This window comes from Gossypium arboreum, chromosome 8, assembly GCF_025698485.1.
Source record: "Gossypium arboreum isolate Shixiya-1 chromosome 8, ASM2569848v2, whole genome shotgun sequence".
NCBI lineage: Eukaryota > Viridiplantae > Streptophyta > Magnoliopsida > Malvales > Malvaceae > Gossypium > Gossypium arboreum.
In genome coordinates, this window is record NC_069077.1 from 16,206,856 (window position 1) to 16,267,803 (window position 60,948).

The 60,948-nt window shown below is 34.3% G+C and overlaps 1 long non-coding RNA gene and 1 other non-coding gene across 5 annotated transcripts; both read left to right on the forward strand.

Annotated features, from left to right (window-relative positions):
• The first annotated feature begins 27,446 nt into the window (after window positions 1-27,446).
• Window positions 27,447-27,553, forward strand: LOC128279817 (small nucleolar RNA R71). The gene has a single exon (XR_008270012.1). It is a non-coding gene; the product is annotated as a small nucleolar RNA R71 (small nucleolar RNA).
• Window positions 27,554-31,946: 4,393 nt separating this feature from the next.
• Window positions 31,947-49,857, forward strand: LOC108469979 (uncharacterized). 4 transcript variants are annotated; one of them, XR_008286979.1, is made up of 5 exons: window positions 31,947-32,383; window positions 32,482-32,592; window positions 32,967-33,371; window positions 33,483-33,600; window positions 49,647-49,857. It is a non-coding gene; the product is annotated as an uncharacterized LOC108469979 (long non-coding RNA). The 4 variants fall into 4 exon arrangements; XR_008286980.1 differs by lacking the exon at window positions 49,647-49,857 and adding an exon at window positions 43,706-43,837; XR_008286982.1 differs by lacking the exon at window positions 49,647-49,857 and adding an exon at window positions 43,706-43,806 and having other exon boundaries at window positions 33,483-33,589.
• Window positions 49,858-60,948: the final 11,091 nt, after the last annotated feature.

The window sequence follows — 60,948 nt, forward strand, 5'->3', positions numbered from 1 at the left end:
GAAAAGATGAAGAATGAGAGAGCGGGAAGGGGAAAAAGAAAGAAAAAAAGAGAAGCAGAATAGAGAAAGGGAAGGAGAAAGAGAAGGAAAAAAAATAAATAGAAAAGGAAAGGAGAGATTGTTGTTTAAGGAAGATTTGGTGTTTAAAAAAATCATAAAAGGTAATTTTTTTATTTAGTATTTTTTTGTTATAAATAAATGTAAATTTGTTTTTGTTGTTATTGTTGTTTTAATTGGATTTAATTTTTAATTTTATTTTTGTAAGGTATTATTTGGTTAAAATAGCTATTAAGGTATGCTTGTATTTATTTTATATTTTCATTCATTCATAAGTTATTTTAATATTTATTAAAGTAAAAATCCTATTTATGTTATGTATAAAGAATGTTTTATTTTTTTATGTAATTTATTTGTTATGTGTGTTTTAGGTTGATTAGATTTATTTTTATGTAATTTATTTTGCATGTTATTTTGATTATTTTAATATAATTTTTATTTTTATGTAGGTAAAAGATAAGACCATTGATATGGAATTTGTGAATGGGACAGTTGAGTTGGAATTTATAAGATAAATTAGGAATAATAGTTTACATGTTCTAATTTTTAAGATTTTATAATTGAGAATAAGAGTTTATGTTTTAAATTTTATTTTATGTTTTTAAAATATTATAATTTCTTTTGAATCCTTCTATGCAAAAAAATATATATATATATATTTTCGACAATAATTAAGTTGGCATGTTATTATATATATTATATTTTAAACCAATATATTTTACTTATTATCATTTTAAAATAATAATAAAAATATTCATATTTATTATGTTGAGATAGTTTATGTTATGTTTTTGTTATATTTTTTATTGGCATGTTATTTTTATTATTTTAATATAATTATTTTTTTTATGTAGGTAAAAGATTAAACCATTGAGATGAAATTTGTGAATGAGACTATTGAGTTGGAGTTTGAGTTGGAATTTATAAGATATATTTATTTTGTTAATGTAGTATAGAAAAATATGATGTGGACAAAATTGTTTGGTGTTTTTTGCAATTAAAAGCAACATATAAAATTTCAATATTTTGATAAATATTTAAAATACATCAAACTTAGAAATTAATTACGGAAATTTGTTTTGAAATTACAGTATCGCAATGGGTTCATTGGTTAAGAACGATGATCACATATCAAACACAATTAATAATATGGTAATATATTGTTATTTGTTAATTACGGGTTCCCTTAAAAAAGTTCTACGTCATCTACAGAAATAAATTATGTTATAATAACAATTTTCTATAATTTAATAGTGCCATGGCCCCTACTGCGCATTAAGGGGTCAAGTGAATGGTTTAGGATATCCCCCAAATAAACGAATGATGCCATACTTGAAGTTAGCCAGATTCGAGTCAGAAGCATTGATCTGAACGTTTGATTTGCGATACAATTTAATATCTGCATTGGTCGAAAGTTGGCGCCCGAAGACCCACACTTTTCATTTGCCGTGTGGGGAGTGCACTGTTACTCTGGAGGATGTTGCATTGCAACTTAGGCTTCCAATCGACGAGAGTGCCATAACGGGTGTAAGTACGATAACTGAGCCGGCTGCCCTTTGTTATAGCCTACTAGGAGTCTTGCCCAACGATGCTAAGTCTAAATTTAAGGATTCGAAATTTTCACGGATGAAAGTCAATCTTGAACATTTATCAATTAATGCCACTGAGCAGGAGGTGATGTGCACAGCTCAAACGTACATTATGCATATTATAGGGGGTGTACTGATGCCGGATGCGAACAACAACAAGGTTCATTTGATGTATTTACCCCTATTAACTGATTTGCAGAATTTTCGCTCATATAGTTGGGGTTCCGCAGTTCTGGCTATGTTGTATCGTGAGCTTTGGCGAATGAAAAAGCCTGATGCCTTAGACATAGGCATATGCCTCATATTGCTGCAGTCATGGCTCTTTATCGGATGTCATTCTTAGCATCGGTTAGGCACCAAGCATACGTATTTCCACTAGTGAATAGGTGATAAAAATTTAACTTGTTATAGCAATTAATTGACATTTTATTCTAATGATACTATTCTAACGATACTACTCTAACATGTAATTTATTTTCGTAGATGGAGTACCAATCTAGGTATCGGGACGTCATACATTGTCCCGATATATCATTTGATGATTGAACAACATGCCGGGGAAGGGGTAAGCTATTCCAATTGTAACACCCCGTACCCGAGACCGTTGCCGGAGTCGAACACGAGGTGTTAACGGACTTAATTCATTAATTAAACAGCTCATACAATTCATTTTAAAATTTCCAGACAAGCTGGCTAACTGCATCACAGTCGCTTTAAAAATCATATCTCGAGTTACAAAACTCGAAATCCAATTCCGTAAATTTTTCCTGAAACTAGGCTCATATATATATCTACTAATTTTTTTCTAGAATTTTTGGTTGGGCCAATTAGTACAGTTTATTAGTTAAAGTCTCCCCTGTTTCAGGGTTCAACTACTCTGACCTCAGTGTATTACAAATCAGATATCTCCCTGTACAGAGCTTCAATGACTATGCCGTTTATCTCTAATAAAACTAGACTCAATAAGGAATCTGTACATATAAATCATGACTTCTAATTATCTTTGTAAAATTTATGGTGAATTTCCAAAGTCAGAACAGGGGATCCAGAAATCGCTCTGGCCCTGTTTCACAAAAATTTAAACATCTCATAAAATATAGCTCATATACCTGTTTCGCTTATTCCATATGAAAATAGACTCATCAAGCTTCGATTCCATAACTTATTCATTATTTAATTCCATTTCTACTATTTTAGTGATTTTTCAAACTCACGTCACTGCTGCTATCTGAATCTATTTTATGGTAAATTTTACCTATTTCATGGTTTCCATGGATTAGCTAGCAATTTGACATACATAATACCAAATATGATCATGATTAGCCATTCCAATGGCTAATCATTACCAAGCATTTCTATCTCCATACCACTCAATAACCATATCATAAGACCATATATACAAAATGATTATAATGCTATACATGCCATACTCAAAATATACAAGCCATTATGTCAAGATGGTATACGGATAGTGTGGCGTGCCTCCGACCGCTTCCGATTTCCGAGCTGGCTTGTCAACACTACAAGGAATGAAAAGGAGGAGTAAGCATAAATGCTTAGTAAGCTCACATGCAAATAGCAAGTAACATAACCATATAAGCAAACATAAAACATCATTTGCATAATCATCACCAAGACATTCATATCACCTTTTCATTTATCATCTTACCATATTGTTGTTATATCGAGTTTTCAACCCGAGGGTTAAGTACATACCTGTTCAAATTATCCATTTCACAACACTTACCAATACGTCCCTTTCATCTTGAGTATTCCTCCATTTTGAGTAGAACTTTACCCGTTGAACACATCGGAATATAATTCGGATACATGGAAAGTTTGCACATAAGTGCCACATATGTAGCCAAGCTACCATGTAACCCGCCCATAAGTGAACTCGAACTCAACTCAACGAGCTCGGGCGTTCGCATCCATAAGTGAACTCGGACTCAACTCAACGAGTTCGGATGCCTAGTTACATCTCACGAACTCGGACTCAACTCAACGAGTTCGGACGCTCGCATCCATAAGTGAACTCGGACTCAACTCAACGAGTTCGGATGCCCAAATATCCCAGTGACATGTCACTTGTATCCTAATCCATTCCTAAGGTTCAACGGACCTTTTTCCCAATCATGTGTCTCAACCATCTTCTACGGAATGCCGATACGATACTCGGTAGTATTTCATATTTTCCAAGTATATCACATAATTTGACATATTATCAAACAATTATCACAAGTATAATATTTCATAATAATTATCATATCATTTAAAAAACATTAAAACATTTAAAATAATAACTATGTTACCAACATTTACATATGAACTTACCTCGTATGCTAAAATGGCTATTTTACCATTTCGTCCACAACTTGGTATTTTCCCCATTTTAGCCCGAATTTCAGTTTTCCTTGCTCTATCATTTAAAATATAGTCTAATTAGGACTCACATTATTCAAATTGACCCAAAATCATATTTTTGAAAAATTACAATTTTGCCCCTAAACTTTGCATATTTACACTTTTGCCCCAAAGCTCGTAAATTAAAATTCAGCCTATTTTCTTATGTTTTATGACATGCTGATCATTTTTCCCTTCTATGGCAACATCAAATTCTCACTCTAACATGTACTTATGACTATTAGGTATTTTTACCGATTAAGCCCTTTTGCTCGTTTTCACTTAAAACCGAGTAGCAAAGTTGTCTAACATAATTTAAAACCTCATATTCTATCATAAAACACCAAAATACACAAATTTCGCCTATGGTTATTTTTCCAAATATAAACCCTAGGTTAAATTATTGCTAGCATAAGCTAAATCGAGCTACCGGACTCCAAAACGTAAAAATCATTAAAACGAGGCTAGAACGAACTTACAATCGAGCTTGGAAGCTTGAAAACCCTAGCCATGGTTTCTCCTTGCTATATTCGGCCATGGGGTTGAAGATGAGCAAAATTGGCTTTTAATTTTGTATTTTAATTCATTTTACCCTAAATGACCAAAATGCCCTTACTACTAAACTTTCCAAAATTCCATCCATGTCCAATTTTGTCCATAGACTTAGAAATTGGTAAAATTACTCTTTAAGGACCTCTAATTAATAATCTAATTCAATTTTATGCAAAATACTTCTAGAACACAAGTTTTGCAATTTATTCAATTTAGTCCCAAATTTCAAATTAAGCACTTTATGCATAAAATTTCTTCACGAAATTTTCACACAATCATGCAATCATATCATAGACCTTAAAATAATCATAAAATAATTATTTATATCTCGGATTTTGTGGTCACGAAACCACTATTCCGGCTAGGCCCAAAATCAGAATATTACACCAATATTCATGACATGGAATTATTTTGTATATCTTACTCGAACCGTGTTAAATTTTAACCATGTTATTAGTCGTGCAGTTTATCTGGATACCGTATCGGAGATTAGAAATTGCAGCTGTTATACCCTCATCTGCCAACATTAATTCTCACCTATGGTGCATTAACGCACCAATTATCAATTTCCAGACAGTCGAGTGGTATAACGGGGATTGAGTTCTCCAGCAGTTTGGTTGCATCTAGTATATCCTGGCTCTGATAATGCAGTTGGAGAATATTCACGGGATTAACAAGAGAGGAAAACATGGAAATAATTGGGGGGGTTGTGCACCAAAAATATATTATAGTGTGGGATAATCAGATGGCGCAGAGACCTCAGATGGATATTTCTTTCGATTTGCAACCATCGTTAGAGTATATACAATGGTACTCTAGTACGAGAAATTCATATTTACTTGGTGAGCAGTTGACTGTAGTCCCCCCGCACATGCATCGACTTGGGGCATACGAGCCAGTGCCTGAGATAGAGGCCGAGCCAGAGCCAGAGCTCGAGCCTGAGCCCGAGCCCGAGCCTGAGCCCGAGCGGTCGCATACACATTCTGGTGATAGTTCTTATCATCTGGAGTTGCGGGTCAATGACTATTTCCTAGGCTCATCAGGACACAGATATCATTTCGGGTTTGATATCTTTAGTCCAGTACCAACGCAATACAGTACTCCTCTTATCCACCGCATTACTCCACTCCTCCTGCGTCGTATCTACCGCAGTACAACACTCCTCCCGGCTTAAGTTCATCGATGGCGTTGGGGACATGATTTTTCTTCCGTGATTTACACACCCCCACCTGCGACTGAAGAGGATGTTAATTGTCACGATCACCCACAACGTGAACGTTGACTCCCGCAGAAATATACCTCTAGGACTACACCATCAAACCATCAATTTTAGGGGTTTCTTGCAACTTAAGTATTACAAAGTTTATACTTTTTTATTACAAAAAAATATAAATCAAGAAAACGATAATCTTTATATTTATTTAATTAGATTAATTGCAACATTAAAACTTGGAACAAACTTTGTGGTCATAAATTAGATTAATTGCAACATTACAACATTACAACATTAAAACTTGGAACATACTTTGTAATATAAATTTTGTTATATAAATTAAATATATTACAACATTAAAACTTGGAACAAACTTTGTAATATAAATTAGTAACATTGGATTACATAAGCTCAATTCTTACTCAATCGTGAAGATTGTCCAATATGGTAGTTTTGCTACGGGCATTTACTCTGGTTATGACTAGCTAATTTGCATAATCCACAATGCTTATTGTTGGATTTCTCCATAACGTCCATTTCATGTGGTCTGGAATATTACGGATGACCTTTTGGATTCCTACACAACCCTTTGTCTGGGACAAGCTCGAAAGTCGTCGGAGGCGCCTCCCACGTGGACAAGTCAGGCAGAACAGGGAACTCATACTCTCAGACAAGCAATGTTCGCTCGAGGGTGTACTCATCATTGAAAAATTATTCAACATTGAGTGAGACTTTAGCACACGCTACCATGACATGCGCACATGGATAATGAAGTGTTTGGAACTTCTTGCAATTGCACCGTCTGTTTTGGAGTTCAACTTCATAGGACCTAGGTGGTATACCAGGTCGTCGACCGATGGTCTCCGTAACTCGAACCATTTCAAGATGTCATGAATATACTTCTACATTCATCAACCTCACCATCTGACGGTTTGCAACCATTACATCCCTGACATCTTTGACAAAAACGTGTCTCGCCTCTATCTGGTTGACTTGTTGCTGACCCATTCTTGGCACCAAAGTAGCCAACCTGTAGAATATAACTAAGAAGACAAATAAAATTGGAAGATGTCGTGTTTTCAATGATAAAGAGTTGATCCTCTCCACCAAGTTTGTACTCATATGACCATAGTGAAAGCCCTCGTCAAAACTTTGAGCCTATTGTCATGGCTCCATGGTACCCAACCACTGCTAAAAAGATGTATTCGTTTGACCCTCCATGTCACTCTTAAGTCAATTCATTCTTTGGTGGAAAATGTGTGGCTCTAGCTCGTGCATTGTATATGTATTAAGAAAAGATAAGTTACAGTATTACCCTAAAACATTAAAACTTATATTGAAAAGATAAGGTTATTATTTACTCATTCTCACAACTTGTCTCCGCCAGTCTGCATTCTTATAATCTCAATGGAAGTTAGCTGCGATGTGTCGGATGCAGTAAATAGATCTCCATGGCACACCGAAACACCTAATGGTGACAATTAATCATTTCCCTCTATTAGAGATAATTCAAATATTATCGTTGCTAATAACATACCTCTACGATTTTATGTTCTCCTTATCTACGATGGCAAATACTATCGGGAGCACATTCTTGTTCCCATCTTGAGCAACCGCAAGAAGTAGGTTTTCTGTATATTTTTCATATAGTCAGGTCCCATCTACTTGCACAAATAACTTGAGGTGGGGAAATGCGTGCACACATGGATCAAATATCTAGAATATCCGATGGAAAATTCTTTTTCGTCGTTGTAGTTGGTCATTTGGGTCGTAATAAGGTCATGTTTGTAACTTAATGATAGTCTCCGGTATGTACTCCCGCATAGTGGCTATCCATCACTGTAGCTCATTGTACGACGCATCAAAATCCTCATACAATTGTTTCATTGTCATTTGTTTAGCTATCCACGCCTTTCGATATGATACTCGATACTGGAATCGTGCCTGCATTTCGGCAATCAGTACCAAAACTTTAATGGTCGGCATGTCTTTCACCATTGGCATGATACGTGTACAGATAGTTTTGAAATCAAGTTTTCTTTGATCTTCTATCATACGTGTTGATGTGCATGTGTGAGGTTCAAAAAATTTCCGTATCTCCCACATCTGCAACTTTTGAATAAATGCAGCTCGTACTCGCCAATTACAACCTTCCGCCGACTTCCAACACTCTCCAATATAAAATGTCAGTTTAGACACTGTGACTTTCTAGCCCACCGATATATTCATGATATACGGCTTAATAGTAAATATGCAATCTTCCTTACTTTCGAATCTCTGGCCTATGAGCACCTCTTCAAGATCAAAATCTAAGGCCAGCCGGTGAGCAGGTAGTATTTCAAGGTACTCTGAGAACTCGGCTACGTGCGCCGCGTCGGGGTCTATGAGCGATATGTGTTGCCAGGATTATTATGTATCACATGATACGTTGAATTTGGTTCCCAGCTGAAGACATATTAATGTTGTCATCGTCATTCACGTCTTCTTCGTTAATATCATCACGGACCTCGTCCGCATCGGGATCACTATCACTATCGACCTCGTGATCACAAGGATCACTACTATCGTATCCATCATCACCAACCACATCAATATTGGTTGCAACATTTCGATTGATATCGATCCCACGTATAGTCGATCCACTATCAACGTACAATATTGGAGCCACCTTACACGGTTCTTGAGCTCCATGTTCTTTACCCAATGCAGTGAGATCTTTAGTTGGCTCCACACCAGCTAACTCAGTAAATAATTGAATCGATGTATTTTGGTTACTCCAATTCCTACAATAAATAGCAATCATTGTCTCAACATCTTCATCATTTACAAGTTCCATTTCGGTGAATTTGATGGGATCTATTGAAACTGGAAACTTGTAGAAAAGTTTCGAGATCCTTCTCCTACAACGTCTAACAATTTTTACACTAATCCTTTCCTTCATATCATCGAACGAGATATTTCTATTAAATCTCATTGCTATTTGTTGGTGACATTCAAATATACATCCAACAGTTGTTGTCAAAATTATTCCATCAAAATAAACGCATACGAAAAACTGATTATCCATCTTTAATACTCAATCTGTTAAAAAATAAACAAAAATTCTCAAAAACAATTTCGAACAGCATAAAAATACTTACATAAAAAATTTAATGAATAAAAAGAGACCAAATTTATATCAATATGAAATTCCTCAGGATCTTCTTCCTCTTCAATCTTTATAATAGGTATTGAATTTAAGCATTCTCTTGGTAATTTCCTAACAACTAATTTATCTATCCATGGTATGTCAAACACATTTTGCTTCCCAGTCAACTTTCGTGAACCTACACTTTGTCTTGCTATTTTCCTTGCTCTACAAGAGATTATAAACTTCACGAAGAATATAACTAGACTCCAATAGGTTCGTGCTACCAATGTCTCCCAAAATTGGTCTAAAATGATTTGATGCTCCTGTTCTATTAATGTCCCTCTAAGGGTTAAGTATTGCACTGTATTATTTCTAATCAGTTCATGACCCTTAAATAACACTTTTTGCATCTTTTAATTTATGGTAATAAGGTGTTGAACGATGTCTTCTTCTAGTTTTATCCTGTAATCTTGCAATTCTCTCATCATCTTATCAACCTTCTCCCTTTGTGCTGAAATTATTATCTCATCAGGTAATATCAAATTTATTGTGATTTCTAACAATATCTATGACAAAAATATTTTCAGTATTTATTTATTTTTTCTGTTATTATCACTAACTAAAAATTACTTTTTAATAGTTACTAACATAAAAACTTTTAAATATATTAAAAAAATTTAAAACATAACTTTCATAACCTAACAAATCATAATAAACCTTAAACAAATAATTAATCTGATGCGTGATATTCGTAACAGGTTTTAAAGATTTATAAATGAAATGTTCTTGAGACTAACTTATTATCACGATTAAGGTAAGTGTACCTATCGAACAATAGTATAGTTCAGCAAGACCGGATTGTCGAACCCAAAGGAACTACGAGTACTAGTATTTACTTCCTTTTTATTATCTAGCCTAAAATTTAAGAGGTTTGATTGATTAAACTAATTACTAACTAAGAATGCACAGAAAGAAAAAAAACTTGGGAAAATACTTTTGGGAAAATTTGATTGATTGAAACAATAACTAAGGACAAATCCACCTAAACTTCACTTGTTATTTGACTCTGAATCAGACGATTTATTCATTTGACTTGATCCGTAAAAATCCCTAAGTTATACTATTATCTCTCTCGAGACTAATAACGTCTAACCCTAGGTTGAATAACTGAAATCTCTTTCTAATTAACACCCTAGAATTGTATTAACTCGATCTATGGATTCCCTTATTAGGTTTCACCCTAATCCAGAAAAATCTTGTTACCCTATCTCTAGGCGCGCAATCAACTCTGCTTAATTATGACAAATTTACTCTTAGACAGGGTCTATTCCTCCTCTGAATAAGAGCTTAACTTGAATCAATATCTTGGAATATCAAAAAAGGAATTAAGAACACATAATTAAGAATAAGTCAAATATTTATCATACAATTCAGATAATAATAACAAGATCTGTCTGAGGTTTGATTCCCCTTAGGTATTTAAGGGTTTAGTTCATACTTATGAAAGAAAACATCTCATAAGCATAAAGATAACAAAGCATAAGAAAACCCAAAACTCCTGAAGGGACTTGAAGGGAGATCTCCAGTCTTGATGATAAATCCGGCTCTTGAGATAGATCAATCAACTTTCCTTGAGTAATTCCTTGCTTCCTACTTTGCGTCCCCTTCGTAAGTGCCTCTTGAAGTGTTTAAATAGGCTTTGGAATGCCTAAGAGCCCTCAAAATTGGCCTTTTCTGAATTGGACTAAACTTGGTTCGGCAGGGACACGCCCGTGTGACACGCCCGTGTGCGATTACTGAAGGCTGTGGTCAAGGTTGTTAAATAGGCATGGGCGTGTGATACACCCATGTAAGTCGTGTTTCGATCCTGCCAAATTGACACGGCCGTGTGACACGCCCGTGTGAGGAAGTCCAGGCCGTGTTGTTTTCCCATGTGGGTCCATTTTCTCTGTTTTCGGCCCGTTTCTCACTCTTTTTACTCTCTTATGCTCTCCTAAGTATAAACCATGAAATTAAAGGATTAGGAGCATCGAATTCACCAAATCCAAGGAGAAACCATCCATAAATGCATTAGGCATGGGGCAAAAATATGTATAAATTACGGTTTATCAAATACCCCCATACTTAAGCATTTGCTTGTCCTCAAGCAAAACCCTCAACTTACAATCAAAATAAATTCTTCTTAACTTATAATTCCTATTAATAATATCTCAAAATAATCCATAAGTAATCATACATTGAGAATTTGACTGAAAGAACATCAAAGTTCCAAAACATTCTAAGTTGAGTATTTTATCATGAAAGCATAGGTGTCTCCCCTCATCTAAGTAATTACCTTCGACTCAAAATATCATATAGTTTCACATCCTCACTAAAGATTCACTCAAATCACTTGTTGTGTTTAAGGATAATACATGAAGCACTCAATAGTCAATAATGAAAAGTCATTACCATAGGCTTGCGTGAAAATCAAATCTCCACCACTATATATTAAAATCAACATCAATCAAAAGGTATTTAAAGGGTTGTAACATAGCTTTAGTTAGGTGGTGTGGTCACAAGCTAAAAGAAAAGGTTAGAATCGAGATTGAATTGAAAAATTGCCTAACTAGAAAAAGTAATTAAACATCAATTGAGTACAAGTGAGCTTCTTCTCAGAAGATGGAATTTAGATACTGCGGCTTAACACTACCGACTTACTACTAATATGTAAGTATAAATGTTTTTTTTTAAGAACAAGTCAAATGCATAGAAGAGCAAAACATAGCTAAGCAATTAGTTCAAATCAAATCTCGACAAAAATAGGGATCAAATTACGGGATTTCAACAATAATGGTTTATAGGTTAATATTGAGGGTAAATCAATTAATGGCTTGTTAGGCTCAAAGGGGTTTACTAAGGGTTAATTATGAAGGTAGGCTTTTGTGGAGTGAGTGGGTTAAACCTAAGTGCCTTTATCATTTTGACATATCAAATCAAATGGTGTGGTCTTGACATGCATAGTCAAGTAAGTTCTAGAATAACAATTCAATACTGATGCACTCAAAGCAACAATACAAGTAAGCATGAAAGAAATGATAGATGCTCTAAAGGCTCAAAATCTCACAAAAATTATGGCTTTTTGATGTTTAAACCTGTGAATTTCAACTCAAGATAATACCTAAACTTGGGAGAAACAACTTATAAAATTTTAAATTCAAAAGTTAACTTATCATGCTTGATTGTTTAATGTCTTAAAGTTTAAACAATCAATGCATGAATGCCTAGTTTTTAATTCAAGACATACCAATAAAAATCATAAATTAATCAAAATCCATTCTAATCATGGCATGAGAAGATCACATGAGAATAAGACAATATTTAAGGATTTCTAATAATGATATGAAAGACCCCCCACACTTAAGATGTACATTGCCCTCAATGTACAAAGATAGATATATTGAAAAAGATAGATTGATAATCATAAGATAGGGAGAGAAGTAAAACTTCCTGAATGATGAATGAACTCCTTGAATTGGGGTTATGGAGAATAATCGGCCAAAGCAATGATGAGGGTGAAGGAGGATACTTCGGTGGTGGTAGAGGTTGGGTTCCATAAATGCTGCGCCAAAGGAATATTATATCTCAAGTTGGCTATGGTCATGGTCGAGCAGGGCATGAAAGTCGTAGAGAACCTTTCCCAATGGAGTTTCAAGTTCCTAAGTAATAGTGAGCTTTGGAGCTCTTTTTAACTGTGATAGAATCAGGAACTCTTTTAGGAAATATATAAGGAAGAATAAGTACTCGTAATGAATTAGCCGAAATTAAAAATTGTAAAATAATAATTATAAAACCTAACAAAAATAAGGTAAAAGAAAAATAAAAAGTAGTCTTAAATGAAAATAAAAAGAACAACATAAAATAATAAATAAAAGTTTTTAAACATCTTCATCGCCAGATGGTTCGTGAGGTGGGGGTGGCGATGAGATGTGGAAGTGCTGACAAATCTACTGTAGAGTAGCATCAATGTTATCGAAGCGCTGAAAATACTGTTGCTCGAATCGAGTAAGGCACTTAGAGATGTTAGCGTATGAAGCCGCCGCATGAATTGGATGATGAGGAGGTAGTGGCTGAGACGATGGGTCCTCGTGATGTGGAGGGACATCATCAGTAATGTCCTCAGGGTCTTCCTCCTCAGTGGACTAGGCAAGGCAGTACTTAGGAGGGTGAGTTCCTCGGCGCTTCTCGATCATCCTCATATGTAACATGCTCGAGATGCCCTGTGGAGACATTTGGCTAATGAATGTGAGGGGGGATGATTGGGCCGCTGTGTTGAGGAGCCCGAAGTGTCGATCCAACCGAGTTACGTAGGGGCTAATAGAGATGACCCCCCTTCGATACCTCTCTGTCTCGTGGCGAATGGCAAAGGGTAATGAAGTAAGTGAGGTTGAAGATGTGCCCATTCGCCATACTCCATATAAAGTACGCATCGTGAGTGTTGACGACGCCGATGCTCTCTCACCGGCCTGTCAAAGTGTGTGCCAAGATAGCGTATAGGTACCTCAAGGAGGGAGAGAGAGCCGATCCCTTGGAGCGGCTGGGATCCTAGGAAGCCGAGCTGGGGACCAAAGCATCCCAACACTTCAAAGGGGAGTAGTGGATGTGGCGATGGAGGATGTTGAGCTCGTTATCTTCCATGAACTCATCCGTATAAAGGCCTAAAACGATACCGAACTTGGGCACACTTAACTAGCTGACTAAACTGCTGAGATGGGACTGGACCATTCTAAGGTCATCGAAGTTGGTCATGACATCTTGAACATGGAAGGTCGAGCAAAGTTCAAGTGTAAGCTCAAGGTACGTCGGCTCGATGATTGCAAAGAAGAGTTCTTATGGATCGGTTGTCAGGAGGGCTCAGACATCGTCAGCCAAATAAACTTGTTCAAGCACTGTCCAGTCAATGCAGCGGCCCGAAGTATCTGAAAAAGTTCCTCTTGATTTTCTGGTGGGAACTGGAGGAAGGGGTGTCTGTTTTTTGATATGGGACCCGAGGATGACGCTGCTCCTTTTCGCTTCTTCGAGGCGGGAACAACAGTCTTTTTACCACGTGATGATGATATTGTACTTGCGTTGAAAAATCGAAACTCAACCAATACGTCCCAAAAATAGCATAGAAGCACAAAACTAAATGTGAAGATTTCATGAGACTTACGTAGTGGATGAAGTAAACAAAACTACTAAATGTATCAAGTTATAGTATTATTGGAATAATGTAATAGGAATATGAATGAATGTATATGGGAAGTATAAATTTCATGAAACTAGGAAAAATGAAAAAGTAGAGCATAATGGAGTAACTAAAATGACAAAATTCTTATAAACAAGCAAAAGTATTCTATTGTTCTAACTATGAGAATTCATTTAAAATAGGAAAATAGAGCAGAGAAATCATGGAATAAACAAAATATTTGAAGGAGATAGAGAGAAAAGAGTAAAAAACGCAAAAGCAACGAGCTTGGGCATTAGAACCGGTGTTATAGGTGGCGCACGGGCGTGGGGGGTAGTGTGTGTAGAGTTGCAGCGGCTAGGGTTAGGGATTTTTGGGGAGGGAGATGATGAATAGTGAGGGGTTTTTATAGATTTTGGGGCACACGGTCGTGGAACACGCCCATGTGCCATAATTTTTTGCCCGTGTGTTTCGCGAATTTTGAATTTGGGCGCGTCTGACATTCGGGCCACGCCCGTGTTGCTTGGGCGTGTGAGTGCACACAGCTGTGTTGCACGACCGTGTCTTGCTTTATTCATTTCTCCCACGCCCGTGTACATAGGTCCACACCCGTGTTAATTTGACAGGTTCGCCCACAGTTTCTAGGCACGGGCGTGTTGAACGCCCGTGTTGTTTTGGCAGGTTCGCCCACGGCCATGTCGCATGACCGTGGCGACTTATCGCTTCCCGTGTTGGAAAAATTTTGCCCTATTTTCGAACGGCCTAAGGCACGCCCGTGTGCTTGGTCGTGTAGTATTTAAAGAGTCTGTGTACAATGATTCGATTAGTATGTTAAATGTTAATAACTCAAATTTAAAGAAATTAATACTGTTAGTGCTCGGGTTGCCTCCCGAGAAGCGTTTATTTATAGTCTAAGCTCGACTTACCTCTCTGGTGCGTGATTATGGTGAATCGAGGAGTTTACACTCCTCATCCCTGCTGTAACACCCTTTAACCCCAACCCGGCACTGAAATAGGGTTACGAGGTATTATCGGAATTAAACACTAATAACAAACAACACCGAGTCATAAATCTATATTTCAATTTAAAATATCTTAAATTCCATCTTTAAGAGCCTAATATGGACCTATGAGGCCCAAAACATACTTAGGAAGTGTTTTGGGATTAAACCGGGAACTTTGGAAATTTTTCCTTGAGAATAGGGGCACACGCCCGTATGGCTTGAGACATGCCCGTGTGGCCGGGAACATGCCCGTGTGTCCTGTTCGTGGACAGATCTGACTTACTTACACGGTCGTGGGACTAACCTGTGGGCAAGTCTGACTTTGCCACACGGCCTTGGCACACCTAAACACACCTAATTCATGCCCAAAACATGATTTTTCACCATTTTTAAGCTATTTTCACATACTAAACACACCTAATTCATGCCCAAAACATTTACTTATAAAGCTTGATCAAATAACATTTGTCAAACCTTTCAAACTTAGCAAATATTCATTCATTCATTTTATTACCTCTTAAGGATAATGCACTACATTTACAAGTGATAAACACCAAACCCAGTACATGCCACATTTCTAAAAGATAGATGCATCACCAAAATTGAGCTGAGGTCGGGATTGACTCGGATGTTTGACTGAACTTCAACTCTACTTAACCTGCGCACGGGAAACAACCGTACGCTGAGTATTGGAAATACTTAGTGGTATTATCACAATTCAAATTATAACAACAATAAAATATCATAACATACATAAATAATTAGCAAATCATTCATACAAATCATATATATAAATTCATACCAAACTATCATATAATTATTCAATTCACATTTCAAATATAAACCCTTCATGAACCTTTGGTTCATACCTTCAATCTCTTTACAAATTTCATCTCACATTCCATCTTACGATATCTCTTTCTCATTTCCTTCAATAGCTCAATCAATCAAATTCATTTGATTTTATTATTTCACTTATCTTCCCCTATTAACATGACTCGGACTTTGGCGGATACACGGATCCAACCAAACACACCAGAATGGTGACCAACTCCTCATCGGATAGTTTGAAGCAAATAAGTGACGACCAACGTCTCATCGGCTAAGTCGAAGCAAAGGCGACCAATGCCTCATCGAATCTATCTGAAGCAATAATGACACACCAAGTGTCTCATCGACTCGAGGTCAAAGTATCCCTGAACCTTTCCAATCCTATGGCATGCCGACTATATCCACTAAGCCCGACTAGTTAATAGGGTACCGGATTACTTCCTCTATTTCAGTCAATTCACATCAATTGCACTTTGATCAAATTTTCTCACATATTTCTCAATTCAATCACAATTCGTTTCGAATTCACATAATCACATATTTTCACTTCATTTCTACTTTCAATTTATCACAATCATTCAAATTTCATTCAATCATATTAATAGTTCAATCTTAATTTCAAATTCATATGCATACCAACATTACTCAATTCAATCATACAACTCAATTTCACATACATATATTTATTCATCAAATAAATCTAATTCACATCCAACTTAAATATCAATATTTACCTCACATTCAAAACTCAATACACATACATTAAAATTAAACATTTAATAAGAAATAACTTGAATTATGATAATACAAATCGATATTTTTCTCGAGCTATTCCTCGATCACTTTTTCCTTTCCCTTCGTATTCGACGTCTCGGTTTCCTTGTTTGCTACCAAAATTAGTATAAGTACAATTAATTAATAACACACATATTTTATATAAAATAATAACTTTTTATGCAACTTTTACCTAAATCCCAAATTTGTCCTAACCATTTTCATCTTCTTCCTTTTTACAATTCACATTATTTCCTTATTCAATTTCCATCAAAACTTCAATATAATCATCAAATTTTCACTATTTTTCCATAATTTCAAATTTCTTTCAATTTAATCCCTAAAATTCAAAACTTATAGGCTAGTTTACAAATTAGTCCTTTAATCAATTTTAATCAACAATTCTATCAATTTGATCCCTAATTTCATCATTTATTCAACATAAACCCTACTCAAAAGTCTATCAACTTTCAATATTTCCACACAAATTCAAGAGTACTTTACTCGAAGACTCCAAAAACATCAAAATCAAAAAGAAAGGGACTTAATTGACTTACCAATTTAACTTCCAAGCTTTCAAACCCTAATATCTCCTTTTTCTTTTCTTTTCTTCTTTCTTTCTTTCTATTTCGTTTGATTCTCTGTAACTATTTCTCTGTTTCTTTTGTTTCTTTATTTTATTTATTCTTTATTTCATTTTATTTACTTAATTAATATTTAATTATAAAATATCTATATAATAACAAAGAAAAATAATACATGTGTATTTATACACACATGTACACATGTGTTATTTATCACCATACAATAGTCACCATTTGTAAATAATAATAATAATAATAACAATAATAATAATAATAATAATAATAATAATAATAATAATAATAATAAGTAAATATCTTTTACTTAATTTATAAGTAAATATATATATAAGATACATTTGTGGTAATAATTTAAATACACATGTATTTATTCTCTATCTTACACGTGTCATTAATTTGGTTTAATTACTAATTTAGTCCCTTGTCATTTTTCTCGATTTTATAATTAATCTTTTACGCTCTATTCAATTTAGTCTGTTTTAATAATCACTTCTAATTAAAATAAATTCACCTAATCAAAATCTAATTCAACCCATATCTAACTTCGTAAATATTTTTAATAAATATTTACGAACTTGTTTTCCTAAGACGGAGGCCTTAAACTCACTTTTCCGGTGCCCGTGAAATATGGGTCGTTACATTTCTCTCCCCCTTAATAAATTTCGTCCTCGAAATTTACCTGAGAATAGATGGGGTATTGAGCTCTCATAGTTTCTTTTGGTTCCCAAGTCGCTTCTTCCACCTTATGACTTTTCCATAGCACTTTCACTAGAGGAACTCTTTTATTTCTTAATTCTTTTATCTCCCGTGCTAGAATCTCAACTGGTTCTTTTTCATAAGATAAATCCGGTTGAATTTCAATATCTTTAATAGGAATGACATGAGAAGGATCTGATCTATATTTACGTAGCATTGAAACATGGAAAACATTGTGTATCTTCTGTAATTCCAGAGGTAAAGCTAATCGATAAGCAACTGGTCCGATTCTCTCTACAATTTCATACGTCCAATGTAACGAGGGCTCAATTTACTTTTCTAACCAAATCTCAACACTTTCTTCCACGGAGAAACTTTAAGAATTACTTTATCCCCAACTGAATACTCAATATCCTGTCGTTTCAAATCAATGTAGGACTTTTTTCTATCAAATGCAGCTTTTAATCTTTCTTGTATTTTCTTGACTATCTCTTCTGTTTCTTGAATTAATTCCGGTCCAATCACTTTTCTTTCATTCAGTTCGGTCCAGCACAAAGGTAATCTACATTTCGTCCATACAATGCTTCATACGAAGCTATCTGAATACTTGATTGGAAACTATTATTACACACAAATCTTCTAATATTTGAATTACCCGTTCGGATTGTCCATCAGTCTGCAGATGAAATGCTGTGCTGAAATTAAGCTTTGTACCTAGTGACTCATGTAACTGTCTCCAAAATCTTGATGTAAATCGAGGATCTTGATTTGAGATTATAGATATTGGAATACCATGCAATCTAACAATTTCTCGAATATATACCTCAGCCAGTTTTTGAAGTGACCAATCAGTTCTCACTGCTATAAAATGAGCTGATTTTGTAAGCTGATCAACAATTACCCAAATAGCATTCTTTTTGCTCGCCGACAGTGGCAATCCCGTAACAAAATCCATTGTGATACGGTCCCATTTCCATTCAGGAATACTAATAGGCTAAAGCAATCCAGTAGGAACCTGATGTTCTGCTTTTACTCGCTGACATGTAAGACATTTACCAACATATTCAAGTATATCCCTTTTCATTCCGGGCCAACAATACAAATCTCGTAGATCACGATACATCTTTGTGCCTCCCGGGTGTAAAGCAAATGAACCCGTGTGCCTCTCAGAGTATTAACTCTTTCAATTCAGATTTAGTAGGAACACAAATTCTATCTCGGTACCTTAAACATCCATGTACATCAATGCTGAAATTTTCTACCATACTAGTTTGTATCATCTCTCTTTTCTTCAACAATTTATCATCTTTTAATTGAGCTGATTTGATCTGGTCGAACATCACTGGTTTAACTTTCAATTCAGCTATCAAACTTCCATCATCACAGATACTGAGCTGTGCAAACATTGCTCTTAAATCAATTGTGGCTTTTCTACTCAAAGCGTCAGCCACTACATTAGCTTTTCCTGGATGATAGTCTATGACACAATCATAATATTTTAAAAGCTCTATCCATCGTCTCTGTCGCAAATTCAATTCTTTTTGGGAGAGGAGATACTTCAAACTTTTATGATCCGTATAAATATAACATTTCTCACCGTATAAGTAGTGTCTCCAAATCTTTAAGGCAAAAATTACTACTGCTAGCTCCAAATCATGAGTTGGATAGTTACGCTCATGTGGTTTCAATTGATAAGATGCATAAGCTATTACTTTCCCCTCTTGCATTAGTACATAGCCCAAACCACTTAATGAAGCATCACTATATACAATAAAATCATTTCCCGATTCTAGTAACGTCAAAATTGGTGCCTTTGTTAACATTTGCTTCAACTTTTCAAAACTTTCTTGACACTGATTATCCCATACAAATGGTACATTCTTTTGTAGCAATTTGGTCATCGGCAGAGCTATCTTCGAAAATCCATTTACAAATCTTCTATAATACCCAGCTAAACCAAGAAAATTACGTACCTCTGATACGTTTCTTGGCGGTTTCCACTGTATAATCGCTTCAATCTTTTTTGGATCAACTCGGATTCCATCTGCAGATACTACATGACCCGGGAATACAACCTCTGACAACCAAAATTCACACTTGCTGAGCTTTCCATACAATTGTTTTTCCCGTAGTATCTGTAGTACAATCCTAAGATGCTAGTCATGCTCTGAATCTGACTTCGAATAAACTAGTATATCATCAATAAAAACTACTACAAACTAGTCAAAATATGGTTGAAAGATACGATTCATGAGATCCATAAAAGCTGTTGGATCATTTCTCAACCCGAATGGCATTACTAAAAACTCATGGTGACCATACCATGTATGAAAAGCTATCTTTGGAACGTCACTTCCTTTTACTTTCAACTGGTAGTAGCTTGACCTTAAGTCAATCTTCGAAAATACAGAAGCTCCTCTCAACTGATCAAACAAATCATCAATGCGAGGAAGTAGATATTTGTTCTTAATTGTCATCTTATTCAACTGTCTATAGTCAATGCAGAGTCACATCGAGTCATCTTTCTTCTTAACAAATAATACCGGAGCTCCCCACGGTGATATGCTTGGTCGAATAAAACCACGATCTAATAAGTCATGCAACTGTATCTTCAGCTCTTTTAACTCTGTAGGTGACATCTGATATGGAGGTATAGAGATTGGAGTTGTGCCCGGATAAACCTCAATAGAGAACTCGACCTCTCTATCTACCGTGTTAAACCCGATAATTCTTCAGGAAATACATCAGGAAACTCACAAACTGTCCGAATTTTACCGCACTGACTTCCAACTGAATCTGAATTAATAACATATGCCAAATATGCTGAACAACCCTGCTGAAGTAATTTACTAGCCTTTATTGCTGAAACAATTCGTGCTGGCCCACTAGTACGAATACCATTTACTTCAACCCGACCTTCACTCTCTATCTGAATGCTAAATCTCTTTTTATAGCAGTCCAAAATCACTTCATGTTCAGATAACCAGTCCACTCCCAATACTACATCAAAATCCCCAAATGGCATAATTAACAAGTCAATCAGAAAAGTTTTATTCTGTATAATCAACGAGCATCTTAGACAGACCTGGCTCACTAACACTGTTTGCCCCAACGGACTTGACACCTCAATAGACACTCTAGATATTTTGGATTTTAATTTTCCCGACTCAACTAGTTTTGAATTAATATAGGAATGCAAAGATCCAGGATCAATTAAAGCATGAATAGACTCATAATATAATAGAAATATACCTGTTACCACATCATAAGCATCACCTTCTTCGTGATTTCTGACCACATATGCTCTAGCCGGTACCCTAGCTTCAGACTGCTGGGTCACTATGTCATTCCCTCTTCTCGTACCTCCTCCTTTAGATACTAATCCACCTCTGCCCGATCCTCTGCCTCTAGCAGTAGAGACCGATCTCTGTGATGTCACAGGTGTAGCACTATCATTCTTCGGGTAATCTTTAATATAATGGTCTGTAGATCCACATTTAAAACACCCTCTGGTCAATCTCCAGCATTCACCTCTGTGCTTTTTCCCGTAATGTTCACAATCTGGAATATTAACATCTCGAGACGGACCTTTTACACTACCGATGGATATTGTAGTTTGTTTCCCCTGACTCTTTTCTCTTTTATCTGATCTAAAAATTGATCTCCATCCACTTCAGGAATCCCTGGATCTTTTAGGTAAAAGGTTCGAACTTGCAGTTCCCATATGTTTCCCAACCAATTTAGAAGTTTCAGAATTTTTGTCAAACCCTAAGACTTGCTCTACCATCTTGGCCCGCTCAATCAAATCAACAAATTCAGTGATAGGTTGAGATACCAACTGTAATTTGATCTCATCTTGCAGACCCCGTAAAAATCTCTTACAACTGTCAGTTTCAGTTGGAATAAACTTTGAGGCATATCTGCTGAGTATCAAGAATTCCCTCTCATAATCTATTACTGACATGTCACCCTGTTTCAACGTCAAAAACTCTTACTTCTTGTCTTCAATATACATTTCTCCGATATATTTCTTTTGAAACTCTTTCTGAAATAAATCCCAAGTTATCTGATTCTTGGGTAAATTTTGAACTACTGATTCTCGTAATACGTAAGCTTCCCTTTGCAGTAAAGATACAACACATAATAGACTTTCCTGAGGGGTGCATTCTAGTTGTTGCAATACTCTCTTAGTCGACTCCATCCAATTTTTAGCTATGGACGGACCAACTCTTTTCAGACCCGAGAATTCCGTGGCACCATATTTTCTTAGTTCCTTAATTGGGGCTCGTCTAGGAACAGATACAGTCGTAGTAGCAAGTATAGACTCCATTGCTCGTTGAAAAGCATCAACTAATATTTTTACTAATTCAAATTCATTTCTACCTTTTTCATCTCTTTCTATATTAGGGGGTTGATTTCTAACTGGATTTACACTGGGAGTAGCTGAATCTGTTTCGTCTAAATCATACGACTCTTCATCCCCAGTGAACATTTCTTCATTTATATCATCAAGGTGTTCATCAGACATCTTTAATTTATAAAACAAATACAATTAGATAGGTCAGCATCCAAAAATCCCGACTCAGTTTTAACTTGAATGTGGCATGTACTTCTAGACTCACTTATGAGCTCGATTTAGTTCGAGAATTGGCTAAACTTGATAGCTCTGATACCAATAAAATATAACAGCCCTTAGCCCCAACCCAGCACCGGAATAGGGCTACGAGGCATTACAAGAATTAAACACTAATAACGATCAACACTGAGTCATAAATCTATATTTCAATTTAAAATTTCTTAAATTCCATCTTTAAGACCCTAATATGGACCTACGAGGCCCAAAATATACTTAGGAAGTGTTTTGGGATTAAACCGAAAACTTTGGAAACTTTTCCTTGAGAATAGGGGCACACGCCCGCGTGGCCTGAGACATGCCCGTGTGGCCTGCCCGTAGGCAGATCAGACTTACTCACACGGCCGTAGGACTAACCTGTGGGCAAGTCTGATTTTGCCACACGGCCTGGGCACACGCCCATGTGACTTGGCCGTGTGAAAACATGATTTTTCACCATTTTTGAGCTATTTTTACATACTAAACACACCTAATTCATGCCCAAAACATTTACTTATAAATCTTGATCAAATAACATTCATCAAACCTTTCAAACTTAGCAAATATTCATTCATTCATTTCATTACATCTTAAAGATTATGCACTACATTTACAAGTGATAAACACCAAATCTAGTACATGCCACATTTTTAAAAGATAGATGCATCACCAAAATTGAGCTGAGGTCGGGATTGACTCGGATGCTTGACTAAACTTCAACTCTACTTAACCTGCGCACGGGAAACAACCGTACGCTGAGTATTGGAAATACTCGGTGGTATTATCACAATTCAAATTATAACAACAATAAAATATCATAACATACATAAATAATTAGCAAATCATACATACAAATCATATATATAAATTCATACCAAACTATCATATAATTATTCAATTCACATTTCAAATATAAACCCTTCATGAACCTTTGGATCATACCTTCAATCTCTTTACAAATTTCATCTCACATTCCATCTTACAATATCTTTTTCTCTTTTCCTTTAATAGCTCAATTAATCAAATTCATTTGATTTTATTATTTCACTTATTTTCCCCTATTAACATGACTCGGACTTTGGCGGATACACAGATCCAACTAAACACACCAGAATGGTGACCAACGCCTCATCGGATAGTTTGAAGCAAATAAGTGACGACCAATGTCTCATCGGCTAAGCCGAAGCAAAATGGCGACCAACGCCTTATCGAATCTATCCGAAGCAAAAATGACACACCAAGTGTCTCATCGACTCGAGGTCAAAGTATCCCTGAACCTTTCCAATCCTATGGCATGCCAACTATATCCACTAAGCCCGACTAGTTAATAGGGCACTGGATTACTTCCTCTATTTCTGTCAATTCACATCAATTGCACTTTGATCACATTTTCTCACATATTTCTCAATTCAATCACAATTTGTTTCAAATTCATATAATCACATATTTTCACTTCATTTCTACTTTCAATTGATCACAATCATTCAAATTTCATTCAATCATATTAATAGTTCAATTTTAATTTCAAATTCATATGCATATCAACATTACTCAATTCAATCATACAATTCAATTTCACATACATATATTTATTCATCAAATAAATCTAATTCACATCCAACTTAAATATCAATATTTACCTCACATTCAAATTCCATACACATACATTAAAATTAAACATTTAATAAAAAATAACTTGAATTATGATAATATACAAACCGATATTTTTCTCGAGCTATTCCTCGATCACTTTTTCCTTTCCCTTCGTATTCGACGTCTCAGTTTCCTTGTTTTCTATGAAAATTAGCATAAGTACAATTAATTAATAACACACATATTTTATATAAAATAATAACTTTTCATGCAACTTTTACCTAAATCCCAAATTTGTCCTAACCATTTTCATCTTCTTCCTTTTTACAATTCACATTATTTCCTTATTCAATTTCCATCAAAACTTCAATATAACCATCAAATTTTCACTATTTTTCCATAATTTCGAATTTCTTCCAATTTAATCCCTAAAATTCAAAACTTATAGGCTAGTTTACAAATTAGTCCTTTAATCAATTTTAATCAACAATTCTATCAATTTGATCCCTAATTTCATCATTTATTCAACATAAACCCTACTTAAAAGTCTATCAACTTTCAATATTTCTACACAAATTCAAGAGTACTTTACTTTAAGACTCCAAAAACATCTAAATCATAAAGAAAGGGACTTAATTGACTTACCAATTTAACTTCCAAGCTTTCAAACCCTAATTTCTCCTTTTTCTTTTCTTTTCTTCTTTCTTTCTTTCTATTTCGTTTGATTCTATGTAACTATTTCTCTTTTCTTTTGTTTCTTTATTTTATTTATCCTTTATTTCATTTTATTTACTTAATTAATATTTAATTATAAAATATCTATATAATAACAAATAAAAATAATATGTGTATTTATATACACATGTACACATGTGTTATTTATCACCGTACAATTGTCACCATTTGTAAATAATAATAATAATAATAATAATAAGTAAATATCTTTTACTTAATTTATAAGTAAATATTTATATAACATACATTTGTACTAATAATTTAAATACACATGTATTTGTTCTCTATCTTACACATGTCACTAATTTGGTTTAATTACTAATTTAGTCCCTTGTCATTTTTCTCTATTTTATAATTAATCTTTTACGCTCTATTCAATTTAGTCCTTTTTAATAATTACTTCTAATTAAACTAAATTCACCTAATCAAAATCTAATTCAACCCATAACTAACTTCGTAAATATTTTTAATAAATATTTACGGGCTCGTTTTCCTAAGAGGAGGCCCTAAATTCACTTTTTGGGTGCCCGTGAAATATGGGTCGTTACACCTGCTATCGATTTTATCAACATAAGGTTTAAGACGAGTACTATTTACCTTGAATGTGCCAAATTTAGAGTGACTTACCTCTACCGTACCGTATGGAAAATACTAATTACCGTAAGAGGGGTTTCTTCATTTGGTTTAGAAGTGGCGATTCGAGGATCTGCTGCATCTAGTAGTACTTTGTCTCCAACTTTAAGTTGATTTTTGGAGGAATTAAGCTTCTCATGGCGTAGTTTTGGTTTATCGTATTTTATCGGTTTATGTGTCTGCCATTCATCTAGCTCCTCGATTTGTAACCTTCGTTCTTCATGGATAGATTCTTTGTTGTTGATTGGCTCATGTATGTTCTTAAAACCTGTTTTCTGCAAGGAAGGTTGCACTATATGGTTAGTTTTAGCCAAATGATTTGTACAGTCACCTTCGATTGTTGATGTGTTATTTGAATTACGGGCTTGAAGGGTGATTGTTTCGTCTCCCGCACAAAGTGTGAGTTCACCTATGCCAACATCAATAATTGTTCTGGCGGTTGCTAAAAAGGGCCTTCCTAAAATTAAGGGGACGTTGCTATCCTCCTCTATGTCTAGAACAACGAAATGAACTGGGAATATAAATTTGTCGATTTTAACGAGTACATCTTCAATAATACCCCTAGGAAATCTGATAGTTTTATCTGCTAATTGAATGCTCATCCTAGTTTATTTGGGTTTCCCTAGACCTAGCTGCTTAAATAATTTGTAAGGCATAATATTGATACTAGCCCCTAAATCAGCCAACGCATTATTAACATCTAAACTACCAATTAAGCAAGGAATTGTAAAACTCCTTGGATTTTTTAGTTTGTTAGGCAGCTTATTCTGTAGAATGGCTGAGCAGACCGCGTTCAGCTCCACATGCGATGCTTCATCTAATTTCTATTTATTTGCTAAAAGCTCCTTTAAAAACTTGATTGTGTTTGACATCTGCGAAAGGGCTTCAATAAACGGTAAGTTAATATGTAGTTTCTTTAGAAGTTTAAGGAATTTACCAAATTGTTTATTTGAGCGGTCTTTCCTTGTCGCATTGGGGTATGGTACTCAAGGTTTATATTCTGTAATCACCGGCTTTGGCTCATTGTGGCCTACCTCCTTACCTATGCTTACCACTATTTCTGGCCTTGGTTCTGCAACTAGCCCCTCCTCATCTTGAATGGATCGCATTGAGTTGCTCCCTTAGGTTAGATTCAGTATTACTTGGTAGGCTACCTTGTGGTCATTAGGAAATCAACTTGACGAGCTGTCCAATCTGAGTTTCGAGCCCCTGGATTGATGCTTGTTGATTTTTTAGTTCTGTCTTTGTATTCTAAAAACAAGTTTCTGACACTGAGATGAATTTTGTTAGCATTTCCTCAAGGTTTGGCTTTTTCTCTTGTTGGTAGGGTGGTTGTTGGAAGCCTGGAGGTGGTGGTCTCTGATTCCCTTGGCCTCCCCATGAAAAATTAGGGTGGTTCCTCCAACCTGCATTGTAAGTATTGCTATAGGGATTGTTTTGAGATCGAGGATTGTTACCCATGTAATTTAACTGTTCGTTCTCCATGTTGTGGCCATAAGGTGGGTATTTCTGAACTGCTTGATCCGCCTCTATTTGCTTCGCATTGCATTACTGGGTGAACCTGTGAAGAACTAAGGAAACTATCAATTTTCTTATTCAAGAGTTCTACCTAATTAGAGAGCATGGTGACCGTATCGACGTTATAAACACCGGCTGTTTTCATTATCTTTGTCCTAATGACTTGCCACTGATAGTTATTCAGTGACATCTCCTCTATAAATTCATAGGCATCTTCAGGTGTCTTATTATTGATGGTTCCGCCAGCAGTTGTGTCAACCATTTGTCGAGTCGAAGGATTTAGACCATTAAGAAAGGTTTGAACCTGTGAGGGCATCTTCTCAAGAGGTTCTTGTATCTCTCCCATGCATCATAGAGTGTTTCTAAATCCATCTACATAAAGGAAGAGATATCATTATGTAATTTAGCAGTTTTAGCCGGTAAAAAATATTTTAATAAAAACTTTTCAGTCATCTGTTCCCAAGTAGTGATTGATCCCCGTGGCAACGAGTTCAACCACTGTTTAGCTTTGTTTCTCAATGAAAAAGGGAATAACTAAAGAAGAATGGCGTCATCAGAAACGCCATTAAATTTAAATGTATTACATAGTTCCAAAAAGTTTGCCAAGTGAGCATTGGGATCCTCGTCTGTAAACCATCAAACTGAACAAACTGTTGTATCATTTGAATTGTGTTAGGTTTCAGTTCAAAAGTATTTGCGACTACAGCTGGTCTAACTATACTCGATTTAGTTCCTGTTAAAGAAGGTTTAGCATAATCATATATAGTGCGCAGAGTAGGATTCTGATTAACAGCAATCGCAGGAGGTAGCGGATTTTCTTTGTTTTCAGCCATCTCCTCGGTTGTGGTTGAAGTATCGTCCCCTTGCTCGTCTTCTGTGTATTTTAGGCTTCACCTTATTTCTCTCCAGTTTCTGCGTACTATGTGGTCGATCTCACCGTCAAAATGTAGTGGTCCTGACGGGTTTCTTCTGGTCATAAACTAGAAAAACCTGTCAAAAGGAAATAAGAGAAAAATTAGAAAAAAAAATAAAAATTTAAATTGTAATAAAAGTAAAGTGGCTAAAGTAATAAAAATCGAGTGTCATAATATCTTAGTTCCCCGGCAACGGTGCCAAAAACTTGATGTGTGATATTCGTAGCAGGTTTTAAAGATTTATAAATGAAACGTTCTTGAGACTAACTTATTATCACGATTAAGGCAAGTGTACCTATCGAACAGTAGTATAGTTCAGCAAGGACCGGATTGTCAAACCCAAAGGAACTACAGTACTAGTATTTACTTTCTTTTTATTATCTAGCCTAAAATTTAAGAGGTTTGGTTGTCTAAACTAATTACTAACTAAGAATGCACAGAAAGAAAAAAACTTGGGAAAATACTTTTGGGAAAATTCGATTGATTGAAACAATAACTAAGGACAAATCCACCTAGACTTCACTTGTTATTTGACTTTTAATCAGACGATTTATTCATTTGACTTGATCCGTAGAAATCTTTAAGTTATATTATTATCTATCTCGAGACTAATAACGTCTAACCCTAGGTTGAATAACTGAAATCTCTTTCTCATTTGACTTGATCCGTAGAAATCTTTAAGTTATATTATTATCTATCTCGAGACTAATAACGTCTAACCCTAGGTTGAATAACTGAAATCTCTTTCTAATTAACACCCTAGAATTGCATTAACTCGATCTATGAATTTCCTTATTAGGTTTCACCCTAATTCGGCAAAATCTTGTCACCCTATCTCTAGGCGCACAATTAACTCCGCTTAATTATGACAAATTTACTCTTAGACAGGGTATATTCCTCCTCTGAATAAAAGCTTAACTTGAATCAATATCCTGGAATATCAAAACAAGAATTAAGAACACATAATTAAGAACAAGTCAAATATTTATCATACAATTCAGATAATAATAACAAGATCTGTCTTAGGTTTCATTCCCCTTAGGTATTTAGGGGTTTAGTTCATACTTATGAAAGAAAACATCTCAAAAGTATAAAGATAACAAAACATAAGAAAACCCAAAACTCCTGAAGGAACTTGAAGGGAGATCTCTAGTATTGATGATGAATCCGGCTCTTAAGATGGATTAATCAGATTTCCTTGAGTAATTTCTTGCTTCCTACTCTGTGTCCCCTTCCTAAGTGCCTCATGAAGTGTTTAAATAGGCTTTGGAATGCCCAAGAGCCCTCAAAATTGGCCTTTTCCAAATTGGACTAAACTTGGGTTCGGCAGGGACACGCCCGTGTGCGATTACTGAAGGCCGTGGTCAAGGCTGTTAAATGGGCATGGGCGTGTGATACACCCATGTAAGTCTTGCTTCGATTCTGCCAAATTGACACGACTGTGTGACATGCCCGTGTGAGGAAGTCCAGGCTGTGTTGTTTTCCCATGTGGGTCCATTTTCTCCGTTTTCGGCCAGTTTCTCGCTCTTTTTACTCTCCTATGTTCTCCTAAGTACTGAGGAGAAACAATCCATAAATGCGTTAGGCATGGGGTAAAAATATGTATAAATTACGGTTTATCATAATCTAAACACAAAACTTACTATCAAATCACAATAAACAAAATAACTTTAAAACAAATCATAAAAATAACATTAAACAAACTATATAATACTAACAAAATAATTTTTTTCTTATCATAATCTATTCTATTTGAAAATAACAATAAAAAAATAAAAATATCTTTTTTTTCTTTTCTTCTGCCTCTCTTCTCCCTTATGTTCTACTTTTTTTTTAACTGATACTAAAATTGAGTCGAATGGGGGAGGGGAAAATGATACTGGTGCCGCCTATCAGATAGGGGTCACCAGTGCTGCCTATTAGATAGGGGTCATTGGTGCCACCTATCAGATAGGCACCATACTCTTTCCGTATAAAATACCTTCTTTATACCATTTTGGAAAAAGTGGTGCTGCCTATAAATTAGGCACCACTATTAAAATATTATTTTTTTCAGTCAAATCTGTCAAAATTTTAAGGAGGTGCCGCCTATGCACCACCCACCACTTACTTGGATGTACCATTTTAATACATAATCTATTTGACATACCATTTCAGTAATTTTATTTTATTTTATAATATATAGGTAAAAAAACCCAACATTTCATTATTTATTTTCACAATTCACAATCTTGATTTATTTCAAGTATATCACCACTCTTATCTCAACAACATTCATACTCAAAATAAATAAATTTCATAAAAAACAACTTATTTCAACAATTCACTCATATTGTTGTATTTAAAAAGTCTTCTCATGCTTATCACAACCTCTTTTTCAATTTAATATGTTTTAATTTTATTTCATTTAACCACGACTCAACAGTTTTTAAACATTTAATAAAGACCTTTCTATTATTTCATTGGCTTAATGCTCACTTTGGACTTTTAACAATACATGTTTTTCCACTTTGGTAGTTAAATTATCATTTTATTGCTAAGTATAGTATAGTTTTTTTAATGGCGTTAAAAATCAGTTGACATGTGACACCAATTAGAATGTGTTATGTAGTATAGGTTTGTTAAATTTTAAAATTTAAATTCAAAGTTAGAAAAAAAATTAAAATATTAAATATTTTAAAAGGCTTAATTCACAATTTGGCCTCTAATCTATATTCATTTTTCATTTTGATACCTAAACTTTTTTGGTAGAATTTGATACCTAAAGTACCATTATATTATAGATATTGGTCCAATTTGTAACAGATGTTAAAAGACCGATGGCCAATCAAATAATGCCACTTGGCATTATTTTATAAAATGGTACGTTTTATTTTATCATATATATACAAATTTTAAAATTATAAAAAATCTAAAATCTAAAAATATATATTAAAAATTTAAAATTATAGAAATAGAAAAAATAAAAAATATAAAAGTCTGAAATATATATAATAATTAAATATATAGAAATTGAAAATATACAGTCTATAAAATATATAAACTCTATAAAATTATTAAAAATAGTATATAATCTCTCTAAATAATTAAGCCAATTTGATTGGCGAAATCACATAAAATTTTAACAATCTTTTCTGTGAGGAAACAATTTGGAAGGTTCCATTCCAAGAGTTGTTTTCAAAAATCATCATTCAAGTGATTGATGCATTGAATTTAGTTGGAGTTGTACTCAAAATTATTTCAGAAATATTAGAGAAGTTATAATAACCTATTTCCAAATCAGTTGCTAGAAAGTATCGGCCAATTGCTTGCTTTAACAGATTTTAAGGTTTTTCAGAACAAATTGATCGGAGTTGGAGCTTTATTAGAAGCTCAAAGAGTTCAGGGTGTCGGAAACAATTTTGATCCTGCTCAACAATTTGAATGACGAATTTAAAAATAAAGTAAAAGCTAATTGTAGTCATTAAAAGACATCATTAAATATAACTTAAACTACAAATTAGTATATATAATTTAAAAGCATTTAATAAAATTTATATACAAATTGTGTAGGTTACGATAGAAATTCAAATATATTAATTTTCATAGGCTGCCCTCACATTAGGAGTTATAGCTTTGCCAATCTCTAATCACCTAATCTATTTTTTCTTAATACACCATTCTAGCATGCCTTTTATTGGGTTTATTTACGTAGAATGTATATTAAAAAAACCTCTCCACTCTCTCCTAATTTTTTTTAAAGTAAAATCAGAATGCATTAAAAAGAGGATAGGTGGTACACTAATCAAAGTTCTGAAAGCACCAGCTGTTTAAACAACTGTCAATAGAGTATTGATAATCGAGGCGGTGCCTCGAGTTTGCCTAATAGTAAAGAAAAAAATAAAAGAAATTGAAACGCCTCTTTTAAGCCACTAATCAAAGCAAAAAACCTAAGAAAACTGAAAAAAATCCTAACTCCTATCGTCAATCAGAATCACATTTCCTCTTTTTTGCATCTATAGTAGTTGTGGTGGAGTGTACTAGTTGTGCCTTTTCATCACTGCAAAAGAGTCTCATTGAAGCGCTCTCTTAGATTTCTCCTTAATCTGAGTTCATCAGAAGGTGGCGAGAACAGACGCTTTTGTGTTGCATCCCCGGACTCAGACAAAAATGTCCTATTTCTACCGATTCTAGAGTCTTCTTTGGTCATTGGCGATAATGGGTTCAATCTTCGTCGGTACTTCTTCAATCCAATAGGGATGGGTTATCTAGGTTGTATCCTCGAGTTGCAAGGGCATGCGCTGCTTCATTTGTCTTTCGAAGGGTATACTCATAGGATAAGGTTACAAATCTGAGTCTTTTTCTTTGGATTTCACTAATGATGTTGCCAATCACCGATCTATCCACTGAAACTAACTTAAGCTTTTTAATGATTGTAAGGGTATCACCTTCGACAACCAGATCTTGAAAGCCCATTTCTTCCCTAAATATGACGGCCTGTAGACACACCTTCGCTTCAGCAGTGGTCGGATCCCCTGTTCTTCCTAATAGGTAAAAACATGCTCCCATAACAAATCCTTCATGATTTCTTATAATAACTCCCGCATTTACTATCATGTCTTGTCGTGAATATGTTGCGTCAAAGTTGGCTTTGACTTGATCTTCCTTGGGGGGTCTCCAAAATACCTCTCTTGGACTGAGTCTGGTTTCTGTTAAGGATTTAACTTGCTCTAACTCTCGTAAATAAGCTCATAATAAAACCGACAACCTCTTGTACCCTTTCCTTTTTTTCCTTCGTGGTAAATTCTATTTCTGTCCATATTGCCCAAATAGTAATTGCCATTGTAGTACATATTTTAATATTATTCATTTGGAAGAAAGAGGCTGACCATTGTATCCATGTATGACTTGCATTTATGTGCAAGGTGTCCAACCCAGCTTCCTGAAGGACCTGTTTTGTGAATTCTTAATCTCGAAAGAGGTGTTCTACTGTTTCTTCTTCAACTGAGAAGACTAAACATGCAGCATCGTTCTTGATTCTTCAAAGTCTAAAAGTACTGAGCGTCGGAAGAAAATTATTGGCAACTCTCCACAGATGTATTTTTATCTTACTTGGAATCGGGAGATTCCAAATCTTTGTAAAATATTATTTTTTGGTAATTTGGTCTGTAATATAATCCTGTAGGTGTAGAGTCTTAGTCATTAGCCGTTTAAATCCACCTTGAACTGTGTATTCGCCTGATTTGTCCCCTCACCATATTAGAATATCCGGCTGCATCCTGTTTACCAAAAAGGAATAGACAGAATTGCCTTCGCTTTCTCCCTTTCGAGTAAGTTCCATATTGCCTCATTGTTTCACGAAAAAGAGTCTTTACTGATTAGATCTGCTACTTTTGAATAGTTGATGTTTATGTATTGATTTCTTACTCTTCCATCATCAGGGATGGGTAGCCAAGCGTCATTCTAGATGTTTGTTGATTCACCATTCCTTATCCTCCAGCCTGTTCCTTCTTCAAGTAAACTTCGTGCGTTCCAAATGCTGCGCCAGGTAAAGGAGGGGTAAGCTCCTAACCTTGCATTTAAAAATTTATCACGCGGATAATATTTTAATTTCATAAAGCACACAAACAAACAGTCAAGCTAGATGATTAGTCTCTATCCCTATTTAGCTAACAGGGCCATATTAAACATTGTTAAATCCTTCAACCCCATACCACTGAACACTTTTGGACTCTACATCGCGGACCAACTACACCAGTGAATGCCTTTATTAGTTTTTAAATTGCGCAACCAAAATTTACTCATCAGATTTTCTAGTTCTTTGCAAAGTAAAACTGGTAACTTAAAACACTGCATGGCGTAAAATGGGAGGGCTTGTAAATTTGATTTAATGAAAACTTTTTTACCACCAAAGGACAAATTGTGGATACTCCAATAATTTAATTTTTGGATGAATCTTTCTTTTAGTTCAAGAAACGCTCATTTCTTTCTCCACCCTAGCATTGTTGGTAAACCGAGATATTTTTCTGGATTATTTGAAATCCGTACCCCCAAAACTCCCCTTATCTGCCCTTTAATGTCGTCTTGTACATTTTTGTTGAAGTAGATCAATGACTACTTAAAATTCACTAGTTGTTTGGAAATACTTTCGTATTCATTAACAACTGCCTTCATTGACCTTGCGCCTTCCATTGTTGCTTTCCCAAATAGGATACTGTCGTCAGGAAAGAAAAGATGAGTGATAGCTAGTTCTCCTCTTCCCACTTTAGCCCTTCAATTTGTCTTTCCCTTTTAGCCTTGTTTAAAAGCTTAGAAAAGCCTTCCGCACATATGATAAATAAGTATGGGCTCAGTGGATCTCATTGTCTGATTCTTCTTATTAGTTTAAATTCTGCCCCTTCAATCCCATTAATTATTACCGAGTGACACTGTTCGTACACACCTCATTATGAGCTCAATCCACCCATTGCAAAAGCCTAGCATTTTCATCATGCTTTCAAGGTAGTTCCATTCCACTCTGTCATAGGCTTTACTCATATCCAAATTTAAAGCAAAATACCCTGTGCCAGATCTTTTTTTTTTTTTGAAAGAGTACTAATTCATAAGCTATCATTATGTTGTCAGTTATTTATCTTCCTGGGACAAAATCACCTTATGTTTCTTCAATACATAAGTGTAGAACCCATCGAAATCAATTAACCACCATTTTTTAGATCAATTTGTATTTGACATTACAAAGACTTATGGGTCTGAATTGTCCCAAATTCGTGGGGGTTTATACCTTTGGGATAAGCAATAATTAATAACATCTTTTCCTATATTATGCCAGATTTTTTGGTAGAAAAACTCCAGGTATCCATCTTTTCATGATACTTTAAGAGGTACCATACTTTTTAAATCTTTCACTACCTCTTTTTCCTTAAATTTTATAATAAGTTCCTCATTTAGAGATTCTGAAATACACAGTTGGACTTCACTTCTGAGCCTTTCACAACTTTGTAGTGGATTGGAAGAAAATAGATGTCGAAAAAATTGGTTGCAAGTTTGTTAATGACATTGTCACCCTCCACCCATCCACCCCTTCCGTCCTCCTGGGTTTTTATTGTATTTCTCTTTATGCGTTGTGTTGCAAAATTTTGGAAAAAGGCAGTGTTTCGGTCCCTTATACGTAACCAATTAGCTCTTGCCCGTTGTTCCCAATATAATTCTTCCTTGTCAGCTTCCATGTTGAGTGCTAACCTAACTTCTGTTAACTCTGCCAAAATATCATTATCTGGATCTTCTCTATTTAAATGAATAAGCCACAATTCTAAATCCTCTCTGGCTTTCCATCTGGATCTGCTACTAGATTTATCCAGTTTTTTAATTTCAATATCAGATCTTCTAATTTCTCTGGAAGATCCTTATCTCCTAAATCCCATCCTTGATTGATTCCCTCTTTAGAATCATTTTCGAACGCCCAGTTAGCGATGAATCTAAATAGATTTTTACTATTCTCAAATCTCCCTCTTCCATGCGTCACTATGTTAATAAATATGGGACGATGGTCGGAAATACTATAACACTTATGTTGAACTGAGAAATTAGGGAACCTTTCCCACCATAGTGGATTGGCCACCCCCTATCAGTCTTTCACGAATGTTACTGCTTAGAAGTCTCCCTTGTTCTCATGTAAACCATTATCCTAAAAATCTTGAGTCATTCAATTCACAATCTTCCAATGCCTCCCTAAATGCCAACATTTGTCTTTCCTCCATTAACCTACCCCCTCATTTTTTAAACGAGAAAAGTATTTCATTAAAACCCCCCATAACAAGCCATGGCAACTGGTTGCTTCCTTCAGCTGTCTAAGGAGGTTCCATGAATCTTTCCTTTTCTGTTCAATTGGTGAGCCATAAAAACCAGTAAAACACCAATACTTTTCTCCACTATTTCCCATAACTTTTATATCAATATGAGATTTAGAATAACTTCTCAATTTAACAGATACTCCTTCCTTCCGACCAAGAGAAAGTCCCCTTTTGATCCTTCTGCACACACATCAAACCCGTTTGTATATCCACTTATTTTCCTTATTGCCTCCATTCTTCTTGAATTGACTTTTGTCTTAATTAGAAACAAAATTTGAGGCTGAAGTTGTCTCAAGCTATTTTTGATACGTTTTACTATTCGTGGCTGCCCCAGCCACAATCGTTCCAGCTTAAGATTTTCATTGTGATTGGTAGGCCTGCTTATTAGGGGCCGCCAATATATCATTATTGGTTAAAGGACTTGAGTTGGTAATTTGATGAACTCCTTTTATTTGTTGAATCGTCTGTCTTTTCTTTCCATCAACAGGACACCTCGAGAATCTCATTATCTTCAGTTATCATATTATACGTTGCTTCAATTTCACACCTTCAAATTGCAGTTTCATTAACCTTATTAATTTTTTAACATCTTCTACTTAATTCCCTTTCTTCGCCTTTTCCTCTCACAATGTTAAATTCCTCCTCTCTTTGAGATCTCATCTTTCTCCTTCTACGAATTTTGTCCAGGTCCAATTCGCTTTTGATCACCTCTTTTTGTTCCTCCTGGTACCATTCACTGACATTTAATGAATCCCTTCTTGGTGCCGCTCTCAAAGAGACATCCCAACCAAATTCAACTTCTTGAGATCTTAACAAAATTACGGATAGGACAAAAGCTTTCACCATGCCCTAGACGCTCACATAGGAAATAAATAAAGGAAAGTCTTTCATATTGAAAAGTAGCGTAAGTTGATTTATCTTTGCTATACACTATTCATTTCTTTCTTTTTAAGGGGCTTTGGACATCCAAACAAACTTTGACACGCATGATTTTATGTAAACCCTTTGTTAAAATCTTTGTATCATAATCCAAAAATTCTCCAATAAAATTGCCCAATTGTCTAGCCATGCTTTTCGACATTGAGCCCAACGATAGATCATGTACTTGCACCCAAAAGTTTGTGTGTTGGAGGGGAACAGTTAAAAGATCCTCCCCTCTCATTAACTTATGAAATATAATTAGATGCCGATTAAAAAAAAGGGAATTCCATCGATCAATCTTTTTAAATCAACTTCATTGTAGAATCTAAAAAGAATATGTTTTTCCTCAATCCCTATTATGGTAACCCTTTCAATAGGATGCCATAATTCAGAGAAAACATTCCTTAGGGAGGGGAAGTGGATTGAACTATCTGTTAACACTTTACCTACTAGGCAGAGCCTGAATTCGTTGTCTCATTCGTCGATATCCTCTTGTCCTACAACAGGGTCGTCTTTCAAGTCGTCTAAATTTAGATTTGCGAGATCTGATTCCATGTTTATAGTAGATGATTTTGTTTTATGATTTCTATTCTTGAATCGTAAACCCAAAAATTTGGGTACAAATTGGGTATATCCCAAACCTGCAAGTCAGCAGACGGAAACAAAGAAAACCTAATCGTAGGTGCTACCTATGTTGACTGATAGCACAAACTTTTCTACTCTCCTATTTTTAAAATTGAGTAAATTGATTCATTTTAAAAAAATTAGTGTGATTTAATTTCTATTAATTTCGAAAATGAGAAATTAAATGTCAATTAATCATGTTGTTAATGCATTTCGTCATTTGTACATAATTTTGATTAGTATGATAATAATTTTAGTCTTTGAGATTTACATATTTTGTTAATATGGTCTTTATTCTAAAAAAGTCAACAAATTTAGCCTCAATATTTTGCACATTTGCACAAATTTTGAGGGTTAAATTTGTTAAATTATGATCAATTTGATAAAATGTGTAAATTATGAGCCACAAAAACTAGGAAGGGTTCTAGTTTAGTCATAAAAGTTAATGGGAAAGGTTATATTTCAGCCTTGTGAAAAAGATAAGATCATAAAAGTTATACCTTCTCCTTGAAAAAGTATCAATTTTAGTAGTGAATTAGTGGTGGAAAGTTAAGGTAGTGGGGGTAAGCAATTGAGACTAAATTACTATAAATTGATTTGTCTAAGTTTTTCTTTCATTTCCTCTTGATATTTTAGCGTCTAACATACTTTGAAAATGTTTGATAAAAATTTCAATCATATTTTAACCAAATGATTTAGGACATATAATTCATTTAAAAATTGTCTTAAATATTGTTATATAAAAAGCTCGGAACATCAAAACTAACAGAATAGTTGTAAATATTTATTTGACTTTGTCTATTCAAATTTATATTTAATTTTAATATAATAATATTTTCTTATTTTTAAATAATATGCAATTTAAAATAATAAGATATTACTTATCATTAAATTAGATGGATTAAATTCAAGATACATATAAAGTGAAATTCAATATTCATGGAAAATTTTCTATTAAAACATTTTATTTAATTTTAATGTAATAATATGAAAGTGTATTCCAACATGATTCCGCGTTGTCAATTCAGAAGTTTAGTTTTGTTATAATAATAAAAATATTTGCTTTATGTTCATGTAAGGAATAATTCAAAATAATAAGATATTTTTTATTTCCAAAGATGAAGAGATTAAATTAGTGTAAATAAAGATGAATACACTACAAATAATTTGTAGTTTATTAACGTTTACTTTGATTGATGGTCCAATTCCGTATGTATAAGTAGATTTATACCAACGGATTACTTATTCGTTAGTGTATGATGACGCTATAATGACAGAGTAATTTATTCGGTGTAGATCTATACCAACACATTTTATTAGTGTCAGTATAGGAACAACTATAATGATAGAGTAATTTATTCGTCAATATAGGTATTATATATACCGACAATATTATTAATAATGTTCGTGTAGGATGTATTTAAAAAGGTTAAAATACATCATAGATCTCTATGCTTTTTATATATTTAAAATTAATCCTTTTACTTTTATAAATTTCAAGTCTTTTCATTAGTTAAATGCCTGCAAGTGAGTATTTTAATAAAAAAATTAGCAGTGTTAACAATTTGACTTAAAATTTGAAATATGAAAAGTAAAAGAATTAAATTTTAAATATGTAAAAGGAAAAGGTAGAAAATAGTTTACCCAAAAAGTTACAGGGATTGAAGAGAAAATTCCTCTTTTCCCTTTGCTCTTTTTCACATGAAGGTCACATATGGGTTTGGGCTCCTTTTTTATTTTTTATTTTTCACTCTTCTTCCTTCTCCATTTCCCTAGTCGCTTCCTTCACTCCACTATGTAGTCAGCCATTACTGACGTCCCATGGGGCCAACTAAGACCACTAAAGTGCAGCTCTTTTCCTCCTCAATCTATTTGTGAGTTTAGTTTGGATGAGAATCGGCCTGAAATCTTCAAAGCTATACTTGAAGATGAAATGCAAACCTCCTCTGATCTCTTACTCTATTCATCGGATGGCCTCTAATTTCTAATATATGCCTTTTCTCACCTTCAGCACACCTTCGACCGTTAGGATCAAAAAATAAAGAACCATAATAAATCAACAGGATTCTTGCCAGGCATCAACCACTGGTATTTAAAATTTTATTTATGTATCCTAATTCTATATACTTTATTCACATTCTTCATTAAAATAATAGTTAGTTGATTTTAGATCTGTAAAAATATCTTCAAATTTAAATATTTCTAATCATTTTCTATTTTTTCAAGCATTAACAAACTATATTTCACATAACTATCGTCGTTTGGAGTTCTGATGGTTGTCATTGTAGAATATTTACTCAGTTAATTTCGATGTGAGTTTCCGACTATAGTAGCTAGAATGACTTTAAAAAAGTTAGGAAAATATAATATTAGTATTTGAACTTGTCCATTTCTCCCAAATTGGTACCTATGGTTTTTTTTTGTCCCAAATTGGTACCCGAACTTTTTTTCTTTCCACTAGTTTGGTACTTGAGCCTAATGCCATTTAAATTTTGCTGATGTGGCAACCAGATTGTCCCAAGGATCTGAGGATGAAATTTGATTCGTAATTTATAAGTTGAAATTAAAATTTGAAAGATTGTTTGATTAAATTTTGAAAAAGGATAATAATTTAAAACTTAGATTTTAAAAACTTAAAAATTTGGAGAAACTTAAGAATTTGGAGAAACAAGTTTTGATTTCTGAAATGGGTGTCTCAAGTTGTGCCCCTCATTCTAAATCTGATAGCCTTTTATAAAGGGTTATTGTCTCTTTACATTATTTTGAACCGGGAAATTCAATCCCTTACATCATTACATAATTGAAACTTTTATTACATAATTGAAATTTTCAAAGAATATATTCTCTGATTACAAAAATACAAACTACATAGAATATTCACTATTCTTGCATCAAAGAATCTTACTGTTCTTGCCAGGGAATATTTACTATTTGCGTTAGAGAATATATCCTGTTCACTCGTATTTTCTTGCAAGGAATATTTACTGTTTGCGGCAGAGAATATTTCCTGTTCATCTTCATTGATTTCTTTCTTTTTGCATCATTTCTTCTTGGCCCTGGTAATGGTTTCTAAAGTGGTATCGTTTGCAAGATCCACTGTTTTGATTGACGACACTAAAGATTTCTCATCTTCAGATTCAGAATCCATTGAGCTGAGCATTTCAGCCATAAGTTTTTTGTATTCCTTCTTGGTCTTGGCTTGAGCTAACATTGTACTAGCTATCGACTTTGCTTGAAGAAATTTTGTTGTGGTTTGATCCGAGGCTGTGGACTTACATAATCTCAGATTCTTTTTGAAAAAATTATCCAAATATTTTGAATCATATTTTTCATCATTAAACTTGTCCCACCATTTAGTTCTGTAGTTGCGAACTAATAATGGAATTCCAGTACATTAATCTTTCTCATAGGAATAATTCTAAGAAACAATTCAAGAAATGCACAATTTTGAGAAAAAATGTATTGTTTTGAAAATGTGTTTTTGGTCTGGCTCAGGTTGAAATTTGTCAAAGAATTTGGGTCATAAATTTTGAATTTTTTCTGGTAGAACCTCGAAGGATGATGGTCTATACCAATTACCAATTCCACCATTCTTGGAACCAGTTTGGAAATTTGAATTGGGTACTGTATTTAAAATATATGAGCCAAGAATTTCTCATATGTTGGTTGTTCATTAAGAAGGTGTTGTACCACGCCATTTGGTAATCCTAATATGTGAAATATGGGTGGTGGTAAATTTTGGTGGTAAATTTGGCGTAAAATTTCTTTGGAGAATTTGGGTTTTCACTCCAATCTCTTAGTCGAAGAATTTTTAATATTTGGGCTATTGAATGGGTAATAAAATTTGGATATTTTGGATCTGTGTAGTGTTTGAATAGTATTGATCCAGTTTGAACTATTATGTTTTCATAATACTGCTAGGGTTTTTGAGAATCCAATGGCTTGAAATGTCATCCATTGAAAAGTTTTTTTGCAAGTATATGTGGGGTTTTTCTTAAAATTCTTCCTCCATAACAAGAATTTTTTCAAAATATTTGTTTGGAAAATATTGTGAGGATTTTTGTGTAACAGTTTGTGAAGACACTGCTATTTCTTTTGGAAAAACCTCTTGGAGAAATGCCTCTTTTAAAATATTTTTTAGAGATTTTGGTCTGTGTAAAACAATCTCTTTATTTTTTGAAATCTTTGATACTTCACTAGCAATTTGCTTGAAAGTAGTTTCCTCTTTCATTTGGGAAAAGGCCAATGCCACTTCTGGAGATTGAGAAAGGGATTCAATCCATTTTTTGATTTGAGAACCAATTTGTTTTGGATCTTGTGCATCTTGAATGATTGCATTTTTGGAGGATTTTGATGAGGATGATGATATCTCATTTTCTTCTTCATGGAAAATTTCCATGACTTAATTGGTTTTGAGGAAATTTGGGTTTTAGATGACTCTCCTATTTTTCCTTTCCCTTTATCTTGGAGTTTGGGTGGTATTTTTGAAGAAACTCTCTGGTGAGAAAATTAGGCAAAGAATTAGTTTCTCCTTTGATGTATTCAATATCAAAGTCAAATATGCTCAAAATTGTCTGCCATCTTGCAAAAATCTGTTTTGAGGCAATATTTTGAACATCCTTTTGTAAAACTTCTTTTGCTTATTTGCAATCAATTCGTAAAAGAAATTTTTGATTTAATAAATCACATTGGAATTTTGTAATGCATAAAACAATTGATAAAATTTCTTTTTTAATAGTACTATAATTTTGCTGAGTTGGATTCTAGTGTCTGGAAGTAAACTGGACTATTTGCTCTTTTCCCCCTTTAACTTGTTTTAGGATCCCACCATATCCTATTTCAAAAGCATCTGTTGCTACAATCTTAGGGGCATTTGGATCAGCTAAATATAAACAAGGAAGCTTAGTGATTTGTTTTTTTAATTTGGGTGATAATATTGGGGTGGTTATTTGTCCAAGGTTGTGGATTCTTTTTGAGCCTATCATATAATGGTTTACATAATTTGCTAAGACCTGGATAAAACTCTATGACATAATTGAGGTTTCCTAAGAATCTTTGTAATTGAACTTTATCAAGGATTTGGTCTGGGAATTTGTTAGCAAATTCTATAGACCTTTCTATTAAGGTAATGGTTCCTTGGGTAATGTAATGACCTAGAAACTTTACTTTGGTTTGGAACAAGTTTATCTTGGATTTAGAAACTACTAAACCATTATTTTTTATGAATTTTATAAAGATGGATAAATGTTTGAAGTGTTATTCTAAATTTTCTGAAAACACTAATACATCATCGATGTATTCAATTGTGAATTGAGAATATTGGTAAAAAAATCATTCATTATTCTTTGAAATTTTGATGGAGCATTTTTTAATCCAAAAAGCATTACATTCCATTCATATTGTCCAAATGGTACAGTAAATGTCGTTTTATATCTTTCTTCTTTTATTTGGATTTGCCAAAAAATCCAGATTTCATTTCAAATTTTGAGAATATATTTGCATTAAAAAGTTTCTGTAATAAGTCTTTCTTATTTGGTATTGGGTATCTAATCCATTTTAAGGCTTGATTGAGAGGTTTGTAATTAATTACTAATCTTGGCATTCCTCTTTCGAGTTCTGCATTTTTTATTACATAAAATGCTGAACAACTCCAATGAGAACTGTTTTTCCTAATTAAATTTTTATTAAGAAAATCTTGTATTTCTTTTTTACAAAATTCTTCCATTTCTTTGTTCATTTGTATTGGTCTTACTTTTGTGGGTATTTGTCTTTCATCAAAATTATTTTCATATGGTAATGTTACTTTGTGTTTTTTCCTATTCCAAAAAGCATTAGGAATGTCAGAACAAATTGTTGATTCTATTTCTTCTTTGATTTTATTTATCCTTTTTTGTACTTCTTTTTTTTCTAATTGTTCAGTCAATTTTTAAAACATATTTTTTCTTTTAGAAAAGAGATTTGTTTTTGTTTATGATTTATTAAATTATTGATTTGCCCATTATGGATGAATAATGATTTTAATAAGTTGAGATTTCTTATTTTTGGTTTTTCTACAAAAGGAAATTCTATTTTAGTGTTTAAAATTTTGGTGGAGATAGAATTATTTGTTACTTTATATGATTTGAGTAAGGATATTAATGGGGTTCCTAATATGACGTCTTGGTTAATATCTTTTACCACTAAAAAACATGTTTGATATTTTATACATTTGTTGCATATTTCTGCATTGTGAATTTTGTAAGTAATTTTTAGTTTTTTACCATTTGCAGCTTTAAGAGTGTAACACTCCTTACCCGTATCTGACATCGGGACAGGGTTCAAGGCGTTACCAGACTTAAACATTCACAAACATGCAAAATCGGGCCACAAAATTTTGTCCAAATTAAAACTTTTCAAACAAATGCATATCTTCCCTTATATAGGCCTTCGAGGCCTAAAACATACATCGGGGTGGTTCAGGACTAAACCGGGAACTTTCGATAAACTTTGGACAATTTAACAAATTTTCTTGCTTTGGAGAGTCACACGTCCGTGTGGGTTGGGCCGTGTGGTCACACACACCTGTGTGGCTTGGGACACGCTCGTGTCCTTAGCCCGTGTAACTCTCTGTTTGTGACGTCAGCAAATAATTTGAACCACACGGCCAGGCCACACGCCCGTGTGCTCGGTCGTGTCCTCCCCACGGCTGAGACACATGGCCGTGTCTTTGCCCGTATGGCCAATACTTAGGCTATTTTTCAAGCCTTCCGTTACCATTAATGCCTCACATACTTAAATACATTATAGACACATATATTGTAGCATCAAGTAGATAATTAAACATCCTCCATTAAGACTCAATTGTAATATTCATATGTCGTCATACATATGTTTTGCTTACTCATTTTATACCAAGTCTAAACATACCAATTTACAATCAAATGAACATTGCATTTTGATTATCACTTATACATTTATACCATGCTTGACATTATTTCACATTCACAAACGACATGCCTACCTAAGTCATTCCACACCAATTTTGTTTTCCATCATTATTGACTTATTTCCATATCACACTTTTATTCTCTGATTATGACCACTTCTTTTGGTCATAATACATTCATCAAGCATACATACCGTAACACTAACCATTCATAACAAAAAAATATAATCACATGACCATATCGCAAGGCATCAATATATAGCTTGGATAAATAGGCTTACAAGCCATCACCCATATAAGCCACGTCTCATGGCTAAACACAACGACTCAATTTAAGCCAACATATTGACCAAATCAAAAGAATACACATCATAATAACTAAGTCCCTATACATGTTACTCACTCAAATACACCTAAGTTTTATCAATACCTGATAAACCATAATATATACATATTTTTACCCCATGCTTGGCATATTTATGGATGATTTTTCCTTGGTTTCATTGAATTTGATGCTTCTAATCCTTTAATTTCATGGTTTATACTCAAGAAAGCTTAGGACAGCAAAAAAAGTGAGAAACGAGTCAAAAACAGACAAATTGGGCCTAAATTACTGTTTCATACGGCCTAGGCACTTCCACACGGGTGATCCACACACCCGTGTGTGACACACAGGTAGACCACACTCCCATGTGTCATGGCCGTGTTGACATTAATCCAAGTCAGAATTGTACACGGGCGTGGCACATGGCCGTATTCCTGTCGAGCCCAAGTCTAGTTCTACTCAGAAGAGGATAATTTTGGGCTATTTTGGGCATTCGAAAGTCTATATAAACACCCTAGAAGAGAATTAAAAGGGACACGCAAAGTGGAAGGCAGAAAATACTCAAGGACATCCATCAAAATCACCTCAGAGGCAGGATCTACATCAAGACTGAAGATTTTCATCCAATTCCCTAGAAGTTCTTTGGGTTTCTTTATGTTTTGTTGTTTTCCAAACTTTGAGATGTTTTTCATTATTATTATGAACTAAACTCCCTAAATACCTAAGGGAGATAAAACCTAAGATGGATCTAATTATTATTTGAATTATATGATAAATACTTGTTCTTATTCTTAATTGTGAATTTAACCCTTGCTTTAATATTCCAGAATATTAATTCAGGTTTTTGATGTGCTTATTCAGTAGAGCAAAAGTCCTTGTTTAAGAGTAGACCATTCATAATTAAGTGGAGTTGCATGCAATCCTAGAGATAGGACGACATAAATCTGCTAATTAGAGTCAAATCTAATACGGGAATCCATAGATTGAGTTAAGGCGACAATAGGGGTTTTACTTAGAAAGAGATTTCAATTAATCAACCTAGAGTCAGTTGTTTTTAGTCTCGAGAGAGATATTGAAATAAATCAGGGATTTCTATGGATTAAGTCAAGTGAATACATCGTCTAACTCAAAGGTAATAAATGAATTCTAGGTAGATTCTTCCTTGGGTATTGTCTTCTCCATCGGTTTTCCAGAAAGCATTTTTCAACTTTAATCTTTGTTGCAATCTTAGATAAAACATTCTCCTAAATTTTAGGCAAAATAATAAGAATATAGTAATTACTAGTACTTTTAGTCCTCGTGGATACAATATTTCCGGTCTCACCATAACTATACAACTGTTCCATAGGTGCGCTTGCCTTAAGTTGAATTTTGTTAGTTAGTTTTATGACCATCAATACCCCAACGGTAATAGCTTGATAATGTGATGATGCCTCCGACGATCTCCAACCCTGAACCGACCTAACAACACTAAAGAAATGAAAAGGAGAGAGTAACGCTTAGTAAGTCCATATGAAAATAATAAGCAATATGCCAACATGCTTCTCAAGGTAATACGACTATAATTACACTTTTACTTATTTTCTGGTCATGCTATTTTTCTCAAGTCATAGTTACTAATTTATTTATATCTGGAGCTACGTAAATCTAAATTAAGATCCTCTAATTTTCCTAAAACTAGACTCACATATCTTCTTATCATAAAATTTTCAGAATTTTTAGTGTAGCAAATAAGTACAGTTTATTCTTTAAAGTTACCTCTTTTTCACTGTCTGATAGTTCTGACCCCTCTTCACTAAAAATTAATTATCTTATAATACGAGACTCAGATGATGTTCCCATCTATTTCTTTTGAAAATAGACTCATTAAGGATTTTAATCATATAAATTATAACCCATAACTATTTTTTAAAAAAAATTTCAATGATTTTATCAAATCATAACAAGGGATTTCAAAATCATTCTGACTCTATCTCACAATAATTTAAATATCTCATAATCTGATATTCATTTTCTTACACCGTTTCTTCTATGTGAAACTAGACTCAATAAGATTTAATTTTCATATTTTATTCAACCTCAATTTCAATTTCCACAATTTTTGGTGAATTTTCAAATTTGGACATAGTTACTGTCTAAAACAGTTTTAGTACAAATATGATGATGAAGAAGTTCATCACACCTTCATTTCTTTTGAATTAGAAACTTATGCATTTATAAACATATATCTTAGTCCACCAAATTAACACAACATCATTTCATAATACTCGTAGACTTACCATTCGTGGATTTCATATTCAATTGAGTTTTTGTACATACATGTACTCATTCGTAACATAACTCAAGTTCGTTCTCACCAATGACATATCTCATTGGGACCATCATCAAATCCTTCCTTGAATTACCCGTTGAACACTAGGAACACTAATGGATACACGAAAACTTGCACGTAGTGCCATATACGCAGCTAGAACCAACTCATAACGTGTAACGTATGTAGCTAAAGCTAACACATATCATGTAATGCTCGCATTTGAGCTACTCATGGGTCTGTACACAAAGTCAGCACCTAGACCCCAAAGCATTAACATGATATGCTCGCTCAGCAAGTTACTCACGGGCCTGATCAAATAGTCAGCACCCGGACCCACATTACATATATCACTTATCTCATGAACTCAGACACAACTCATGAGTTTGGACCATATAATTTCTCATGACATATCCCGTGTATCCTATACTATTCCTAAGGTTCAAACGGGGCTCCTTGTCTAACTCAATGTCGTCGCACTTGCTCACAATGTCATTTATTCTTCCATCATACATTTCATACTTTCATGATAGTAATAAAACATTTAAGTGTACATATTATCAAAGCATTAAAATATGTTACAACATCACAGTATTTGCTTATGTACTTACTTGTCGAATCTTCATCAAGAATATCCATATAATCAATCATACAATTTATATAATAATAACAATAAATCATTTAATATTCAATTATAACATTTCATTATTATTATCACACGAACTTACCTCGAATGAAAATTTCAGCCAATTATTCCATTTTAGTCCATAACCTCGTGCTTTCCGATTTAAGCTCAAATCTCGATTTTCTTGATCTATAATGATAAAATCCACTATTTTAATCATCATATTAACCAATACATATCATAATTTATACTTTGGCAAAATGACTATTTTGCCCTTAGATTTTTATAAATTTACGATTTTACCCCTAGGCTCGTAAATCGATTTTTATCAAATTTCCTCACTACCCAAGCCTAGCCAAATTCTTTTAATACTAGGATCAGCCCACAATTCTCATTATTACTCATACTTATCACTTATTTTGCCGTCTTTACAAAATGGTCCATTTTAAGTGTTCATGAAAATTCTTTCACAAAAGTTGTTTATTACACAACCATGACTCATTTTCCTCCATAAAAATTCAGCAAACAACATAAATATTCACATGGAAAAACCCTAGACTTTCAACCATTTTGCAAAATAATCCCCCCATTAGCTAGCTCATGCTACAAGGGTCCCAAAAACACAAAAATAAACAAAAATGACCATCAAAATGTCTTACTAGTAAGGGTTGCAAGTGGCTGAAAATTTCAAGCTTCCATGGAGGTTTCTCCTTCAATATTTCGGCAGAGAAAGGAAATGGAGAAGAGAAATGACCACTTGTTTTATTTTGTTAGTATTTACTTTTGGCATCAAATACCAAACCATTACAAACTTTGACTATTTTGTAAATTCTTGTCCCCTATGGCCGGCCACGACTAATTTAAAGGCCTATTTGGATTTTAAAGATCCCTAATTATGGTTCTCTAGCTATTTAACACATTTGGCTAGCAAAATAAAACTTTTGACCCTTATGCGATTTAATCATTTTTCGTAATTAAGCTTACAATCGATAAAATTAATTAACCAAAATCTTCATGCACTTGTATAATCATGCTATGACACATAAAATAATATTAAAAATAATTTCTCCAGCCTCAAAATAGTGGCTCCGAAAGTACTATCCCGACTAGGCCCAAAATCAGGCTGTTACAAAGAGATTTTGATGTTTTGTCATAATATTTAGTTGAAATTATCCCTTCTCTAATACAGTTTTGGTCTGCTCTTGTATCAAAAAGGGCTATTGTTTCTGGTTGAAATTTATTATTTATGACAATATTTATTTTTATTAAATATCTTTGGATAGATACTTCAGTTAGAACCATCATATATTCCTGTGTATTTTCTTTAGGTTCGGGTTCAGTTTCTGACAAACTATTTTTTAGGGTTTCATGTTTTAAGGTTTGCATTTGTTTTTTCATTACTTGTTGTTCTATTTTAAGCTGTGAAAGTTCTAATTAATTTGTTTTATTTCTAATTGTAATTCAAAATTTGTAATTTGTTTGGGTTTTATTTTTCATATTTATTAAATATTATATCTTGTGTATTATACATTTGTGATTGACTAGAAATAATTTCTTTTTCTTTTTTTGGTTTATCTTTTAATGAGGGTTTTAATTTTAAAAGGTATTCTCTTTTAAGTTCTGGGTCTTGAATTTTATCAATAACTTCAATCATGAATTCTTGGTCTTTGATTAACATATTAATTGAAGGTTCATTTTCATCATCAGAAGATTGGGATGTTGTATGTAATTCGTCTATTTGTAATTCATCTGTTTCAGTAGATATATCATTTTCAGAAGAAGTTGTTTCTAAGAGAATCTCATTTAATTTTTCTTCTATTTCTTCATCTAGATTTAAATTGTTAATTTTCCTTTTAATTTTGCAATATTTTGAGATGTGTCTTGGTTTTCCACATCTATAACATTTTATTGTTTTATCTATTTTCTTTTCTGTTTTTTGTTGTTTCTTTCTTTTCTGTATTTTCTATATTTGGGTTTTTTATAATACTCTGAAATATTTTTTCTTCTATTTTTTGGTTTTACAGGGCAACATGTCTTTGAAGAAGAAGGTTCATTCCTAATATCAAATTGGTGGAAGAATGATCCTAATTCTTTTCTATATTGATATCTGTTTTTCTTAAGTTATTTTCCTACTTTTAAATCTTGACAAATTTTTAATCTTTCTTTTTGGGTGAAACTAATTAATTCACCATATGTAAGTTTTCATATATAAAATACCTCTGTAATTTTCTCTTATTTGATTTCTAACTTTTTCTCCTAGAAAGGTAGGAAATCCTACTAGAAACTTTTATTTCCAGAATGGTTGTTGGTTATCAGATCTTTGCATAACTCTAGTCATAAAGATATATTTGTACCATTTAAAATCGGTTATTTTTTTTGCATTTTAAATTTGATAATAATTCTGAATTTCTATCTTTAAGATGAGAAGGATCTCCTATAAAGTGCTTAGAGATTGAGAAAATTAAAGTTGCCACTGCATCTTGGATTTCTCTTCCTTGTTCATCCAAAATAATTCTTCTTTGATCATCTATTTTTAGTACTTTTAAGATTTCTTCTTGTTGGGTTTTAGTAAGTGCATGGTCCCGCCATTCTTTTAATTAACCAATAAATCCAGCAACTAAAAGATTGGCTATAGCATGATCACTGATTAATCCATTTTGGTTTTGGGTTTTATAAACATTTGAAACCATTTTCATTTGTTGTAATAAACTGAGAATATTGTATTCAGACATTCCATCTATATTCCATTCATAAATTGTATTGCCATTGTATTTATTCTGGAAAATAGGTTTTTCTTCTATATTAAGATCAGGTGTAGTGATTTTTGGATAATATAATCTTTTTGGTTCTTTCCAAGCCATCTTGTTAATTTGTCGTTCATCTGACTGGTCAGAGTCAGATTGGGAAGATTGGTGTAATGAATTTACTGAATGTTGGGCTTGCAGTGGAGTATCAGGTGCAATTAATCCAAACTTGTAACTTTCCAAAGTATCAAGTCTATTTTGGATTTCTGTTAAGAAATTATTTTGGGATTTTTTGAAAGGTTTTGGAATCTCACAAGGTGTAAATATTGGTTCTTTAGAACTTTTTTCTGTTACTTCTTTTACTGGTTCTTTCCGAATCGGTTGACTTTCTACCATCTAATTGTTTTCCTATTTTATGAAGACTGATATTTGTATAATTCTTTTGTTCTACTATCATTTTAATATCTTTTGATGAGATTTGCTCTCCTGCATCAGGAGCTCTCATTCTTAAAGGATTTGCTTTTATCCCAGTAATTTTGTGAAGGTATTGAACCTCTATTAAAGGGGGATGTTAAGATTCAACTTCGCCTTTATTTGTCTGCCATCTAGTATTATGTTTTATTGTATTAATGATTTTGAATAATATTCTTCAAACCATTTAAAGAATTTTATATGAATTTTATGGGTATTCATAAATTCATAATATTCTTAAAGAATGCTTTCTTTTTTATCATTATAATTTTTAAAGTAATCTTCTATTTTTTGCTTATTTTTGTTGGAATAGAAGTGTTTTCTACACCATTCCTTATTTATCTCAAAAGTTTTTTCTAGAACAAATGTTTCTGAATTTTCTCCTTGTCTTGTATTATTAGTCATTGATGAATATGTTGGTGACATATTAGGTGAATTTTAGGGACTCTCTTCCTATCTGGCATAGATAGGTTGAGCTATATTTGAGGAATTATCTATTCCTTATAGATTGGTTCTAAATGTTGTTGGGATAGAAGAGACAGAAGCTCTAGCTGTCCTAAAGTCTGTTGTTTGTGTTTCTGGATTTGACTCTTTTTCTAAATTTAATCTCCTAAAAGCTGTGCTCGTACTTCCTATTTCAAAGGAATGTCTTGGAGGCATTCTTTGTAGCCTGTTGAAGATTAATTCAACTGTGCCATCTTGGTGTTGGGAAATTTCACTTAATGAAGTGTTTTTTATTGGAATTGGTGCTACAGGGTCTGTAGCACCTTCTAGTTTCCACCTATCAGAAGGTTAATTTCATGCCATTGTATTGTTCTAGGGATTGTGGTATGAGATCTTGAGGTGTCTGTTTCTATTAAGAGGGTTTCTCCTTTTGGGCTTTAAAGTAAAGCGTTAGTATTAACTACAGAATACATAGCATTGAAGCAGGTTCTATAAACTAAAGTTAATACTTCCGAACCATGATGCATTTTGTAGTTATGGGTATGAATTTGAAGGGTCAAATATTATAAAATATTTTTTTCAGTTAAAGAAACCATAAAATTTGGATAACAATTAAAATGTATTGGGCCAGTACATAAGCTTGTTTCTATAGTTCCTAATAATGAGTCATTAAACATGATGTGTCTTTGGTCTCTTAAGACAATTAAAATTGAGGTATTTTTAGTGGCTTCAACACTAAGAGGTTTGATACCAACTTGTACTAATCTAAAATGGACATATTTGTATTTTTATTCATTGAGTTTATTAATGATGACTTTATCTAATAATTGAATTATTTTGTATTCTTTTTGAATAGGTAAACTCATTTCTTTTGTTTTTATAACGTAGCTGCAAAAAGCATTTAAATTTTCAAAAGTTGTCTTCTTGTAACTTGGTTTGTTGGAACTCTTGGAAGAGTCCAATTACCAAATCTTTGGGGAATATTTTCATAATGTTCTTCTTGTTCATTAACAGTGTTGTTTAAGGTTTGGTCGGACTCTTGGGATTGATTAGAAACAAAGCTTGCAGAAGAATTGGTTCTTTTAAGGAAGGGAAACATTCTTTGTTTTCTTATTTCCTACAAGGGGGTTCTACTATTAGGATCTCCAAATTATTATAGTTGCCTATAGGGATACTTGGTCCTTGACACGCCTAACCCATGGCTTACTGGATTGTGTATCAATGCTCAGCAAAATCATAATACATTAATAAAGACAGTTAAACCAGAACTCGAAAATATAGAAAATAATATGAATATTTTCAAAACTTAGAAATACTTGCTCCTCATTGGCTCTGATACTAGATTGGCCAATGCTGCCACATGTCACAATTTGGGAAACCCATTTGACCCTTTTTTTCATTTGCTCACTCGACCCCTTTAGTTTTTATTTATTTTAATTTTTTTCCTTTAAATTTATATTTCATTAATTTTCCATCATTTTTCACCATATTCTTCAACATTTCTTTTTCTTTCGTTTTCTCTCTGCATCGGCTGCTCTGCCATTTTATTTTATTTCTCAACAGTTTTCAACATCATACATCATGCATCTCTCTTTTTTTTCAGCTTTGGTTTTCTCTTAAATTTTCCCCTCTTTCATTTGTCTTTTGTTCTTTCCTCTTCTTCGTTTCCATCTCCTTCACATCTCCACCATGTCTTCTTCTCCGAACAAAAAATCAAGTGCACAGAGAAGTGTTGTGTACTGCCATTGCAATTTAAGGGCACCCGTTTGCAACGCAAATACCTCAAAGAACAAAGGGAGAAAATTCTTTGGGTGTTTAAAGTTCAAACAGGTAAATGAGGCTTTAGGGTTTTGATCTGCCATTGCAATTTGCAAAGAATTGTTGTGTACTACCATTTTTTAATATTCTGTTTGTTTTTGTTGTATGTGTAAAATGAAAATCGGGGGATGTGATTTTTTGGTGGGTTGAATGTGATAATGAAAGGACGGATTCAATTGTAAAAGAAGAAGGATACACAATAAATGGAATAATACTAGAAAATAAGATGTTATTGACAGAGAACAAGATATTAAGACTTGAGAACGATAAGCTCAATATTGACGAAATGCAAAGAATGTGATCGAGGGTAACTCGTTTAGAAGATAAGATAAAATTGTACAAGGATAAAATGTTCAGGGACAACAAATTAATAGTTTCTTTCTTATTTGTTAAGAATGTATGAATTAAATTGAATGGAAAATATTTTTTTTCCATAAATAGACATCCATAAATTGAACCAACTATTACAAATAAAATTGAATCATCTATTGAAATACAACCACCAATTAAACCGTCTATCATCGAAATACATCAAACCAAACCATCCATCGTTTACAATCCTACCAATAACATACTGTCTAATTTCTTCTAACATGGAAATTATAGACATTGACCTAGCTCCTAAAATTGTTGCATTAAATGACTCGGCAAAATTGTTTTTAGTTTCATCACATATGGACCTACCAGAAAAAAAGGGCTTTTGACCATTACTCAAGGTGATGCGTCGTTGAGAGCACCAAAAATATCCTATTCCCTGTAAAATAATAAAAATAACAGTAAAGGGGAAGTAGGGTCGAATCCTCAGGGACCGATTGTACGAATGCTCGTTTCTTGAAATCTTGGACAATTTCTTGGCCAAGAAAATTGCGTTCCTGAAAAAATAAAAAATAAAAACAGAATTAAGAATTTCGATTTGGAAAAATAAAAATAGTATTTAAATTAAATTGAAATTGCGAAATTAAATAAATGACGGACATTGAGATTGGGAATATATAAAAATAATAAAGAGAGTTAAAGGAAAAGAAATTCTTATTGGTAGATTCCAGCCTCCAGTTGTCTCATTCCGCCTTGGGTTCAATCCTCGACTTTTAAATAACCCTTCTCAATTCAAGTAAGCCAGTTATAGTGGAAGAGGACGCCTACGACCACCAACTCCAAAGATTAGACTTACGATTTTTAGGGAACCTAACTCTAACCAGTAATCTATACTAGATCAACGCTTCTCAATGGCGAATCCCACGCCATTTTGTCTCTTTGGCTTGCCATCCTTCCAAAACATACAAAGCAGCCGCCTTTGCATATGCTGAAAAGCTTACTTCTTAAGGGCCATGGACGGAAGCGTCAGCCCGTAGTGCGGAGAAACGATGAATACTTGGCAAGAAGGCTAAGTACGGATTCTAGGCCTCAAGAACCCTTTTTGGGGAATATTGACAACTCCCGGCTAGATAGGTTTTAGTGGCTCATGATAATGGTGGAAAAGAAAATAAATATAAAAATGGAAAAGGGAATTTTATTGAAAGAAAATATGAAGAAACAAAAGCCTAGACTTTCAGGGGGAGAGTGTTTACAGAAAATGATCCACCAAATAGAGTCACTTCACCCCCTATTTATAGTGCTAAGGAGATAGTCTAATTTAACTTAAATTCTAAAAAGATAAATACATTTAATTAAAGATAAATAAAGATAATTAAAATAAAATCCTAAACTTTAAATAATCCTAATAATTATCTTAATATTAATTATCCTAATATAAATAAAATGGAGTCTTATAAAATAAAATCTCTTCTTTTTGCGTTTTTAGTCATGCGTCTTCCATGCTCACACTTTTGGCACAATCTTTTTCCTGTGTCCCATATAAGCCCATTGTGTCTCCAAATTCGCACTTTTGTCCCTTAATTTTGCTTTTGCCTCCAAATCAGTCCCTAAAAGATAAAAAGACACAAATAGCTCAAATTAGTAGGATCAAGCTCAAAATAAACACATGATTAATATATAAAAATACGTTATTCTAGAGCATTATCAAATTCCCCCTTACTTAGTCCATGCTTGCCCTTAAGTATTGTAACGCCCCAATTTTCGGGAATTCTGTGAATGTTGGCAAAATTTCATGCTTTGATTTTGTCATTTGTGAGTGAAATTATGAAATAGGACCTATGTGAAAATGTTTGAAAATGTTATAGGCTAATTTGTAGTGGCCAAATAAATAGTAGTGCAACATAAGAGGATTTGCATGTCAAACCTCCCATTTTACAAGAAGTGGCTGGCCATCATGTTGTTGAAGACAATATGTGCACTTGATATCCATAATTTATGGTACAAATTGATAAAAATTGATAATGGGTTAGGTAAATATTCCATGATAATGGGTTAGGTAAATGTTCCATGATAATGGTTTAGGTAAATGTTCCATGATGGGCATTTCATGTCTTTTGTATTAAAGAATTAAATGGATGAAATATGAAATTTTATTAAAAGAAAAATGGGTGAAAAAGAACAAAGTTTTGTCCATCTTTGTTCATCATAGCCGAAAGTTAGAGAAGAGAAAAGAGAGGAGAAAGCTCTTGAATGTTTGGTCACTTGGGGAAGAAAATTGAAGGTAAGTTCATGGTAGTTTGCTTCTATCTTGATGTTCATGAGTTCTTCTTGATTCTACCTTAACTCTTGAAGCATATTTTGGTTTTTGGTTGTGTTGTGAGCATTTGGTCATGAATTAAAATGAAGGAAATGGTTTTTGTTTCATGTTATTTTGATGAAAAATGGAAGATATGTGAAGTTGAGCCAAACAAATGAGCATGCATGTGCCTTAGATGCTAAGGGGAAAAATCGGCTAACATGTTGTGCTTTAAGATGATGAAATGGATATTATACTTAAGTAAAATCATAGATATGTGATGATTGATTGGTGATATACATGTTTAAATAACAAGCATGCAAGTTAGGTGTAAAAGAGTGATTTGGTAACAAAATCTGCTTGAGACAGCAGCAGTAACGTGACTTTGGAAAATCACTATAAATTGTGGGAGATGAGTTAGAAGCTGAATAAATTATGTAATTAAATCTTAATAAGTCTAGTTTCAAATGAAATAAACGAGAACATATTTTTAATTCTGTACAATGAGAAATTTGATTCGTAATGAAGAGTGGTCAGATTAGTCAAACAGTGAAACATGCGAAAATTTGAGAAAAATCTGGTATTGATTGGCTAAACCAAAAATTCTTAAACTTTTATGGATAGAAGATATATGAGTCTATTTTCAGGTAAAATTAATGGAACTTGATTTGGAGTTTCGTAGCTCCAGTTATAAATAGTTTAGTGACTGTTGCTCAAGAAGGCAGCTTGCAGTGAAATTATGATTATGTGGTAAACATTGACAAAAATTTGTTAATGAGTTGCTTATTGTTTTCTTATAAGCTTACTATGATCTGTAGGTGTGGTTGGCCGAATATTGTAAGGGGTTAATACGTAGTTTGTATTTGAATATTTAGATTAACGTGTTAGTAATCCAATTGTAGGCAGTTCGTGTGTGGATCTCGTCAGCATATCGTCACAAACAAGTGTGTAACTAACACCCTCTTATAGACTAAATTCGCAAAAGTCGAAAAGCCGGTATTTTGATAACTTGCGAGTGTACGAATGCTCGTGAGATTAATAGTTTGATGTATATGGTAAACTAAAGTGATAAGACTGCAGAGTGCGCGATTCCGTGCATTTTGATATTTTTGGGCTTAATGGGCCAAAAACGGGATAATGGGCCAACAGGCCCAAGTCGGTAAGAAAATGCGGTAAGTGTTTCTGATCGTATGTAAATGGCTATGATATGCATGAAAACCTTAAGAATAGTTAAATTACTTGAACACCCTTATGTATGGAAAATTACTGTTATACCCCTAGGTGCAAAATTACCATTATACCCCTAGGGTTACTTTTGACTGAAAAGCATGACGATCTGATTCTGTATGATGTATGCCATGATTATATATCTGTTGCATCGGGACATGGGTTATATTATAGAGGAAGCGTCCTGGTGGCTATGCCACAATTATCTGATCTGATGGCTCTGCTACATATATCTGTTCTGGTGGTTATGCCACGATTATCTGATCTGGTGGCTCTGCCACATATATCTGTTCTGGTGGCTCTGCCACAATATCTGTATCTGGTGACTTTGCCACAATATCTGGCAGTCTCGCTGTGATTTCTGTGGTGTGTAGCGGTTGGGTGGGTCGAGTAGTCTCCCCACATGGTGTAAGGCTGGTACGGGGGTGTTATGGATGAATTTGGGTTGGGATTTCTGCATTCATGTAATATCTGTTCTGATCTGTTATGGGCCTATGGGCTTTATTATAAATTTCTATTCTGGGCTAATGCCAACTTATTCTGTTTTTGTGGTTTGAGCTGATATAGGCTATGGTTGGGTTAATTTACACACTGAGTTTCCCCAAACTCATCCCTTTTATTTTCATCCACGCAGGAAATCCCCAACCATAGTGGGCTTGGAACTGTGAGGAAATTCGGAGTGGCCACCCGTTCTGAAAGTTTGATTTTCTTCTGGTGAACTGGACATCCTTTTATTTACGTTTGAAGTTTTGGGTTTTTAAATGTAATAAGGCCGCTTAATTATTTTTGATGGTTTTAATATGTATTACTAAGATAGGTATTACTTATTTTAACTGTTGAAATTAAATAGCTTTAGGGCGCGTTTTCAAAAAAAAAACAATTGATTTCAAAATAACACGACAACAAGCAAAGCTTCCGCAATGAAAGTATTTTCCAAAATTAATCACTTTTCCTAAAAATGACTTAATCAAATCGGTTTCCTAGAAATATCCATGACGTTAAGGTGTGGCAATGGCGGTATGCATGTCTAGGATTGGATCCGAAGGGAGCTTGGTACTTAAGCAGTCCGATGGACTCACCGCCTCTTTTCCGATTTCCTACCTGGTGCACAGCTTCCATTCACTTTAACCTATAATGAAATTATATTTTAAAACACTAAGTAAGTTTTTCTGGATCAACAATATAAAATGTTTTGAAAACTTCGATGTGGTATGTCGGATCTGGCCATAATGTCTGGGCCGGGTTTGGGGAGTTACATTTAGTGGTATCAGAGCCTAGGTTGCAACAACTTGGCTGTGGAATGGGTTTACAAAAACAAAGTTTTTCGAAAGTGAAAATTTTATAAAGAATGCGAAAAACTCGATTTTCAAAATTTAGATCTTTAGAAGGTGGCATTTCGAATCTCCGGCTCAAGTCTGTAAGTATTACTCTGAACTTCTCTGAATATTTTCCTAAATTATTTGTCTGTACTGAAACCCTATTAGGATACTCTAGATAGGATGATACTGAAACCATAGGAAAATCTGATAAGAGACTGAAATTGTAGCTAGACTTCGATTCTGCGAAAACAAACTCTGAACTACTATCTGATTCATAAAACATCTGTAATAAATACAGGAATATTAATTGGTGCATAAAAATTCGTAATCAAGATAATACGATATGAGTACAAGAGGCCGTGGACGGAGCCGAGGAAGTGCTCAAGCGAGATCTTCGTCTTCGAGACATATGCCGGCGGTGGATGCACCGGTACTACCGACAACAGAGATAGAGTCTCATGACCACGGTGCCGGGGATGATGCCCTGTCACAGGCAATGCTTTGTGTTCTGGAAAGGGTTGCCGGGGCAAGTACGGGCAATGGAGTTCGGAGATCTTTTTTTGAACGACTTCGGGCTAACGGAGCGGAGATCTTTAGGGGCATGTCTGGTATAGCCCCGAATGTGGCGGAATATTGGTTGGAGGCCACAGAATGGATTATGGACAACTTGGACTACTCTGAGGAGATTGTGAGTGGGGTATCGGTACTAAGTCCTTTGGGTCACTCGGTTAGGGTAGACAAACTGTATAGAGATGTACCCTTAGAAACTCAAGGTAGGATTTTCCCTGGAGATCTGATGGAGTTACCGTTCGGAGATTTTGATCTCATTTTGGGAATGGACTGGCTTGTTAAGCATAAGGCGACCCTGGATTGTGCTGCTAAACGAATGGTGTTAAGGACCACAAAGGATGAGGAGGTTATAGTGATAGGTGAGCGAAGGGATTATTTGTCCAATGTGGTGTCGACTTTAAGAGCCGAAAAGTGGATTCGGAAAGGTTGTGAGGTCTATTTGGCATTTGTAAGTTAGTCGAAAGAGGAGGGATTGTCAGTGGATAAGGTTAGGACTGTAAAGGAGTTCCAAGATGTTTTTCCGAAGGAGCTTCCAGGATTGCTTCCGAACCGAGAAGTGGAGTTTAGAATCGACTTATTGCCTGGAACGGCACCAGTGTCTATCACACCGTATAGAATGGCACCGAAGGAGTTGGTGGAGCTAAAGACACAAATTCAAGAGTTGTTGGATAGGGGCTTCATTAGGCCAAGCGTGTCTCCATGGGGAGCACCGGTGCTATTCGAGAAAAAGAAGGATGGTACGATGTGGATATGCATTGATTATCTCCAGTTAACAAACTAACGATTAAGAATAAGTATCCACTACCAAGGATTGACGATCTGTTGACCAGCTTAGAGGAGCTTCTGTATTTTCCAAGATCGACCTTCGATCTGGATATCATCAGTTAAGAGTCAAGGAGGCAGATATCCATAAGACGGTATTCAGGACTCGGTATGGTCATTACGAGTTTTTGGTTATGCCATTTGGACTGACGAATGCTCCTGCAGCATTTATGGATCTGATGAATTGGGTGTTCCAACCATTCTTAGATCGATTCGTAGTCATCTTCATTGATGATATCCTGGTATATTCTGAAACTGAAGCGAAACATGATGAGCATCTCCTTATAGTGCTGCGAGTGTTAAGGGAGAAGGAACTCTTTGCGAAGTTCAGCAAGTGTGAATTTTGGTTGAGGGAGGTAACCTTCTTAGGATATGTGGTATCTGCCGAAGGGATTAAGGTGGACCCTCGAAAGATTGAAGCAATTTTGAAGTGGAAGCCACCTAGGACGGTGTCGAAAATTCGAAGTTTCCTAGGGTTGGCAGGATACTACAGAAGGTTTGTGGAAGGTTTTTCTGTTATGGCAGCACCCCTGAAAAAACTCATAAGGAAAGGAGTACCGTTTGTATGGATTGAGAAGCAGCAGGAAGCTTTTGAGAAGTTGAAGAAAGTTCTGACTGAAGCACCTGTGTTAATTCAGCTGGAGTTTGGGAAGGATTTTACTGTGTACAGTGACGCATCACACGTGGGTTTGGCCTGCGTGTTAATGCAAGAGGGTAAGGTGGTTGCATATGCATCACGATAGCTTAAGCCTCATGAGGGGAACTATCCGACTCATGATTTGGAGTTGGCGCAGATGATATTCGCACTTAAGATTTGGAGACATTACTTGTACGGAGAAAGGTATATTATATACACTGACCATAAGAGTCTTAAGTATTTGTTGACTCAAAAGGAGCTGAACCTTAGGCAAAGGAGATGGATTGAGTTGCTTAAGGATTATGACTGCTCGATCGAGTATCACCTGTGCAAGGCTAATGTAGTAGCCGATGCTCTAAGTCGAGAATCAGATCGATCCGAGAGCAATGTTTGCTCGTCTGAGTCTCATGATGATGGAGGTCTGTTGGCTGAGTTGCAAGTGAGGCCAACCTGGGTGGATCAAATTAAGGAAAAGTAGTTGAACGATGAGTCTTTGGTCGCTCGTTTCCAACAAGTTAAGGAAGGGGAAACTTCTGAGTTTGGGTTAAATGGCGAAGGAGTTCTGTGTTTCCGAGGAAGAATTTGTGTTTCGAAGGACTCTGATTTGAGGCAGACAATATTGAAGGAAGCTCATAGAGGACTTTATGCCATGCACCCTGGAGG